The sequence below is a fragment of the Dipodomys merriami genome, unplaced genomic scaffold (assembly GCF_024711535.1).
Source record: "Dipodomys merriami isolate MVZ:Mamm:240054 unplaced genomic scaffold, mDipMer1.0.p SCAF_7, whole genome shotgun sequence".
Taxonomy (NCBI): Eukaryota; Metazoa; Chordata; class Mammalia; order Rodentia; family Heteromyidae; genus Dipodomys; species Dipodomys merriami.
This window is the reverse complement of record NW_027206290.1, coordinates 35275685-35342505: the sequence shown is the minus strand read 5'-3', so window position 1 is coordinate 35342505 and position 66821 is coordinate 35275685. Positions and strand designations below refer to the sequence as shown.

Genomic DNA, 66821 nt, shown 5'->3' with positions numbered 1-66821 from the left:
TTTCCAATTTGTGCTCCTGAAAATCCAAAGTTCCTGACTGCCAAGAAACCTTAATGTTTCTCTTAGTCTTTTCTATACTAGTTTTAAGGTCTCAGGTCTTACGTTGAGGTCTTTGATCCATTTTGAATCACTATCTCTGTTTTCTACATATGGATATCCAGGTTTCTCAACACCAATTTTGGGGGAACTGTCTTTTTTCCAACATATATTTTTGCTTTCTTTTTTAAATATCATATGGATATGATTGTATGGGTGTAATTCTGGATATTCTAGTCTATTCTTTTGGGATGAAGCATGAACCTGTTTGTTATTATAGTTCTGTAGGAATATGTGAGGACAGAAAATACAATAACTTCAGCACTGCTGTTACCCAGATTTGCTTTGTGTATTTAGAACCTTTTGTGGTTCCATATAAATTTCTTTTTCTTAGTGAGGCATTGAGAAATATCCACATTCCCTACCTTATTATTATGTTTGCTTCTTTCCTATTCCTTATTTTACTTTCTACAATCTACCTGTCAGCCTTCAGAACTTGTCCAGGCCCCATAGTTGTCATCCTTCAATCTAGTTTTTTCCTTCAGAGCCTGTCCTTGCCCAATTAAGTTGTCATCCTTCAGGGCCTTACCTGGCCTAAACTGGCCCAGTAGGGTTGTCTTTCACTATCTGACCTTCCCTAGCTAGTACAACCAAGTTATTTCTCTTGAGGACCTAGAAAGTTCTGGCCCAATAAAATTGTTGATCTTCAGAGTCTAAAATATCCTGGCCCAATTGAGTTGCTGCCCTTTGGGGCCTTTCATATTCTGTCCAAGCCTAATCCAATCAGGTTGTTTTGGTTCATGTCCCAATTGATTTATTGACCTTCATGGACTGAACTAGTCCGGCAGAAAGAAAGTGGATATCATTCAGGACCTGGTCCAATCGACTTATCTTCTTTATAGCATCCAAATCCATATCGCTCCTTTCACTATCTCTTCCATCCCTCCCAAGCCACCCTTATCCTTGTTTGCTTAGAAGATATCCATGGACGATTATGAAGGTATTCTCCTTCCCCATTCTTCTTTGTCTACCCCTCTACTCATTTTGAGCATGTCCATATTCAACTTTCCTAATTGGAAGTTTCTTGTGTGCCCCTTTCCTACCGATGAGATTTCTCATCTGGTATGAGACTGCTGCCTCAACCTCCAACATTATGTTTTCCCTAATTGGAGAATCGGATCATGAGACATTGTCTTGTCTAGCTTCTTTCCTTGGACATATGCTCAGTCATACATACACTTGACCACTGAAAAGCTCAGCTCTTGTACTCTCATTATTCCTGCCTTGGCATACCTGGGGTTATGAGTTATTGAGGTCCCTGTTCTGTCCCCTTCCTCACATATCTGATTAAACTTGAATTGCAGGTCCAATGTCAGCCAGACTTTGAGGTTGCTGAGGTTGGGCAGTAGAACATGTCTTACTCCTAAAGAGAAGCTTTCTTTGATGCTCTTAGTCAATGCCAAAAAATCCCAGTTGGGTCCCAAAATTGTTGGAAATATGTTGAGAGATTGGGCTGTCACACACTTAGGAACAAGGACACCACCTTAAACTCAGGAAGACAAAATTCACTTAGACAGGAAGCTAAGTAAGCAAGTACCCTGAGCCAGAAAGCCATCTGCATTTTATTCCTAAGGTGTCACTTCCCTGTGTTCTGATTGGTCAGAACTTAGTTTCACAATCTGTGTAATTAGCTAGTTTGAAAGTGTTTAAAATTTTACCTGATAAAGTAACTAAACCCAGAATACCTGTAACAAGGAAAAACTCAGTAAAACCATTCTTAGTCAGCTGAGTAAGAATTGCACCACACCTCCAACCCTTAGGAAAACAATTCTTACAATACAATGAGGCTAATTTAAAATACCTTCTTGTAAGATGGAGGCTATCCTTAAAATAACAGTGCTTATGCCAAGTAACCTCTGTGATAGAAAAAATTCTACCTCCTAAGTGAAGCAAGGCCCAGTGGATATTGAGTAGTAATTCTCCAACTTCATCTTGAGAGGTGGATTCTACTCTGTGCTGGGAAAAGCTTTTCTTCCTTTAAGAAACCCAGAAAAATCTTATATTTGTAAAAATGTTGTTCTGACATGGCTCAATGATACCAATCTGAAGGAAACTCTCTATAAGAAACTGAGAACACCTTGTCCCACATGCTGTAGTCTCTCCATGAACAGCTTTGATACCCCAGGTAGGCCTTACACATCACCTCTCATTCCACTAAGTTATTACTTGTATGTGCTTTCAAGCAAATTCAGATTTCCCTCTTACAGACCTGACCATCCTGAGATTGTTCACAGTCACTCAAGTTCTTAACATAGAAGATGCCTACCTGATTGAGACTGAGACTATAATTCACTTATGGGTTTGAGCTGAACATGTAGATCAGTGAAAATAGGGTGTAAAGTAAAGGAATAAAGGATTAACTCAGCAGATCACCTATAGCTTTCCCTGACCCAGTAAAGAACCTCAATGTCTGACAGCAGTTGCCCTGCCCTTGTGAGACAGGCTCTCATGGAGGACAGAGATGAGGAAGGCACTGACCATTGTGGCTACAGTTGAAGGTAACTTTTCGTCCACTGGGATGGGCTCTCGACAGTCATTCCCCCCAAGTGAACTTTCTGCAGGTAATACATTGTCCCAAGTCAGTTTGTAATGTGGACAAGTGAAGCTTACCCCAAGGTAATTTGCTTGAACACAGATCCTTGTGTTTGCTCAGCTCTTATCCTCACAGCTGGTGCTTTATCACTGAGCCAAACCTGTAGTCACCATTTTGCTGGCTAATTGGAGGTAAAGTCTCAGACTTTTGCCTAGGCTGGAACCCTAGTCTTCCAGAATTCAGGCTCTTGAGTAGCTAAAATTGCAAGTGTGAGCCATCAGTGCCAGCTTGTTCAAACCTTAAATTTTCATATTTTCTCTACTGTTAGTGGCTTGGTAAAACCTAGTTATCAGCCTTGATATCTTCAGAGATGAAAATCAAGCTTGAACTGAGCAACTCCTACAAGGCAGTAGGAACTCATCTAGTTTAATGATGATTTAAACAGTAAAATAATATCTTATCAGAGTCTAAAACTGTAGTCCAGATCTAAAACAGAATATTTGCCTGTATGATAGATAAAATAATAGTGGAATTTGTAAGTTTTATTTGTGTGTGTGCGTGTGTGTGTGTGCCAATTCCAGGGCATGAACTAAGACCTGGGTACTGTCCTTGAGGATTTGTTCCTCAAGCGTAGAGCGCTACTTGACCCCAATTTTTTTGGCTTTTGCTTTTTTAATTAGAGATAAAAGTCTCAAGGACTTTTGTACTCAGGCTAGTTTCAAACCATAACCCACCAATCTCTGCTTCTTTAGTACCTAGGATTACAGGTATGGGCCACTGTCACCTGCTTTTTTTCAAGTATTGAAAAATTTTTTTATCAAGGCTGGGGGACAGTGATAACTCAGATGGTAGAATTCTAGCCATTTAAGTAGAGAACCTGTATATAATCTCTAGTATTACCCCCCCCACACCAAAAAAAGAAAGAAAACATTCTCAGATCACTTCAGATTTACAAAAACTCAAGCCACTGCAATCAACTAAATCTTCATCCACATTAGTTTTCAAAACTTGTGTACCTAAATTCTGTACATTCTTTCTGATATTTTATTTACTGTCTTATGATTTGAATATGAAAACTTTAGTAGAAAGTACAGTAATCATTTCCCCCTGTGCTGAGTTCAAACTCTGATCTTTGTATATGACAGGCAAGCCTCTAACACTGTTAACCTCCGTAGCTTAAAATATTTGTGTGTGTGTGTGTGTGTTTGTGTGTGTGTGTTTGTGTGTGTGTGTGTGTGTGTGTGTGTGTGTGTGTGTGTGTGTGTGTGTGTGTGTGTGTGTGTGCTTGGAGCTAGGGAATTTTTACTATCCCTTATCTTTTTCACTCAAGATTGGCACTCTATTACTGAAGCCATACCTTTGCTTCTCAGTTTTGATAGTTAATTGGAGATAAGTTTCATAGACTCTCTTGCCTGGGCTGGCTTTAAACTGTGATCCTCAGATTTCAGCCTTCTGAGTAGCTAGTATTACAGACATGAATGACCTGTGCCTAACTTGGTAGCTCTCATATTCTAAGAGGAAGAATACATTGTCCAAAGAATAATAGAAAGAAAGAAATGTACTCATTACCTGACCTATGAAGTGGTAACCCCTCTGTACAGCCTTAATAATAACAATAAAATTATATTCAAAATAAAAAAATCCTCTGACAATAAGTTCAAATCTTGGACTGTATTTTCTTGTAAGATGGAGGCAGTGTTTATGTTAAGCAACTACTTTGATAGAAAAGATTCTAGCTCCTTCAACCTGAGCAAAGAGTTCATGATTAAACTCCATCTCCAACAATACACTGGGAATGGTGACATATGCTGTGTCCCTGTGTCCTTGGTAGGTGTTCAGTTAGGTAGTGAAGAGCCAGACAGAGTGACTCCCAGACAGAGTGACTCTAATCTTAAGGTAGTCCTTGAGTCTGAAAAGCCTGGAGCTTGCTGAGAACCACAGTGTGAGTCAGCCAGTCCCAAGGGAAACAGGAATAGTTGCAAAGAACATAAGATAAGCAGAACAAAGACCCCTTGCCTCCTCAATTTGTATTATAAAAACTATGAGAAAACAGAGTTCAGGGCCTTCCTGCTTAACCAGCTGGGACTGTGTGCAGGGAGGTCCAGCTCCAGCTTGCAATAAAGACTCTTTTTCTTTTACAAGGATTAAGGTCTCTGGTGGTCTTTGGGGGTCCTGAAAGTGGACCCAACATTAGGACTGCCATTCGGGCTGGCGCTGGGGGCCAGAGACTCCATAGAATTGAGAAATGTAAGAGAAGGTGTGGGTTGAAGGAGGATGAAGATGAAGTGATGACCCAGATCAAGATATATTGTACACATACATTTGTGTTACATGGCAACAAATAAAACACATGACCTAAACTGAAGATGAGTGAGGAAACGGGTGAGGTGAAAGGCATGGGTGAGAGTCTTGAAAGGGGTGACATTGATGAAGATGCCCTGTATTCATCAACCGCTTCAGTGAAGGGCAGCACCTTTATACAACTATGCAATGATAATCAAAATTGTCAAAAAGAAGAAGAATGAAATCAGGCTAGAGGCAGGGCCTTTGTGATATTCATGCCTTTCTGAAAGGGGAGGTTACCAGTTCTGACACTCAAAATATACACACACACATTCATACACAGTATTTTTCAATACATAAAAGTTACCAAGAAATTGCTTCTTTTTATTTTTTTTTTATTTTTTGTGAACACACTGTACAGAGGGGTTACGATTATATGGGCAGGTTAATGCATACATTTCTTATAAAGTATTGCAGCCTCCTCCTTTGTTTACCCTTCACATCCCTCCCCCCGCCCACTGCACAAACCAAAGTTGTAAAGTTCGTTTTCGACATGACAACTTGTACTTCTCATTGTTGCAACAAGTCCGCCTGTATTCTTAAACGACTTCTTTTTCCCCATCTCCTCTACAAGTTATACTGACATCAAATATAGTGAAAGCAGGGGTTATACTATGGGAGAGGGACATACAAAGCTACAAAGAGATAATCTTATAAATGCTTTAGAAACAAATGCATGAAAGAGAAAATATTAAAATACATATCTAAGGGTTCATTTTCCTAACATCACATTATCTGACCTTTTCCCCTTGACTCACACATATACTAGATATTGCAAATAAGGGAAACCATGGGACCTACGTTTCTTTGGGCCTGGCTTACTTCATTTAATATAGTTTTTCCAAAGTCCTTCCATTTCCTAACAAATGGGGCAATGTCATTCTTTCTGATGGAGGCATAGAACTCCATTGTGTATATATACCACATTTTCTTGATCCATTCATCTACTGAGGGGCATCTGGGTTGGTTCCATATCTTAGCTATGGTAAATAATGCTGCAATAAACACAGTTGTGCTGGTAACTTTAGTGTGGTCTTGTTTGTAAACATTTGGGTAAATGACCAAAAGTGGGATTGCTGGGTCATAGGGGAGATCTATGTGAAATCTTTTGAGGAACCTCCATACTGCTTTTCAAAGTGGTTGAACAAGTTTACACTCCCACCAATGAAGTAAGGTTCCCTTCTGTCTACATCCCATCCAGCACCTGTTGTTATTAGAGTTCTTGATTTTTGCCATTCTAACTGGAGTGAGATGGAATCTCAATGTTCTTTTGATTTGCATTTCTTTTATGGCTAGGGATGTTGAGCATTTGTTCATGTGTCTATTGGCCATCCATCTTTGTTCTTCAGAGAAGTTTCTCTTTAAGTCTTTAGCCCACTTATTTATTGGGCAGTTGTTTCTTTGAGGATTTGTTGTTGGGGATTTAATTTTTTGAGTTCCAAGTATATTTTACTTATGAGACCCTTGTCTGTTGTATGGCTAGTGATCTTCTCCCAATCCGGGGGCTTTCTATTGATCTTGCTAGCTATGTCCTTTGCCATGCAGAAGCTCTGCAACTTCATGCAATCCCATTTGTCCAACCTTTCTTTGATTTGTTGTGCTTCCGGGTCTCTATTCAGAAAATTTCGACCTGAGCCAAGGAGACCTAGGGTTTCTCCTATTCCATCCTGTAATGTTTTCAGAGTGTCTGCTTTGATTTCGAGGGCTTTGAGCCATTTGGAGTTGATTCTGGTCTAGGGTGATATATAAGGATCTAGCTTTAGTTTTCTACAAGTAGTTAACCAATTTTGCCAGCACCATTTACTGAAGAGGCTGTCTTTCGTCCATTCTATTTTTTTAGCTATAGGTCTGTAGGTTCATTTCTGGGTTTTCAATTCTATTCCATTGGTCCTGAGGTCTGTTCTTATGCCAATACAAAGATGTTTTGTTTACTATGGCTTTATAGTAGAGTTTGAAATTTGGTATTGATATTCCTCCAGCAGTGTTCTTTCCATTGAGGAGCGTTTTTGCTATTCGGGTTCTTTTATTGTTCCATATGAATTTTTGGATTGCCTCTTCTATTTCCTTGAAGAATGAGGGTGGAATTTTGATAGGTATCGCATTGAATTTGTAGATAGCCTTGGGAAGTATTGCCATTTTCACGATGTTAATCTTTCCAATCCAGGAGCATGGGAGCTTTTGCCATTTTTTAAGTTCTTTGTTGATTTCCTTTTTCAAGATTTTAAAGTTTTCATCATAGAGGTCCTTCACTTCTTTGGTTAAGTTAATTTCTAGGTATTTTAATTTTTGTGGGGCTATTACAAACGGAGTTGCTTTCCTAATTTCAGCCACACTTTTCTCATTGTTGGCATACAGAAAGGCCATAGATTTTGGGAGGTAAATTTTATACCCTCCTACTTTGCCAAAATTTTGAATCATCTTGAGTAATTTGGGAGTGGAGTCTATGGGATTCTTTACATACAAGATTATGTCGTCTGCAAAGAGGGAGAGTTTTATTTCTTATTTTCCTATTTGGATCCCCTTTATGTCTCCATCTTGTCTTATTGCTGTAGCTAGGCATTCTAATATTAGATTGAAGAGAAGTGGAGAGAGTGGACATCCTTGTCTTGTTCCTGAGTTAAGAGGAAATGGCTTTAGTTTTTCACCATTAAGTATAATGCTGGCTGTAGCTTTGTCATATACAGCCTTTATTGTATTGAGGAATGTTCCATGGATTCCTAATTTTCCAAAACCTTCCTCATAAAGGGGTGTTGGATCTTGTCGAATGCTTTTTCTGCATCTATTGAGATAACCATGTGGTTCTTATTCTTGCTCTTGTTGATGTGATGAATAATATTAATTGATTTGCATATATTGAACCAGCTTTGCATCCCTGAAATGAATCCTGTTTGATCATGGTGTATGATTTTTTGGATGAATTGTTGAAGTCGGTTGGCCAATATTTTGTTGAGGAGTTTTGCATCAATGTTCATCAAAGAAATGGGTCTATAGTTCTCTTTCTTTGATTAGTCCCTGCCTGGTTTTGGGATGAGGGTTATGATGGCTTCATAGAATGTGTTCGGTAGTGAACTTTCCCTTTCGATTTCATTGAAGAGTTGGAGGAGTATTGGTGTGAGCTCTGCTTTGAAGGCCTTGTAGAATTCTGCTGTAAAACCATCTGGTCCTGGACTTTTCTTAGCTTGAAGGTCTCTTATTGCTGTTTCTATTTCAATGCTTGATATGGGCGTGTTAAGCTGGTTTAACTCATCTTGGTTTAGTTTTGGCATGTCAATATTTGCTAGGAAAAGGTCCATTTCTGTCAGGTTCTCAAACTTATTAGCATAAAGTTTTGAAAAGTATTCCCTTATAATATTCTGAATCTTGGTTGTTTCCGTGGTGATGTTTCCATTCTCGTCTCTGAGTTTATTTATTTGGGTGTGTTCTCTTCTTTTTCTGATAAGATTTGCTAAGGGTCTGTCAATTTTGTTAAGTTTTTTGCAGAACCAACTCTTTGTTTTGTTGATTCTTTCTATAGTTTTTTGGATTCTAATTCATTTCATTTTGATTTAATTTTAATTATTTCTTTCAGTCGACTAGATTTGGGTTTATCTTGCTGCTCTTTTTCAAGGAGGTTTAGATGTGTCCTTAGATTGTTGGTTTCAGATCTCTCCAATTTGTTGATGTAGGAGCTCAGAGCTATAAAATTGCCTCTCAGTACTGCTTTTGCTGTGTCCCAGAGGAGCTGGTAATTTGTGTGTTCATTTTTGTTGAGTAGCATGAACATTTGAATTTCCATACTAATCTCTTCCATGACCCACTCATGATTCAGCAGTGTGTTGTTCAGCCTCCATGTGATACCAGACTTTCTTTGGTGGCTTTTGGTTTTGAGTTCTAATTTTATTCCCTTGTGGTGAGAGAGAATGCAAGGTATAATTTCAATGTTTCTGAATTTGGACAAGTTTGCTTTGTGGCCTAAAATGTGGTCTATTTTAGAAAATGTTCCATGTGCTGCTGAGAAAAACGTGTATTCTGATGCTGCTGGGTGAAATATTCGGTAGATATCTGTTAAATCTAGTTGATGTATGCATCTGTTTAGATCTGCGGTTTCTCTGTTGAGTTTTTGCCGAGTTGATCTATCTAGTGGGGAGAGTGGTGTGTTAAAATCCCCAACAATTAATGTCTTTGGATCTATATGGGATTTGCAGGAAAATAGTGTTTCTTGGATAAATTTGGGTGCTCCATTGTTTCGCGAGTAGATATTTAGAATTGTAATATCCTCTTGAAAGAGAGATCCCTTAATTAGTATGTAGTGACCTTCTTTATCTCTTCTCACGAGTTTTAATTTGAAGTCTATTTTATCTGATATTAGGATTGCAACTCCCACCTGTTTATGGGGGCCGTTTGCTTGGTAGATTTTGCTCCAGCCTTTAACATTGAAAATGTGTTTGTTTTTATGGGCAAGGTGTGACTCCTGAAGGCAGCAGATGGAAGGATCTTGCTTTTCTATCCAACTAAACAGTCTATGTCATTTAATTGGAGAATTAAGTCCGTTAGTTTTGAGAGATAGAACTTAGACATATTTGGGTGTTCCTCCCATGTTATCTACCTTCTTGGGGGTTGCGAAAACTGGGTTCTTCCTATGGTTCTTGGATTCTCAGTTTGGGTGCAGTTTCTTGACCTTTATTGTGGTCTTGTTGGTTTTCTATGTGTAGGACATCTTTAAGAATCTTTTGTAGGGCTGGTTTGGTGGAGATGTATTGGGTCAATTTTTCTTTGCTATGGAAGGTTTTTATTTGGTCTTCAGTTATGAAGGAGAGTTTAGCTGGGTACAGTATTCTTGTTTGATAGTTGTTTGTTTTTAGGGCATGGCATATATCGTTCCAGGCTCTTCTTGCTTTGATTGTCTCTGCTGAGAAATCTGAGGTGATTGTAATTGGTTTTCCTTTATAGGTGATTAATCTTTTCTCCTTGACAGCTTTAAGGATCTTTTCCTTGGTCTGAGTTGATCCTGTGTGGAGTATAATGTGACAGTGGGATGTCCTATTCTGGTCTGGTCTGTTTGGAGTTCTAAAAGCTTCTTGTATGTGAATAGGCCTATCTTTTTGCATGTTTGTTAAGTTCTCTGCTAGGATCCTGTTAAACAAATTTCCTAGGCCATTGACGTCTGTTTCTAAGTGCTCCTCTACACCCATTATCCTTAGATTAGGCCTTCTGATGGTGTCTTCCAAGTGTTGGATAGATCTATCATATTTCTTGGACTTGTTTGGATGTTTGTATGTTCTTTCTCTATAATATCTAGGCTGTCTTCAATCCCTGAGATTCGATCTTCTGCATGGTCTAACCTGCTGTCAAGATTTTCTACTTTGTTTTTTTTTTATCTCTTTTCCTTCTAATTGGTCAGCTTAGATGGCTTCAAGTTCTTTGTTGAAGCTTTGTTTTAGATCTTGTATGAACTTCTTTACTTCCTTAATTTGATGTTCAGTGTTTATTCTCAGATCACTTAGTTGATTGTTTATGGTTTCCTTGGACTCCCATTCCTTCTGTTGGGTTCCATTCAGCATTCCCTTTGTGGTCTCCCTGACTTCCTTCAGCTCTTTGTTAATGGATTCCATGAATGCCTTTAGTGATCTTTGTGTATTCTCTTCGTGCTCTCTCAATTCCTACATTACTCTTTGAGAAGCTTCCTCCCGTTCATGGGATTCCTGTAGTTCTCTTTGAGTATTCTCAGCCTGTTCACACCATTCCTGTCTTTTTCTTTGAGTATTCTCAAGCTGCTCATGCAAATCCTGTATCTGCTTTTGAGTAGCTTCCTTATGCTTATGATATTCCTGTATAAACTTTTGGAATGCCTCTTCTCTCTCCCTATCATGCTCATACAGAGACCTTTGTATGCTTTCAATCTTTTGATTCATCATGTTTGCCAGCAGTGTTTGTAGAGCTATTTGGGAATTCTCCTCTGGATTATTCATTTTCTGTTCTGTCCCCTGATTATCGGGATTGGGAATTGAGATACCCGGATTTGCCATTTTTCTTGTGTTTTTCTGGCTTACTCTGCCCATTTGAGATGAAAATAGCACCAGTTCTGTGCTAGAACACTATCTTAAGGCAAGCATCAACCCAAGTCTGAATTTGCACAGTCAATAGTCCACAGATACAATCTAGTTCAACAGATACATCTATTCAACACCAAACAACTATATGTTAATGGGCTACGAACCGCAAAAAAGAATTTGGAAGACCAGAAATTATTAGGGTTAGGGAGAGATATGGGTAGAAAATAGGAATAGATTGATATGGGGAGGCTCAGCGAGAGTTAACTAAGTCTTAATCTCAAAGCAGGAAATAGGTTGGGTAGGATGAAAGTAGAGAGAGAGAAAAAAAGAAGAAAGGGAAAGGGAAAAGAAAAAAGACCAGAAAAATTAGAAAAGTAAAAATTAATAATATTATGTAGAAACGATAACAATCTATTTAGAGAAGAACGTGAATATATTGACAGAAGGGAGGGATATAAAGGAGATGTGAAATCTTAAAAATAAAAATGCTTAAAATATTATATAAGTATAAAGAGGTAGTACTGCTATTAAGGAATTTAAGTCTCAGAGGTTTTGAATTGAGTAATAAATTGTGGATTAAGTGTGTACACAATGGGGGATAGGGTCTATTAATCAACTCCGGGTTTATCTGAGGATGTTCAGGACAAGAATTAAGTCACATAAAGAAGATTGAAAAAGAGGAGAAAGTGAAAAGGATAAGGAAGAAAAAAAAGATGAGAAATTCAGTAGAGCTATACAAAAAAACAAAAAGATAATTTAAAAAGAAAAAAGAGAAAGAAAACAAAAAAAGAAAGAAAAACGCAGACTCATGTATCCCTAAAATAAAAATTATAAGAGGAAAAAAAAGTTTCTGGAAAACAATTTTTTTTCAAAAAAGGCAAAAATTAAAGATTAAAAAAATTTTTGAAAAGAAGAAAAAATATTTTTATATAATGTACCAAAGAAGAAGAAGAAGAAGAAGAAGAAGAAGAAGAAGAAGAAGAAGAAGAAGAAGAAGAAGAAGAAGAAGAAGAAGAAGAAGAAGAAGAAGAAGAAGAAGAAGAAGAAGAAGAAGTTCTTTGAATTTTTTGGGGAGGGGTGGGAAAAATCCTGTATCTCCCTTGTGTCCATAACCAGCCTTTTGTTGGAGTCTCTGGTCTGCTTGTGGTGCTGTGGCTTGGTTGGTTTCTTAAGTCAGTTTGTTCGAACAGGCAGAAAAATGCTCTGCTTTACCCAGGATTTGGTGATCCTCCTCCCAGGCTAGTTCATTGGGAGGCAGATCTGCTTTGAGTATTACAAAACAGGGGGATGCAGTGATGAGGCTAGGTTATGAGTACAGTTGAGGCCTTTCAACAGACAGTAGCTATACCCAGGGGCTAGTTTGTGAAAAACTCACAGAGCCCAGCCTGGAGCCATTCTCAGGGTTTATGTTTACTGATTTTCAATTGATTGTCAAAGCTGCTAGAGGGAGGGGCAGCCTCTGGCTCTGATTACCCAGTGAAGAAAGCCACTTCTAAGGCTGGCACCCGAGCTGGGTGACTTTTCCCTGGGTGGAGCTGAGTCTGGCAGTTCACGCTGCCATTAAGTTCTTGTGACCTGCTAAATGACTCGTTTTATTCCAAGGCCTGAGTTGGAGCTAGCAGCTCCTCCAAGCTTTGTCGGTATTCAAGATGGAGATCTCCAGTACTGAGGGGGGGGAGGGGTGGCCTTCCTTCCTCTGCTCCCTGAGAAGGAGTTAGGACGTCAGGCTTCTACTCATGCTGAGTCTTGGTTCCTGGGTCATATCTTGTCTGCGAACTGCAGGATGAAGATGTCCGCTCCTTGTCAGTACTTGCTGGTGTTGAGTAGAATCCACTCGCCTGCTGCGTCTGGCTCCTTTTTCCCGGACTCTCTGTGGCTCAGTTATGGCTCCTGCACTCTCTGCCACCACCACAGCTGCCGCTGCTGCGGTGGCTGCTGCAAGAGCTGAGATGTGTCTACGTGCATGGGTTTCCCCTCTCTGGCCTAACTCTCTGTCCTGTGATGGCACACTTGGTGTGATTCTCTGGCTTAGGACTGTTCACTGGAACTCTAAAACTGCTTTCTATGTGAGAGCTTGCTTAGACTCCAGCTTCTCCTCTGCCATCTTCAAGAAATTGCTTCTTGAAATTAATCATTACTCTCTTTTTGATCATTTGTGGGATTTCAACTCAGGGCTGGGCACTGTCCCTGAGCCTGTTTGTACTGAAGGCTAGCACTCTACCAATTGAACCACAGGGCCACTTCCAGTGTTTGAGTGGTTAATTGGAGATAAGAGTCTCATAGGGACTTTTCTGCCTGGGCCAGTTTTAAACCATGCTCCTCAGATCTCAGCCTCCTGAGTACTTAGGAAATATTCATCAAGAGACTTCACCACCCAATTAATCATTGCCTTTTGAAAATGAAGGTTTATTTCTATGACTATAAACCACTTCATAGAAAATAGTTATAATATGCAAAACCAATGAAATAAAAACAATCACTAATTCCTTCAAAGAGCGAGCAATATTGAAAATTTTTATAATATATCTCTATGATTTAATCATTGTGGATATATAAGCATTTTTCATAAATGAAATCACACTAAAGTTAATTCATTCTTAGTGAATATCTCCATATTTACCTTTAGACAATAAATAAATTGACTTGGGAAAGCTTCTTGAGTTGGTTGAAATCCCTTTCTTGTGTAAATAAAATTCACAAAAGATTTCAACTGTCCTTGGAATAATGTTTTGCTTGTTGATGTACACAGTGGCTATTCTTAGTGAGAAGGAAAGCATCTGACTTCTGGATATTACTCCTATTTCCAGGAAACTCCGTTCTGCTTTTACTTTCAGTTTCTTTTATTAGAGGCAAGTGGAGACTCAATCTGTGTTGAGAAATAAGCCCTGAAATACACTTTTTAATAAAACTCATGGGATAAATCTAATCATTAGCATTTATCAAAACATAAGCTGGCAGGCTGAGAAAGGTAGAGCGCTAGAGAAGAGAGGCAAAATGGATGAATCTTTTTTAGTTTTTCTATTTATGGTTAAACTGAGTTTAAACACATGAAGGACACAATGACAAGTAATTTCAGGATTTGAGCATCTGTTGTGAGAACCTGAGTAAGAGTCTTGTTTTTAGGCTTATAGTTCTATTGATGTTGGCCTGAAGCCTAGGTGTTCAACAGTTCTGACTTCTAATATTAGATATTAGATTGCTATATACAACCAGTGTATAATATCTATCCTACTATGTCCAGTTCAGACTACTCTACATTGTGATCGTGATGTTGATCATGTTGCTTAGAGTAAGATGTTGTTGCTCATTTTTCGTGCTGAAGGAATTTCCAGAATGCCCCATTATATTTGCTGTAACACTTGAATATTTTTAGTATAGATAATTTCAATAAATATTTTTTCTAGGGTTATTCTCTACATGTTTTCATGCACATGACCACGTTCCCATCTGGTAGGAATTAGTGGACCCCTCAAAGAGCATTATTCAGCTTGGTAGATGATCTTAGTAATGAATGCCACTTTCTAGTGTATACTATAATAGCCTTTCAATTTCAATTGGAGTCTAAACCAATAACAAACATTACATGTTACTCAAATTATACAGCAACTTTTATGCCATTTTATGTGGATAAAAGAAAGCTTTTTGTTTGTTGGCTTAAAACCAAATCTCATTGACCCTGGAGTTCTTTTACTACTCCTGTGCTTTACATAGCAGGCATATTTCTATTATGATAGCCTGCTATTTCTGAATAAATACCAGTGATCTTTGACTATTCTGTTTTGTTTTCATTGTTTGTTTGGTTTTCAGTTTGAGAAGCTGATGCAGAACACCGGAACTTTCCTCCCTTTGCTTAAAAAGTTGATCCTCTGACTAACTAGAAACTCTGCTAATGCTCTCCGATTACCTGAGCAACACATGAATGCAGTTTCATTTTCACTGTTCCTCTTGCACAACACTTACTTGGCAGGCTGCCTTATGCGATTTGATGCTCAGCTTTAAGAGCAGTGCTTTCCTGTCTAGCCAGACAGAAGAACTCAGAGCCAAGGCAGCTGAGTACTTATCTCCTGATTACAGAGCCCACAGAGAGGAGAGTTCTGTGTAGAAACATGGTCTTTGGTGTGCTATTTCCTTGAGGATCAGCAACAGCGAGCTAGGTCCATAGCAATTTTGCTAGCTGGGGGTCGGGGTCGGAGGTTGGGGAGAGGTCATAAGTTAAGGCAGCAGTGGAGTGGGAGGACATGGGAAGCTCCCTGGTGTGTGACACTCCAGAGTGCTTCTGATAGTTCAGCTCCTAAGGCTCCTTCAGTCCCCAGGCAGCCATGGGGTGGTGAACTCTACCAAAGCATACAAAGGAAGAGCTGCTCTTCCTCAGCTGTCCAGCAGGAGCTGCAGAAGAGAGCCCTGCATGGGACACCTACCCTCCTGTGACTCAAGGGACCTTAATTCCCTCCTGGCACTGAGGGACCAAACCCTAGCCCCAAACCCCAGCAGAGTCACTGCTGGAGGGTCGCTCCTTCCAGTCTCTCTTGCCCCAACTTCACCACTACCATCAGTTCTCAGATGTTTCCCCGACGGTAGCAGCCTGGAATTTTAAAAGCTGATAGCAACAGTAGTCTTCACTAGTTCATTTGAAACCTCAGTGCACGGTTTGCCCATCATCATACTGTCCATGTGCACTAGTTCATGGATTCCCGACAGCTGAGCCGCTTTGACTACTTTCTTTCCTCATTTCTTTATTTCTACCTTTCTCTAATGTTACAAACAAAGAAAGGTCAAATGTTACAAAGAATAGTAAGGTCTCAGCCTGGGATCTATTCTGAACTGTTTAATTCCCTTAAACAATTTACTGTGTTGAAGCTGAACATCTGAACATGAGGTCAAGATGATGGGGGCGGGGTGGGCGGAGAGAGGAGGGTGGGCAAATGCAGTCATAATATTCAGTATTCATAGCTGAAAATGGAACCATGTAAACTGAGGAGATGGACGGGTTGAGGAGAAGCATGAAAGGGGTGTCTTCCATCAAGATGATTGTACTCACAAATTGACATGTGAAATTGAAACTCCTTTGAGAAACTTCTTAAAGATAATTTTTTTAAAATGTGTACGTGTTCCAAGAAGGACCTCAGTGTGCTTGTGTCATATAGAGAAATTCAGTTTGGGATAGTTTTAATTTAATTGTATCTTGGTCTAACTCAGGCAGCAGCTTTTGGAAACCACTAATCCAGTATATGACCTTCTTCTCCTGTTTAATTTGTATTTGAAAGCGTCTATGTTCACCATCTTAGTCCTGCCCTGCAATTGGACATGGAGGAGAAGAAGAAAGAAGGAAAAAAAAGAGGGGGAGAAAGAGTAGGGGAGGTGAGGAGGGGAAGGACAGGCAGAGATAAGGAGAAAAGGGAAGTGATAGAGAGATCGATGAAAAAGGGATGAGGGAGAGAAAGGAAGTCAGGGAAAAGATAAGGAAAAGACAGAGGAAGAAGAAGAGCATGGGGAGAAAAACAAGAAGAAAGAGAGAGACGGAATAGAAAAAAGATAGGAAGGGTGGAGAGAAGAGAGAAAGTAAATGAAAGAGGGGAAGGAGAAGAGAGAAAATGAAAGGGAAGAGGAAAGAAAGCAAGGAAGAAAGAACAAAAGAAAGCAGAAAGAAGGAAAGAAAGAAAAAAGAGGAAAAGAAAGAAGTAAGGAAGAATGGAAAGAAAGAATAAAGGAAGAAAGGCAAGAAAAAAGGTGAATACCAGGAAAGGAACAAAAATTTACAATTTTATCTTCCTTTTCCCACTCCTTTATTATTATTATTATTATTGTCATGGGGATTGAACTCAGGGCCTGTCTGAGCTCTTTCACTCAAGGCTAATTCGCATTCTGAGCCATAGAAACACTTCCAATTTTCTGGGGGTTAATTGGAAGTAAGAGTCTCACAGACTTGCCTGCCCAGGCTTGAACCACGATCCTCAGATCCCAGCCTCCTGAGTAGCTAGAATTATAGGCATTAGCCAGCCACCAGCGCCCAGCTTCCCAGTGCTTTCTTAAAAGTCAAATCTGAAGAAAAGCAATCTTGAGTTTCTCTTGTGTCTAGCACAGTAGTTGAAAGGTCATGGTTGACCCAATTTTTTTGTGTTCTCTAACAGCTACAGAAGAAAGGAAGTTTTACAGAGTAACTCTATGAAGAAGCTAGTTGGAAGGCAGGTTTTTGGTTTCTTTCTTTCTTTCTTTTTAACAGAAATGTTCTTCTTTAGCCTAGTTTCCTTGGTAGTTTATAATTTTCAGGACATAGTGACACTTATTAACTCACTGTCTCATTTGTTCTCTGAAGGGAACAGAACCATCCCACTGCAAAATTTTTTAAATATTGATTTCCTTAACCTGTACCATAGTGAATCAGGCAGGACTAGTTTTATTTATACTGTTGACAAGATAATGAAGGTGTACAGAGGCAGGGTCTCCTTCCAGGTCTGATAGTGAGTAAATGATGGGAACCCTGGGTTCTGACCCCTGGAAGACTGTCTTCTGAATCTTTGCTGTGACATCTCCGTTGGCTCTGGATTCCTGTTTCCCCATTCATCCTCCATGGGTCCTGCTTGCAGCATCTTTCCACTGCTTCTCTCCTGCCTACTCTTCCTCCTCACAGGAAGCCTCTTTCCTTATTCCCATGGATCCTTGTCTCCTTCATATTCAAACTGACTCTTGGCCTGGAGCCATGGAACTGAATCTACCCAAAGCCAGTACCTTACTCATTTAGAATTTCACTCTTCTCACCCTGGTACATACTGAAGTTTATATAATAGGCATGAGTTGACATATCCCACAAATATTATGTAGCATTTAAATGCTTCACAACCAACTGTAGAATTTATAATGAGAAGAGGTAGTAATGTGTGTGATACACTGCATAAAATGCTAAACTGTCTGAAATACTGGTACTCAAATTTGCATCATTTTATTAGAATGAGCATCAGTTTCTTAGAATTATCTTGACTCATGTTATATTCTGTCTTAGTTCATTCTTGTTTTATTTTACCAGTATCTTGTTCTTGTAACTATCATGTTATTTCCATTTTTATGCTGCCATAGTGGTATGCTCTCTATTTATACCAGCATAGTATAAGATTTTTGAGATCCTCAGGGTTACTCTGAGAACACCTTTCATCTTCCAATTTCTGTTCTTTTTTCCACTGTAATAAAACACTTGTATTCATCTAGACAAATAACAGGCTACTATAAAGACTAAATGTTTTAGCCTTCTTTGTGAGTGGAGAGACAATTTTATCAAGCAGAGTGTGAGCAGAGTTATTATGCAATAATGAATCATCTAAGAGATGTCCTTGAAAAAAAGATAGCCTAGTCTTTCCCTTACTGATAAGATGGTACCTCTGACAATGAGCTGTTTTGGCCAGGAGTTGTTATGTTCAAAATTGAGGGGATGAGGGATGCTAGGAGACATGGAGAAGAATGAAGGAAGGGTGATGTTGATCAAGATGCATTGTCCTCACAACTGACATGTTGAATTGAAACCCCTCTGTATAGCAATTGAAAGATAATAAAAAGTATTAAAATAAATTAATTTTGTAAAAGAAACTTAACACACATTCTACAAGTGAGATTTTACTTGCTCCTGGGGTTGCCACTAGATCTGTATTCTATTAATCTTTTATTCTTTCTTCTACTTCTTTTTTTTTAGTGAGGGGGTGAACGTTAACATGGCATCAGGATCCACTGTGATGGCCCCCATTTGTCTAGTGGAAAATGAGAAAGGGCAGCTGATGGTGAACCCCAAGGCAGTTAAGGTTCTTGAAGCGATTACACAGCCTGTGGTGGTGGTGGCCATTGTAGGAATGTATCGTACAGGAAAATCCTACCTGATGAAACGCCTGGCAGGAAACAACCAAGGTGAGTGCTCTCTTAGGACAGGAGCCATTTGCTGGGATCCTTGATAATGCAAGGTAATCATGCTTGTTGTACCATCAAGAAGAATCTGACTCCTGCTAAGGGAAAAACTTGCAATATTTATTAAGATTGACATGAAAGCTTATCATTTTAAATTTATATCATAAGAAATCACCCTACTCCTATAAAAAACAGGAATTTTCCTTATTCCATTGAATGACCTACAAGAATAGTATTCTGGTGCAATCCAACCTTACCTACTCAGTTCCTTTGATTATTTCCTTCTTCCCACTGACATAATTTCGTTAAGACTTTAGAATCAATGCAGATGTCACTCAGTATCCTTTGTTTATAAAAGTGAAATAAATGAAGGTTGTGAGATATAAGGAAAGTAGTAAGAATTGCATTTTCTAGCAAAAAATGATGCTTTATAATTTTTGCTAATTTTATAAGGCCTATAAACCATATAAATAATGTAGAAAAATTGTGTCCCATACTGTCATGTGTATTTCTCATTTTGTTAAATGCCGGGTGATTTTTGTGATATTTTTATTAATTTTTAAATTTTATTATCTTCAAGTCATTACAAAAAGGCATTATCATTCAACAGACCAGTTTATGATTGCAGTGCATCTTGATCAGTGTGAGTGATTTCCTTAAATAAGGTCATTTTATTTGCTCCTTCTTGATTTCCAAAAATCCGTCGCTAGTTCTATCAATCCTTTGCCTATGAAGTTTCCCTTCATTATATTTTATATCTTCTCTTCTAGTTCATTTATTTTAAAGGACAGACTCTCACAGTATTATATTCTCAGAACTTAAAACACACCTATATTAATATTTTTCTCTTTGGTTGCAGGTTTCCAGCTGGGCAGTACAGTGAGGTCTCAAACAAAAGGTATCTGCATGTGGTGTGTGACTCACCCAAGGAAAACAAATTTCACCTTGGTCCTTCTGGACACTGAGGGTCTGGGTGATGTGGAGAAGGTAAATCAAAATCATGGAGAATTCTTTTGGTTGTATTTCTGAACTTACCATATGTCACCTTAATTCAATTTCTATTGGTTAATTCAATTCCTACAACTACAAATCCAGTTATGAATTAAGGCTAAATTGTCTTTTTGCATTACTCTGATAAACTCTAATATTTTGATATATTATTATTCTTTTTAAAAACATTCCCCTTTTTCTGACTCTGTTTTTTGGAAGTGTGTCACTAAGTCTACCCATTCTTTGTTCTTTTATTAGTCCTAGTCATCTAAATCAGGCTTTTGTACATCCTAGACAGTGTTCTACCAATGTGCTACAACCTTAATCTAGTATAGACATCTTAATGTGAGATGGTAGTGACATTAAATTCTGCCTCAGACCCAGGGAGCATGTACAGGTGCTATCAGAGATCTCTCGTAAGGAAGGATTTTCCTCTGCTCTGTCAGCTGCTCATTTACTCAATCATTCATATCAGCATAGACGAAAGTCTATTTATGCTTTGATTTATGCTTTTCTGGAAGGTATTGGGGAATGAACAAAGAAGAGCCTTGCATACATACTAGTTATATGCTTACCACTGAGCTGGATCTGTTCCCTTATACCTTGTTTTTGCTTTGTTCCATCTTTGGATATTGAGAGTTCTTTCAGTTTGTTGTCATGTTATGGTGAAATTTTCTCTGCAGCTGAGAGTATTATACAAAGTAGTAAATATTCACTAATGATATCAATTCTAAGTTCCTATCCTATATTCTGTAGATCCATCAGTGAAAGGTAAGGACCTAGCTCAGGAGCCAACACACGTTTTGTATAACCAGTACAGGTGCTATAAATGTCCAGAAGTGGCCATTAAACCGAACTATATAGGGCAGAGGCTATTTCCTAGGGGTATGGACTCTCAGCACTCACTTATGAGGCCAAGAGGACTTTGAATCTAATACCATAGTACAAATTGCTTTTGTCTAGAGTTACTTACTTCCTTTGTAATTTGGTGGGAGTTGAGTAGTACATAGTTCTATTTTTCTATACTTCATGATCCATCTCATCCTTAATCTTGTTTCTGCTTTATCTTTCAGCCCTTTACACATGCTCACTGCTTCAGCCAAATGATATGAGTATGTGATACATATATATGACTTACACTTTATAATATTTCTCATTTGTCTACTATTGGTTTTACAATGTGTGTGATCTTTTAATCTCTACTTACACATTCTATCAGCTTTTAAAATAAATGAAGCACTTTGAAACAACAGCTATTATTCCAGTGAGACATTCACATGTGTGAAGCTGCAAAGCATTTTTTCCTATTTACTAAAATGGTCAATTTTTTCTCACACAATAAAATTTTCGTGAATTATTGTCAGAGATGATCATCTGGGATACATATATGCATAGAGGTGCATATATGTTGCATTTGTTTATATACAATATATATGATCAAATATAGTTGCTGTAGAGAATAGTTTATGCACATTGACAATATCATTCACTCTAAGGAAACCAAGGCCTGAGGAAGGTCACTGTTAATGAAAAACAAGTATTAACTAAGGATATTTTCATAAACTTTTCTTCTTTGTATTCTCTATTTGAACTGTAGTCCTAAATGAACAATAAATGAAAGAATGAAACAAGTAGACTTCTCTGTCCCTTGCTCTCATGTGCTTTCTAGGGTGATCCAAAGAATGACTGGTGGATCTTTGCCTTGTCCGTTCTACTCAGCAGCACCTTTGTCTACAACAGCATGGGAATTATCAACCATCAAGCCCTGGAGCAGCTGCAGTATCCTTCCTGGAAAAGAATATTCACGATGTATTGAGTTTAGGAAAATGACGACTAACCCTGTTTCTACAAGTGACTCAGTTTTCCTGGTTGAGAAAGGGTACAATACACAAAATGGAATGTTATCAATGGGTTTGTAGGTGAGATCTGAAACTTGTTTATGATGTATGGTGCTTTTCAGTCCTTAGCTAAGATCCCAGCTATGTAACTGAACTAACAGAGCTAATCAAGGCAAAGTCCACTAAGAAGTCTGATGAAATGGATGACTCCGATGAATTTGTTAGTTTTTTTCCAGACTTTGTTTGGGTTGTTCGGGATTTCATTCTGGAGCTGAAGTTAGATGACCAGCCCATCACAGAGGATGAATATCTAGAGAATGCCTTAAAGCTTATTCCAGGTACCAGAGGGAGGCTCGGGAAGGGGAAGCGTTAGTAGGGTTATGGTATATACTAAGCCTTTTTAATCCGCATTGGATGTGCATGCTTATTTGAGATTGGATTGTGCTACAATATGATACACTAATTTTTGAAAGGCAACTGATTCGTTTTAAAAAAATACGACTTTATTTTTAAAATTACATTTTTTACTCTTAAAAATTGCATTTTATAAAATGTAATGTCCATTTCCACTTTGTAGTCCTCTAGTATCATTTATGACACAATTCTCTTATCTATAAAAGTTAAATATACTTCAATAGACCATTTTATGAAATACTACAAGTAAGCCAATATTTTACAGATTTCTATCAGTTCTCATAAATGATGTCATAGAACTTGAAGTTTCAAAATAAAAACCAACAATTCTTTCTAATCTGTTGTACCTGAACATTTAAAATAACATGTTGTAGTGAAATAGTTCATCAACGGAACCATATACAAATACAATATTAACCAAATATGTTTTAGAAAATGTTTTGGTTTCTCATCTGAACAATTAGTAAGTCCACATACACTTCTATGCTTGTTCTGCATTTTCGCTTGAAAATTTTCAAGTGGAATATAAAATCACTAGAATGGGCACAAATACTGGATCAAATTATTTAAGGCCCATTAACATCATGAAAAATTATCCCTATTATAATCCATCCTATAATGTTGAAAGGTCCATTTATTAATTTTGTTTTTTTTGTTTGTTTTTTTTGTTGGTCATGGGGCTTGAACTCGGCCTGGGCACTGTCCCTGAGCTCTTCAGCTCTAGGGGAGTGCTCTACCACTTAAGCCACACCTCTACATCCTAGTAAGTTTTTAAAGTAAGTGCTTCATGTGACAAAATTTAAATTTGGTTAGTATAGAATTACATGTGATAAAATGGATCAATTTTAAATCAAATTGTTTACCACATTGTATTTTACTAATATCTGGCTCATTGATGTTCCTCAATGGAAGAATACTGTGCAGTGAATTCTTAAGAATAATCCCTGATATTTCTTTTGAATAAGGCTGTCAATCTTTTAGTTATGTTCCCTATAATATCAGTCTCTTCATTTGTCACCCTTATACTTAATGAATTATATATTTCACAGTTGTTAAATGTACATATTATCAAAGTAGACTGTTTGGGGCACTTGAAAAAATTATCAATATTTTTAGATATTATTTTATTCAGTCTTCCAACATGTATTGATCAATTCTTTTTTATTTTTATACATTTTTTATTGTACAAATGTTGTATAGTACAGTTACATGAGTAATGTAATGAGTACATTTCTTATCAAGCATTGTTGCCTCCTCCTTTTTTTCCCCCTACAATCCCTTCCCTCCCATCTCCACAACAACACTCATCTACCTCCCCACTCCCTCACTCCTCCTAAATTGTGAAGTTTGTTTTTCAACATAGTGTCTTGTACAACGCGGTTTTTATTTTCTTGCTATTGTTTCTAACATAGTGATAATGTGATTTTTTTTTGCATGTTCCTGCCCCAAAGTATACGGCTGTTCTCACTGTATTTGATATCCGTGCTCTGCATCTTGTATGTATGTACACTTCTCTAAGTTGGGGAGGGGATGGGAAAAAACAAAATGCTTATTGATCAATGCTCTAGTTGTTCACATTGCCACTGTAAAGCTTCATAGATTAATTTAAAGAATGAAGAGATATCCATAATACGTCTAAGTTAATTTTACTCTTCAAAATTTTCAGTGAGAGTAGTCTTTAAGCAATTTGTGGTATGTACTTATACTTGTGAGTGTGTATACATATATACAGATATAAGTATTTGTATATTTCTAACAGCTTTTCTGTTCTGACTTGAATATTATGCATTTTCTTTGACTTGAATATTATCCATCTTCTTTCTAGCATTTTTTCCAGTAGCATCTTACCCTTTGCTGGTATAATTTTATTTTATGTCTTAGATTTCATTTCTGACAAAGATAGAATAGAATCAGAAAACTGCTTCTAACCATTTTGCTTCACTACTCACTAGTTAAACTCTTAACTCAGGAGAATTTTGCCAGAACTAGGGATACTAATCAATTTCCTCCTTTTGTGGACAGATAGATGTCTGATCTTCAATTACTTGTTGCCTTTTGCCTCTGTGCACAAGGTTGGTTGGCAATGAAGTATCATTTTAAGGAGATTTTAAGACAGTGATTTAAAAAATCTCTGGCAATGAAAATACTCAGCCACTTGCCTGATGGCTGTCCTTCCAATAATCAATTTTTCTCCTTTAATTTTTTTACTGTAAATGTTGAAAATGTGTTACTGAATTTGTGTGTTGTCTATAGACAAGTATCTTAATTTTTCTTAGAGATCAACTTTCATTTATAACTGTTAAAATTAGGGCTCGCTACTCTATATTATTCATATATAACTGCATTTTTCATTGACAGTTTGTTATATCCATTATCTCTTTTTTCCTTTCCTATTATTTTATTTTTTATTGTTAAAATTTATTGTGAAAATACGGAGGGGTTACAATTACATGAGCAAGGTAATGAGTACATTTCTTATCAAGCATTGTTGCCTCCTCCTTTGTTTCACCTTCCCTTCCCTTCCCCTTTCCCTTATCCACACAAGCCCACACCACCCCCAATAACTAGTTTATGACTGAGACAAGCAGAAAGTGTCAGACAAGTTGATGTTAGGTGAAATGAACCCCAAGATAAGGATTCAATTTTTTTTCTTTCTTGTGATTGTTTCTAACATATTTATAAGATGATTTCTTTGTTGCTTTGTATGTCCCTCCCCCATGGTATAACTCCTGCTTTCACTGTATTCCTTTTATTTTTTGTAGGCAAGAATCAGAAAATTTGAAATGCCAACTTGCCTAAGGAGTGCATTAGGCATTTCTTTCCAAAACGCAAATGTTTTGTCTTTGATCGACCTACAAAAGAAAAGGAACTCTTAATTCATATTTTTTTTGTTTTTTTTGTTTTTTTTTGGTTGGTCCTGGGGCTTGAACTCTGGGCCTGGGCGCTGTCCCTCAGCTCTTCAGCTCAAGGCGAGCGCTCTACCACTTGAGCTACAGCGCCACTTCCTTTTAATTCATATTGAAGACGTGCCAGAAGACCAGCTGGATTGCAATTTCCAAGTGCAATCCAAAAACTTTTGCTCCTACATCTTTGCCAATGCAAAACCCAAGAACCTGAGAGAGGGAATTATTGTCACTGGGAAATGTGAGTCTTCTTTGCTCCTGGATCTACCTCTCTTCTTAATTCCCTTAAGTAATGCTTTGATTACATTTTTGCATTTGTTAAGCATATAGAAAAATAGTAGTTCATGCTTCATATAATTTCATCTTTCCTAATTATTTTTTGTCTTCATGGAGCTTTATTGAGAGAGACTATATCTTAAGAAACGATTCCACTGATCATATAAGAGCCAACTGATGCTAAAGGTTAATTCCTGTGTTTTAAATTAAGTCACTTGGGAAAGTGTTCTGTATGGATAGAAAAATATTCTGTGAATTTAAACTAGTTATGAAGCATATAAGATGCCAAGTTCCTAAAGGTTCATTGGGAGTTTAAAATCAAAATTCAGTTTAATTCTAGCTACAGGAGTGTTTTCAGGATGTGGACAACATGCACACATAATGTTAAGTTCTGTCACAATGTTCTTCTTAAATTAACATGCACCAGATTTTCATTCCTATTTAGAATTGGGTCCCAAAAGTTAGACAATTTATTCCATTTGTAAACTTCATTCATTTGGCCTGTGTAATCTGATCTTTTTTAACTTTATATGGAATTCTCTAGATAGTATACATTGATCATATTGGTGGTTATTAGTGATTTAAATTACAATGTGTGAATTAAGAGCCTGGAAGAAAAAAATGATTAGGAAAAAGCAGTGCTGCCAGAAGAAATATACTTTGTCAAATTGGATAAAGGAATTTCATATCCTCTACTCAGGAGTCAGTGATTGGGAAGATAATAAATTAAGGTTATCTAGGGCAAAAAATTAGCAAGAAGCTACCTCAATCAGTAACTAGGCATGGTGGCTTGTGTCTGTTAACACAGATATGCAGAAAGCATAAAAAGGAGGCTCACAATTCATGATAGCACAGGTACATACAAAGGATGCTATCCTTAAAATAATATCAGAAGCAAAAGTGGGGCTAGGAATGTGTTGTAGTGGCAGAGTGCTTGCCTAGCATTCATGAAGCCCTGGGTTTGATTCCTCAGTACAACATAAACAGAAAAAGGCAGAAGTAGCTCTGTGGCTCAAGAGGTAGAGTGCTAGCCTTGAGCAAAAGAAGCTCAGGGATAGTGCTCAGGCCCCGAGTTCAAGACACAGGACTGGGAAAAAAGCAAAAAGTGTTGGTGGTGTGGTTCTATTCATATAGCACTTGCTTAGTGAGCTTGAAGCCCTGTGTTGAAGCCATGATATCACCAAAAAAAGTGTGAAAGTTGTTTAAAGTCTTAATGTTTTTCAGAATGCTAATTTTAGAATAAAATAGAAGTGTAGCTTAACGGTTATCCTTAAATTATTGCTCATCCAGGACTGGAACTCTGGTGGAGACTTATGTCAGTGCTATCAACGGTGGAGCAGTGCCATGTTTAGAGAATGCTGTGACTACCCTGGCCCAGCGTGAGAACTCAGCAGCTGTGCAGAAGGCAGCCAACCACTACAGCCAGCACATGGCTCAGCAATTGAGGCTCCCCACTGAGGACCTCCAGGAGCTGTTGGATGTGCATGCAGCCTGTGAGAGAGAAGCCATCGTAGTCTTCATGGAGTTATCATTCAAAGATGACAAGTGGGAGTTTCAAAAAGATCTAATGGTACCATGTCTGCTCTTGGTCTGTCTTTCATGATGTCTTCCCCTTTTAAGACAATGCTTATGCTCATCCTTTTAATCCTATGGATCATTTCCTATCTGTACATTTAGGAGCCTGGAATTTTATGAGTGTGAGGATTCCTACAGGCTGATGGGTACCAGACATTTATCTTTTATTGTTGTATAATAAATTATAATAAGGTTGGCAAGCAAAAAACCCAGGCACCAGGGATTCATGCAGTAATCCTACCTACTCAGATGACTGAGATCTGAGATATCTGGGTAGGAAAGCCCATGATACTCTTATCTTCAATTAAACAACCAAAGTCCAGAAGTGACTCAAATGGTACTAGCCTTGAGCAAAAAGCTCAGGAACAGAACCCAGGCCCTGAGTTCAAGCCCCAGGAACAGTATTTAAAAATGTGCATTTATATATTTATTCCATACCATTGTATACATATGACATATGGTTCTGTATGTCATATGCAATCTTATGCTTATAACATACAGTATATATATATATATATATATATATATATATATATATATATATATATATATCTGTATATATGCCATACAGTCCTGTTTATCAATAGTATAGTGTGTGGATGTTGGATAAGCCAACAAGTGCTCTGTTCAGGGCACCCAAATTAGGTCACAACTTCAGACTCTGCAATCAAGTTGCTGTCAGGATAAAAGCACTTCACACTCTTATGTGTGCATTGCAAGAATTAACAAATGGTTCCAAAACCATGAGCATATGAGAAACTTCAGAAATATTGCAAACTTTTTTTAATGCATTCTTTTTCATTCTTGCAACACACATCCTGAGTTTACTCTCCTTTTAGACACATTCACTTGCTATAGCTTCTTTTATGGCTTTATTGTTGTTCATCACTGGGCTGTTGAAAGAATTGTTTCGGGCCTGTTATTGAATCCCATCATTTTACAGAGAATGAGCCTGGCTCTTAGAATGTGCAGGGACTTACCAATATTACTCAGTTTTCAGAAGTGGTAATGGCTCCTTCCCTTGTCCCTATGTGCTCCGAGGCCTTCACCTTACTTCTTCCATGAAGATCACCATAGAATTTCTTTCTAATGCCTTTATTGTACTGTCTTCCTATCGTCTTAACAGAACACCATAGAGAGAAAGAAGGGAGATTTCATCCTGCAGAATGAAACTGCGTCTGGCAAATACTGCCAGAAGGAGCTGAAGAAAATTTCCCATTCTTTAATGGAAAGAATTTCCAATGGCACTTTCTCTACACCTGGAGGGCATAATTACTACTTGGAAGCCAAGAAGAAGGTTGAACAGGACTATAAGCTAGTGCCCAGGAAAGGGGTAAAGGTGAGGAATAAGGGGATGAATTGCAGTTAGTCAGAGAATCTCATTTATGTATTTGTTTCTTTATTTATTTATATTTTGTTAGTTGTGGGGCTTGAACTCTGGGTTTGGTCTCTGTCCCTGCCCTCTTCAGCTCAAGGCAAGTGCTCTACCGCTTGAGCCACAGCGCCACTTCTAGTTTTCTAGTGGATGTTTTTCTAGTGGAGATAAGGGTCTCATGGAGTTTCCTGTCCTGGCAGGCTTTGAACCATGATCCTCAGATTTCAGCCTCCTGAGTACCTAGGATTACAGGCGTGAGCCATCGGCACCTGCATGGCAATCTCAGTATTAAAGAACACAGAATCATTTGTGAGAAGAATATCTGCATTTTTCCTTCTATATCCACAATTAATTATTTTTCCAGTTAATTCCAGAAACTGCCAGATAGAGTAGGAATTTTTTCCTAGATGAAACCATGCAGTTAATTCTTAATTAAGTTGATGAGATTTGAAAATTAAAGATACCCTTTGTTCTATTCACAAAAAACTGATAGTCTTGCCTCAGATACAAATAGTAAATTGAATTTTACAAGATAAGGTATGTCATGCTGGCATGAACACCAAGTACAAAATAATGGTGGGATTAATATGGTAACAATATTAATAATGTTAATAATGTGTTAATAATGTTTACACATATTCAAAATCATATTTTATGTTTCATTTTGGGTTTTTTTCTTTTTGTTTGATTTAACTCAAGGTGTTTCATGTAGCTTAAGGCTGGTTCCAACTCATATCATTTCCACTTCAGCCTCCTCAATGCTATGATTAGAAGTATGCACAACTAGGTCTCAAATTCGACACACTAATTTGTATCATAAATACTCAGTAACCTGTAATTTCAGACTACGGGGACACGTATAAATAAAATTTCAGAAATATCCTATAAATTACTACTAATGTTATCCAAGTTTTGTAGTTGAGAAATATGAGGCATAGGGAAGCTAATAAGTTGTAAATTCCTAGAGCCTGTACTTGGAAAAACTGCTAGACAGTTCATAGGATAGCATTACAGAACTCTGGAGTTAGCTCAGGAAAGATTACTCCAAGAGTAGAATGAAGGTCAAGATGAATTATCAGAGGATTCCTTGTATTTTAAATCAAAGAATGCAAGTATATTGGTAGAAGAATAGAATGTAGGGATATATTGTTTATTTTTGTGGTACTGGATTTTGAACCTAGGGATTCCTACTTGCTCAGGTAGTGTGCTATCATTGGACCTACGTTTTTTGTTTGGACTCTGCTGGTTATTTTGGAGATAGCAACTCAAGGATTTTTCTGCCTGGGCTTGTTTCAAATGAGGATCTCCTGTATGTTAGTATCTGAATAGTTATGATTTGAAGGCATGATGCACCAGTGCTCAGATAAAGAGTATTCACTTTAGGTACATATGAATCTCATTGATATCCTGGAATAGCAATAGATTTCTCTGTTGCAAAAGAAAAAAAAAGGCTTGAATCTGGTTGCTGGTGGCTCATGCCTATAATTGTAGCTAGTGTAAATAAATAAATAAATACACACACACACACACACACACGCACACAATCTCAGCAGGCTGAGATTTGAGGATTGCAGTTCATAGCCACCAAGAAAATACCTGGTACTGTTATCTCCAATTAACCGCCAGAAGATTAGAAGTAGCAATGTAGTTCAAAATGCTAGAGTGCTAGTTTTGAGCACAGAGATCAGGAACTACAGCCACGCTATTAGTTTAAGCCCCACAATGAATGAAGAAAAGGCTGGAGAGCTAGGGCAGAGGCTGCTATAAAATGTTTCTAACCACTACAAGAGAAATTGGCTTTGCTATAATGGTTCAAGAAGGAACAGACACAGAGGAATCTTGAAAACAATTGAAACTTTACAGGATTTAGAGGGAAATAATATCTGCAACAAGAGAATAGACTTTAGTTGTTTGACATATTCCACTTGTTTATTGGTCTCCTAGGCAAATGAAGTTCTCCAGACATTCCTGAAGTCCCAGGATGCTATAGAAAAATCAATCCTACACTCAGACAAAGCTCTCACTGCTGGAGTGAAGGTCATAGCAGGTACTGGGGAAGGTAACGCTTTCAGAAGAGGGGGTTGGTTCCTGAAAACCTTAACTGATGGACATGAAGATCTTTATGAAAGGAGCTTCCTGTTCTACACTGGAATGTACAAGATGCTAAATCTGAAAAACAAGAGGTCAGGTCTAATCATAGTCAGTGTGGCAGCACATTTCCATGTCATTCTCACATGTGCCTGAGTTTGATTGCTGGAAAAATTCAGAGACAGTTTGGGTTCAGATCCCAGGAGGTTAGGGTTAATGTTTGATTCTTGTTGTTTTTCTTCTCTAAAACCAATGTGGAATAGCTGAGCGGGCTGCAAAGGAAGCAGCTGAGAAGGAGAAGGAGATGCTAAGACAGGAACAGCAGGAGCAGCAGCAAAGGATGGAGGCCCAAGAGAAAAGCTACAAGGAAAATATGGCCCTACTACAGGAGAAGATGGAAAGGGAAAGAGAGAATCTGATCAGAGATCAGGAAAAGAAGCTGGAACACAAGCTGAAGGTGAGTCTGGATGGGGCCTGGGATATATCACTAGGATACTTGTGAGCCTGCCTTTGCCAGCTCCTCCCACCTTCCTGAGAGAATCACAGGGAGCTCGGAGCACATATGTTCTTACTACCCATGAATCAGGAGGAAACATTAGACAAATTGTGTCAAAGAACACTGTGGTCCTGGAGTGTGGGGAAAGAGAGACAGAGACAGAGAGAGAGAGACATCCTTAGCTCCTAGGGTTGTTAAGGGAAAACTCTTGATATTCAGTAAGTTTTATTTTCAAGGTTTACTTTTTCATTTTGTAGATTCAAGAAGATATGCTTAAAGAAGGATTTAAAAATAAATATGATGTTATTGGTACAGAAATACATAAAATGAAAGAGGAGATTGAAACAACCAAGAAAGAGAAGCTATGGGGTGGAAATTCTGAATCTTAATTTTTAAGTTGATTTCGTGCTTTATTTAAAAAGGTCAAAACAACAAGGGGACACAGGAATGGAGGGATGATGAGCAAATACTGTCATTATATTTAACATACATTATATTAAAAATGAACAATGTAATTTTGGGTAGGGACCAGAGGAACAAATAGGGCAAAATGAAGAAAGGGGGAACATTACCCAAGAACCCATAACCTGAGTTATGGAACTCTGACACATTTGTACAACTCTTTAATAACAACAATAAAATTAAGTTTTTAAATATTAAAAACAAAAATATATAGACTACTAATTATCTCAATGGAAATAAAAAAAAGTAACTTGAATATATCAGGGCCTGCTGTACAAAACCTGAACTTAATATCAGTCATATTAGTGTAACTAATAAGCTGAGTAGAAAACATACTGTTAGAAAATACTAGACTATGTAATATATCAAAATTAACAATAATAAAAATTTTTAAGCAAAAAGTATTTCCTAAAGAGGTACATGAAGTCCTGTAGAATAAAAATCAGAAAAACTCTTTAAATTATTACTAAAATATTAATTTTAGATTGATAGGATCAAAGTGTAGATGATTCCTAAGTCAATATGTCAATATACTGTGATTCAAAGAAATATGTAACACAAATTTTCAGGAAGTATATTTTAATATTTATTTGTCAGATTACAAATATTAAAATTCCCTCTATAGGCAAAACTGAAAATTTAGCAAAATAAAACCCCAAGAATTGTGTACTCAAAAGTGGTGAGGTGAAGGGGACGTGGGGTAGATTAATCAACAGGAGAAGAGAGGGAGAATGCAGTCAAGAATGTAATGTATAACCTACAAAACTAAAAAGAATGAGAGAAGGGGGTAAAAAAAGGAGGACAAGAAAAGGATAAGATAAAGGAGGGTGACTTTGATCAAATTATATTTTGTTCAGAAACTGATCCTTTGTACAACTACGTAAACATAATCATAAAAAGAAAAGGTATGAACGAAACAACCAAGGAAATTCTAGAAAATTAAAAGATGGATCAATTAGAGAGCAAGAGCTCCAACCATGTTCTAGAGTCCAACCCATAAATAGCATAGTGGCACCAGCCTCTGAACATTTCCATAGGAGTAAAAAACAAAATCTAGGTGTATAGGTATTGTAGAATCATGTATGCAATGAATTTCAAATTTCATTTGGCCACAACAAATTTAAAAATCTCTCTATTGGTGTGTGTGTGCGTGTGTGTGTGTGTGTGTGTGTGTGTGTGTGTGTGTGTGTGTGTGTGTGTGTGTGTGTGTGTGTGGTATAAATAACCACACTAATGGAGAGGCTTCAAAAAAGAAATCTACAGAGTTATGTCATTAGATAATAAAGTAAGGATAGTAATTTTAAAAGTCAGTGCTATAAAGAACATCCACCTTGAAATAATGGAGCAAATATGTAAGAAGGAATTGAAGCTTCATTGCAAATGAGTTGTGCAAAAAAAATTTCTGAGAAGCCAGTGCCCACTATAGATCCATCAGGAATATCAAATTTTGGTTTTGATTTGACCCTGGTTTAGCAAAGATTTGGGAGAACAGGAATTACTTTCTCATTGCCGGTGAAAGTGGTAATGTGATGTACACTTGTATATCAAAGGGTTAAATGCAGAAGCCTGTGCTCCATTTCAGAATTATGTGGTAGATTGCCCCTGTGCCAATATATATACAAAGGCATACGTTTTCTGGCAGACAATTGGATATACCTGTCTGTCTGGTATTAGTACGGTTAGTACTAGTATATGTTTAGTATGATACTCACTTACTACTTAGTCAAAAAGAAATAAAGATGAGAACAGAAAACAAAAGTTAGCAAACATTTGCGGGATTGAAATGATCCCGCTTACAGGATGGACTTAATGTTGTGGAAAATGACACCAGTCAGTTCAACAGGAAGAGTGTGGCTATCACAACAACCGAAGAAGCACAGGTCTTCATCCTCATCTTTCTTTCCATATGTATTCTCTATAAAGCCTGGGATGATGACTACAAATGGTTTTCAAATTCCTACCACATTTGTATAAAGTTAGTGAATTAGAAGAAAACATTCTCTTCAGGTCCAACTGAAAGGTTTTTGGATCCCTCTCAGCTGTTTTGCTGAGGACTTTGATGAACTAAACTTGTGTCAGTTACATATGTTATTTTTGGATTCTAGGATTTTTCACACAGTCTATCGAGTTCTTTAAATAGCCCAGTTTTCATATCTAAACTGTGTCTTTTCCAGAGTCTGTTCCTCTTTATGTTCTCCTACTTCAAACCTTGAACTGCATGTGTGATTCTTGAACTATGGTATCATTAATCCTTTCTTGGAACTATAAAAATGATCTCTCCTGCCACCTCCCAATGCCATGTATTTGGTCTTGATTACTAATTATTTTTTAATGGCTAGATACTATTCAGAACAAATACCCTAGTTATTCTAGATAACTTTTTCGAGCAAAGTACTCACTGAAAAGCCAGAAAGGAACTTGACATAAGAGACAACCATAGAGAGACCCCAGGCTCTCACAGCTGAGGCACCACCAAACTGCTACTGTCATCTCTGCAAATGCACCTGGGAGTCCCATGCAGCCACACCCAAGGCTGCATGCCACCTGACACCTCCAGCTGCTTCTGTTGCAGACCAGCATGCCACCAACTCCCCTACCCCCAGAGTCCACACCAGCATGCTGCATGAACCCCGATGCACTCCTCCCAGTGCCAAGTCTCCCCACTCCGCCACAGAGGAGACCCTTCAGCATCAGCACAGCCACCCCCCCACCTGCACCTGCCAACACCCAGACCCTCTAAATGAGAACCTGCCAACTCCATCCAACCCACCACAGCACAGGCTTTGTGTCCAGCACACCAGCAGCTACAGATCTTGTGAGTAACCCAACCGGGTCCACTCCCTGGAAGGCAATTCCCTGTGGAATTCCAAAGCCCTCTGACCCAAGCCCCCTTCCAAAAGTGAGGGAACATACCAGAACAGAACATGGACATAACTTCTGTTCCTAAGGTTCCTGTGGCTACCAGGGAAAGCCTGGGAATACAGCTGCAGGCCTGTGATAGCAGCATACAAACCTGAAACCCCCAAAAGTCCCATCCACCAGACCTGAGAGTGGGACTGTAGATAGCAGGGAGCCTCCCCCATCAAGAGGCCATCTGCTCCCAACCAAGCCACAAGGAAGGTGGACTACAGCAAGGTATACAAGGTTCTATCAGGAATCTGCTCTGAGGACTACGGGGAGACAAGCTTCCTCAAAGAACCCAAAAAATATATTCTTTAGATTTTTTTTGTTTGTGTTTAGTTTTGTTAGTTTTTTTTTTTTTTTGGTCTGTCGTGGGTGCTGAACTCTTGGCCTGGGCACTGTACCTCAGCACTTCAGCTCAAGGTTGGTACCCTACCACTTGAGCCACAGCACCATTTCCAGCTTTTTCTGCTTATGTGGTGTTGAGGTATCAAACTCAGGGCCTCATGCATGTGAGCCAACCACTCTACCACTGAGCCACCTTCCCAGGCAGTTTTGTTTGTTGTTAGGTCAGATCATTTGTTGTTTGTTTTTATTTCTATGTGTTAATTGTATTGTGATTTAGGATTTGCTATTCCACTTAAAGCTTCTATTTGTCATTATTATTTTTTTCTTTCACTTTTCAATCTCCTAATTTGTAAGGATTTTTTCCTTCATTCTTTTGTTCTCACTCTCCTCTTCTCCTTTCTCTCCACATTATACTACAACACCATCAGAGCTACCCTTCCCAGTTCTATACACAAACTAAGGTCTCCTTCTATGTGTGTAAACAATAATTATAGGAGTTGACTTAGATTCAGCGATTCTCCAATAATATCAGAATAATCTTTCTCTAATCTCAGTAAGTCTCCCAAATACACTTATATATAATTTCTTTTTCTTACCTTCATCTGGATCTCTAATCTACTCCCTACATAACCTTTCTTCGAATTCATTTCCACCACTTATACTCGGTAACATGGTCTGGATCTCTAAGCTACATAACAATTCTTCGAATTCATTTCCACCTCTTATACTTAGTAACAAGGTCTATATTCTCCTACTAACTATACATATCCCTCCCCTAATCTGTTCTGACCCCTCTACTATCATTATACTCAAGTTCTCTTCTGAATTTGAATTCATATCTCTCTAATCTTAACTCTTCACTTCTCCATCTGCTCCAGCCCATTGATCCCTAATGGTTTATATCAGACTCAACTTACAGTTGGTTCTATATTTGACAACAAAATTGGTTCCATTTGAATATTTTGAGTACAAGGGGCCCATCTTGTTAACTCTAAGGAGCAGACTACTTATCAGCCAAACCCAGGTTGTCTCAAAAGTTGCAACTATACATAATCTTGACCCCAAAGCCACAATATCCCTCTCTAAGCAAAGAAAAAGAGAGCTAAATAGGAAACCACCTACACATAACTTTGAAACCCTAAGATCTATACACCTACACAGCACCAGGTCGGCTCTGGTCCAAAAAAAAAAAGACTGTTTTACTGTCGCACCAGTGTAGTTCTTGTCTCCAAATGGGTAGAGCTAACCACCAAAACACAAGCAACATGGTCAATCGACAAATCCAAACACCATCTCCCCATAAACAAGCTACAGAGCAGTCCTAGAATGACCTAGTGGATAATGCTCAAGATAGATTAAAAGCATGGTTGGTAAACCTGTTCAATGAAAAATTGGAAAACCTGCATAGGGTTATCAGAAAATGTGATGAGGCCAACCATAAGCTAATAGATGACTTCATGGCCTCTACACATAAAAAGATAAAGGAACTCCAGCAGAGGGAGAAAGAAGCTAATAAAAAGATAGGAATCCAGATTAAGTAGTGGAAATAAAGGTCTGCGGACCAACTTCAGGAGGTAAAGCAATCTATTCAAGACTTAAAAGAAAACCTTAATAAGGAGCAGGCCACTATTAAGAAAGACCAGCAAGCAGCAAAGGTGTTAGACACTGAAGTAAAAAGCCTTCAAAGTAGAATGGAGGAGGCTGAAGAAAGAATATCAGAGGCTGAAGACAGTTTAGAGTACATAGAAAAAGAGCACACAATTATTCATTACAAAACTAAGAAGCATTACAGATCACTGCAGGAATACAGGATACATTCAGAAATCCTAATTTGAGAATAATAGGTATACAAGAAGGCCTGGAGAGGAATGCCAATGGATTAGAAAATATAGTCAACAGAATTCTAGTAGAGAACTTCTCAAATATACAAAAGGACAGGCCCACCCAGATACAAGAAGCCTTTAGAACCACAAATAGACAAGACCAGAACAGGTCATCCCACAGCCACATTATAATCCTTACCAGCTCAATAGCCACTAAAGAAAGAATACTTAAAGCTGTCAGGGAGTAAAGAACAATCACATATAAATGTAACCCAATCAGAATTCCCTCAGACTTCTCAGCAGACACCATAAAAGCAACGATGGTCTGGAAAGAGGTATGCCACACTCCAAAGTCAAATAACTACCAAGCAAGAATAATCTACCCAGCTAAGCTCTCATTCATAGAAGAAGGACAAATGAAAACCTTCCACAGAAAGGAAAATCTGAAGTAATATATCTCTACCAAACCAACTCTCCAAAAAATCCTCAAAGTCATTCAACATATAGAAAAACAACAAGAACTGATTATAGGCAATGAACCAGTCCACAAACAGAGAAATACATAATAATAACAAGAGCACCCAAGGCACAGTTTCCTCCCCCAAATATGGATACAAACGAAAGGGTAGACAAACACCTCTCAGTCCTAAACCTTAATATTAATCGTCTTACCTCTCCAATTAAGTGACATAGGTTGTCCAGTTGGGTCCAAAAGCAAGATCCTTCTATCCGCTGTCTTCAAGAGACACACCTTGCCCACAAAAATAAAACTATTCTGAAAGTGAAAGGCTGCAGTAAACTATATCAAGCAAATGGACCTCATAAACAGGTGGGAATTGCAATCCTAATATTAGATAAAATAGAATTCAAATTAAAATCAAGGAGAACTGATAAAGAAGGTCACTACATCCCAATTAAGGGATCTCACCTTCAAGAGGATATTACGATTCGAAACATCTACTTACCAAATAACGGAGCACCAAAATTTATCCAAGAAACACTACTTTCCTTCAAATATCACTTTGATCCAAAGACATTAATTGTGAGGGACTTTAATACACCACTATCCCCACTAGATAGATCAACCTGGAAAAAACAGAACAGAGAAACCTCGGATCTTAAAATCTGCATAGATTAACTAGACTTAATGGGCATGTACCGAATATCTCACCCAGCAGCATCAGATAACACCATCTTCTCAGCAGCACATGGAATATTCTCCAAAATAGACCACATTCTAGGCCACAAAGCAAATTTGTCCAAATTCAGAAACATCAAAATGATACCCTGCATTCTCTCAGACCACAAGGGAGTTAAATTAGAATTGAACACCAAAAGCCACCAAAGAAAATCCTGTAACACATGGAGGCTGAACAACACACTGTTGAACCATTAATGGGTCATGGAAGAGATTAGAAAGGAAATTCGAATGTTTATGATATTCAACAAAAATGGTCACACAAATTACCAGCTCCTTTGAGACACAGCCAAGGCAGTACTCAGAGGCAAGTTTATAGCTCTGAGTTCCTACATCAAGAAATTGGAAATACCTGAAACCAACAATTTAATAGGCATCTAAAGCTCCTTGATAAAGAACAACAAGCTAAACCCCAATTCAGTAGATATAAACAAATAATTAAAATTAAATCTGAATTAAATAAGTAGAGTTCAAAAAAACTATAGCAAGAATTAACAAAACAAAGAGTTGGTTCTTTGAAAAATATTAATAAAATTGACAGACCCTTAGCAAATCTTATGAGCAAAAATGGAGAACACACCCAAATATACAAACTCAATGATGAGAATGGAAACATCACTACTGAAACAGCCAAGATTCAAAATATAATAAGGGGATAATTCTCAAAACTTTACACTAATAGATTTAAGAACCTGAAAGTTATGTACAAATTTCTAGCAAATATTGGTATGCCCAAACCATACCAAGATAATTTAAAACAACTTAAAAGACCCATATCAAGCATGGAAATAGAAGCAGCAATAAAAGGCCTCTTAGCCAAAAGTCCAGGACCAGATGGATTTACAGCTTAATTCTACATGGCTTTCAAAGCAGAACTCACAACAATATTTTTCTATCTCTTTAATGAAATGGAAAGCAAAAATTCACTACCACACTCTTCTTATGAAACTAGCATAACCCTCATCCCAAATCCAGGCAGGGACTCATCAAAGAAAGAGAACTATAGACCCATTTCTTTAATGAATATGGACGTAAAACTTCTCAACAAAATCTTGGTTAATAGACTTCAACAACTCATCAAAAGAATCATACACCATGATCAAACAGGATTCATTTCAGGGATGCAAATCTGGTTCAGTATGTTCAAAACAATTAATATGATTCATCACATCAGCAAGAGCAACGATAAGGGCCACATGGTTATCTCAATAGATGCAGAAAAAGCATTTGACAAGATCCAATACCCCTTTAGGATGAAGGCTCTGGAAAATCTAGGAACCATAGAACATTTCTCAAGACACTAAAGGGTATAAATGACAAACCTATAGCCAGCACTATACTTAAGGAGAAAGAGTTAAAGCCATTTCCTCTATACTCAGGAACAAGACAAGGGTGTGCACACTCACCATTCCTCTTCAACTTAGTATTAGGATGCCTAGCTACAGCAATAAGACAAGATGAAAACATAAAGGGGATCCAAATAGAGAAGGATGAAGTAAAACTCTCCCTCTTTGCAGATGACATGATAATGTATTTAAAGAGTCCCATGGACTGTACTCCCAAGTTACTTGAGCTGATCAGAAACTTTGGTAAAATAGCAGGGTATAAAATTAACCCTCAGATATCAATGGCTTTTCAAGATGCCAATAATGAGAAGAGCACAGCTGAACGGTGAGTGAAACTACTCTCTACGGTTCTATTGCTCAGTCTCTGTCCAGACTCGTGCCACGCCAGAGAGCTCCTATGGCCTTTAGTCGAAAGGCTGGTCACCTCTGGAGCCAAGGACGCTTGGTTTTGGGGGCTTGGCCATTTCTCTCTAGAGAGCTCTGGGGGAAGTGAGCATGCTGCTTATGCCTGGTCAGCTCTCCTTCACTCACGAAACTGACACTCCAACACATTTAATGTGGTGCTGCAAGACAAGCCTTAGCCATGAAACCTCTTTGAAATGCCTCCTGTGTACCCTGGAAAGCCAGAACTTTTATGCCATTCTCAGGTTTCAACGGTTTTTGCCACTGCAATGGTAAATGCTCAGACATCTGTTGACTTTCAGGCTCTCTTAGCTCTTTTTCTGTCAATCCTCTCCTACTTTCCCTAGCTCTCTCTTTCACTTTTCTACAATGTTTTGGCTTGTGCCCTGAAGAGGGCAAAGCAGGCTGGGTCCTGGGTCTCCCCTCAAGGTTCCCTCTCAAAGGCTAGCCACTCTAGGTTTGAAAATTGTCAGAGTTTCCATTTGTTCAGGTTTTCTTTGCACTTTTTCAGAAATTTGCCATCTTGAGTTCACCATCTTGGCCACATGGTGGGTTAAGGGTTTGGTCACATCTGAAACTTAACCCCCAACAAGCTTACTACTCCTCCACCCATTTTTTGCTGCCTCTTCACTGGCCCTTGTAACTGAGGCCCAACCATCTGATGTGCTTTGTTAGCAAAGATGTCTAAACATTGTTGTCAAAAAGTTTAGGTTTTGAGTGTTGCCTTTTTTGTTTGGTCTTGTGTATTCTACTACCAACCACATGGTTCTAGATATTGGGCAAAATAATGTCATAGTACTACTGTCATTCATTTTTGGATGCTGTAATACATAATGTACTCAGTGTGTATGTGTATGTGTGTATGTCTGTCTGTGTAAACATGTTATCTGTCATTGTAATCAAGTTATTGGTCTTAAATTGCCTGAGATTTCTGAGGTCTGTCCAGTTTAGATTTGGAGTTCAGTGTCAGCCAGTCTACATGCAGTCCAGATCCAGTCCATCTCTTCCAACCTGGAAGACAGGCCTCACTCCTGCCTAGACCATCTTGACTACCTCCACCATGGTAAAAGTAGACTGGAGTCTTGCTTGCCTTCATCACATGCAGCTGATTCCTGGTAAAAGATTGCTTTGGATTTGCAAAAGCTAAGGCACTTTCTGTAACTTTGGTTAACTAAGCACTGTTAGGGTTACCAGAAAGAAGTCTTTGCGCTTTAGGAAGATGGCGGAGGACAAGCTGGAGTCTAAGTAAGCTCTCGCATAGAAAGCAGTTTTAGAGTTCCAGTAAACAGTTCTAAGTCAGAGAATTACACCAAGTGAGTCACCACAGGACAGAGAGTTTGGCCAGAGAAGGAAACCCAGGCAAGGAGACACTTTTGAGCCCTTGCCAGTAGTCGCCAAGGCGGCGGCAGCTGTGGTGGTGGCAGGCGAGTGCAGCTGCCATACTTGAGCAACAGACAGTCCGGGATGAAGGAGCCAGACACAGCAGGCGAGCAGATTCTACTCAACACCAGCAAGAACCGACAAGGAGCAGACATCTTCATCCTGCAGTTCGCAGACCAGAGACGACCCAGGAACTAAGACTTGGCGTGAGTAGAAGCCTGACGTCCTCACTCCTTCTCAGGGAGCAGAGGAAGGAAAGCCACCCCTCCCCCTCCAGCACCGGTGATCTCCATCTTGGATACCGACAAAGCTCAGAGGAGCTGCTAGCTCCAGCTCAGGCCTTGGAATAAAACGAGTCATTTAGCAGGTCACAAGAACTTAACGGCGACATGACCTGCCAGACTCAGCTCCACCCAGGGAAAAGTCACCCAGCTCGGGCGTCAGCCCGAGGAGTGGGCTTCTTCACTGGGTAATCAGAGCCAGAGGCTGCCCCTCCCTCTAGCAGCCTCAACAAGCAATTGAAAAGCAGTAAACAGAAACCCTGAGAATGGCTCCAGGCTGGGCTCTGTGAGGTTTTCACAAACCAGCCCCGGAAAAGGTACCAGAACCTAGCCTCATCACTGCATCCCCCTCTTTTGTGATACTCAAAGCAGATCTGTCTCCCAATGAACTAGCCTGGGAGGAGGATCGCCAAATCCTGGGTAAAGCAGAGCATTTTACTGCCTGTTCGAACAAACTGACTTAAGAACCCAACCAAGCCACAGGACCACAAGCAGACCAGAGAATCCAACAAGAGGCTGGTTATGGACACAAGGGAGATACAGGATCTTTCCCACTCCTCCCCCCCAAAAAAAATCAAAGAAATTTTTGGGTTTTTTTGTTTTTTGTTTCTTTGTTTTTTTTTCTTTTTTCTCTTCTTCGTCTTCTTCTTTATTTTTTTTTTAGTTTTTATTTTTGGTACCTTATATAAAAAAATATTTTTTTCTTTTCTAAAACTTTTTTCAATATTTAATCATTGCCTTTTTTGATAAAAAAAAATGTTTTCCAGAAAGTTTCTTTTCCTCTTATAATTTTTATTTTGGGGATACGGGAGTGTGCATTTTTGCTTTCTTTTTTGGTCTTCTTACTCTTTTTTTTTCTCTTTTTTAAATTATCTTTTTGTGTTTGGTTTAGCTCTACTGAACTTCTCATCTTTTTCTTCTTCCTTTCTTATCCTTTTCACCTTCTCCTCTCTTTCGTTCTTCTTTATGTGACTTAATTTATTACACAGGTCAAAACCTCTAAGACTTAAATTCCCTAATAGCAGTACTACCTCTTTATACCTGTATAATATTTTAAGCATTTTTATTTTTAAGTTTTTCACATCTGTTTATATCCTTCCCCTTCACTCAATAAATTTATGTTCTTATCAAAATAGATTGTTATCGAATCAATGTAATTTTATTAATTTCTACCTTTCTATTTTTTCTGGTCTCTTTTCTTTTCCCACTCCCTTTCTTTTTTTTTCTTTTTTTTCTCTCTCTCTACTTTCATCCTACCCAACCTATTTCCTGCTTTGAGATTAAGACTTAGTTAACTCCCCCAGAGCCTCCCCACATCAATCTATTCCTATTTTTTTACCCACATCTCTACCTAACCCTAATAATTTCTGGTCTTCCAAATTCTTCTTTGCGGTTCGTAGCCCATTAACGTATAGTTGTTTGATGTTGAATAGATGTATCTGTTGAACTAGATTGTATCTGTGGATTATTGACTGTGCAAATTCAGACTTGGGTTGATGCTTGCCTTAAGATAGTGTTCTAGCACAGAACTGGTGCTATTTTCATCTCAAATGGGCAGAGTAAGCCAGAAAAACACAAGAAAAATGGCAAATCCGGGTATCTCAATTCCCAATCCCGATAATCAGGGGACAGAACAGAAAATGAATAATCCAGAGGAGAATTCCCAAATAGCTCTACAAACACTGCTGGCAAACATGATGAATCAAAAGATTGAAAGCATACAAAGGTCTCTGTATGAGCATGATAGGGAGAGAGAGGAGGCATTCCAAAAGTTTATACAGGAATATCATAAGCATAAGGAAGCTACGCAAAAGCGGATACAGGATTTGCATGAGCAGCTTGAGAATACTCAAAGAGAAAGACAGGAATGGTGTGAACAGGCTGAGAATACTCAAAGAGAACTACAGTAGTCCCATGAACGGGAGGAAGCTTATCAAAGAGTAATACAGGAATTGAGAGAGCACGAAGAGAATACACAAAGATCACTAAAGGCATTCATGGAATCCATTAACAAAGAGCTGAAGGAAGTCAGGGAGACCACAAAGGGAATGCTGAATGGAACCCAACAGAAGGAATGGGAGTCCAAGGAAACCATAAACAATCAACTAAATGATCTGAGAATAAACACTGAACATCAAATTAAGGAAGTAAAGAAGTTCATACAAGATCTAAAACAAAGCTTCAACAAAGAACTTGAAGCCATCAAAGCTGACCAATTAGAAGGAAAAGAGATAAAAAACAAAGTAGAAAATCTTGACAGCAGGTTAGACCATGAAGAAGATCGAATCTCAGGGATTGAAGACAGCCTAGATAGTATAGAGAAAGAACATACAACCATCCAAGACAAGTCCAAGAAATATGATAGATCTATCCAACACTTGGAAGACACCTTCTGAAGGCCTAATCTAAGGATAATGGGTGTAGAGGAGCACCTAGAAACAGAAGTCAATGGCCTAGGAAATTTGTTTAACAGGATCCTAGCAGAGAACTTCCCAAACATGCAAAAAGATAGGCCTATTCACATACAAGAAGCTTTTAGAACTCCAAACAGACCAGACCAGAATAGGACATCCCACTGTCACATTATACTCCACACAGGATCAACTCAGACCAAGAAAAAGATCCTTAAAGCTGTCAAGGAGAAAAGATTAATCACCTATAAAGGAAAACCAATTACAATCACCTCAGATTTCTCAGCAGAGACAATCAAAGCAAGAAGAGCCTGGAATGACGTATGCCATGCCCTAAAAACAAACAACTATCAACCAAGAATACTGTACCCAGCTAAACTCTCCTTCATAACTGAAGGCCAAATAAAAACCTTCCATAGCAAAAAAAAATTGAGCCAATACATCTCCACCAAACCAGCCCTACAAAAGATTCTTAAAGATGTCCTACACATAGAAAACCAACAAGACTACAATAAAGGTCAAGAAACTGCACCCAAACTGAGAATCCAAGAACCATAGGAAGAACCCAGTTTTCGCAACCCCCAAGAAGGTAGATAACATGGCAGGAACTCCCAAATACCTCTCAGTCCTTTCTCTTCACCTTAACGGACTGAACTCTCCAATCAAGTGACATAGACTGTCTAGTTGGATTAAAAAAAAGATCCTTCCATCTGCTGCCTTCAGGATTCACATCTTGCCCATAAAAACAAACACATTTTCAATGTTAAAGGTTGGAACAAAATCTACTAAGCAAACAGCCCCCATAAACAGGCAGGAGTTGCAATCCTAATATCAGATAAAATAGACTTCAAACTAAAACTCGTAAGAAGAGATAAAGAATGTCACCACATACTAATTAAGGGATCTCTCTTTCAGGATGATACTACAATTCTAAATATCTACTTGCCAAACAATGGAGCACCCAAATTTATCCAAGAAACACTACTTTCCCTCAAATCCCATATAACTCCAAAGACATTAATTGTTGGGGATTTTAACACACCACTCTCCCCACTAGATAGATCAATTCGGCAAAAACTCAACAGAGAAACCGCAGATCTAAACAGATGCATACATCAACTAGATTTTACAGACATCTACGGAACATTTCACCCAGCAGCATCAGAATATACTTTTTTCTCAGCAGCACATGGAACATTTTCTAAAATAGACCACATTTTAGGCCACAAAGCAAACTTGTCTAAATTCAGAAACAATGAAGTTATACCTTGCATTCTCTCTGACCACAAAGGAGGAAAATTAGAACTCAACACCAAAAGCCACCAAAGAAAGTCTGGTAACAGACTAAACAACACACTGCTGAATCAATAGTGGGTCATGGAAGAGATTAGAAAGGAAACTCAAGTGTTCATGCTACTCAACAAAAATGAACACACAAATTACCAACTCCTCTGGGACACAGCAAAGGCAGTACTCAGAGGCAAGTTTATAGATCTGAGCTCCTACATCAGAATTAAATGAATTAGAATCCAAAAAAACTATAGAAAGAATCAACAAAATAAAGAGTTGGTTCTTCGAAAAAATTAACAAAATTGACAGACCCTTAGCAAATTTTATCAGAAAAAGAAGAGAACACACCCAAATAAATAAACTCAGAGATGAGAATGGAAACATCACCACGGAAACAACCAAGATTCAAAACATTATAAGGGAATAAGGGAATAAGGGAATGCGGGAAGCTTGAAGCCCAATAAAGAGGACTCTCAGAAAGGCAAAGAAAGGTGTTCTGGGAAGTTCACTTGATTGCTCCAATCCTTGCTTTAGCCATTGATCAGGCTAGTTTTATTTGTTGATACCTCTGTCTCATCCCCTACATGGTCATCCCCTCTGCAGGCTGCTTCCTTCCTGCCTATTCCCAAAGAGCTTAGGCAGAGGATCACAGTCTGGGCATGTGCACACACACACTTGTCTTTCCTTTAAGGATAGAAAAGGTGAACCAGAAATCTGTGGGAGTATGGAGGTGTTGAGCTGCTTCAATGTTGTCATGAGCAACAAAATGTCTTCCCTTGTGTTCTGCTTATCTAGTATCAGGTGGAAATTCACAGCATCCACTTTGCATGGCCCTGAGAACTGACTATTGCCTAATTAGTGGATTTGTCTCTGAGATCTGCAAATACTTGGAAATGTTCTTGCTTGGGGAATGTGTTTTTTCTGAACTTCTTTTCTTTTTTTTTTTTTTTTTTTTTTTTTTTTTGGGTCCGGTCATGGGGCCTGAACTCTGGGCCTGGGCGCTGTCCCTCAGCTCTTCAGCTCAAGGCTAGCGCTCTACCACTTGAGCCACAGCGCCACTTCCGGCTTTTTTTCTTATGTGGTGCTGAGGAATCGAACCCAGGGCCTCGAGCATGCAAGGCAAGTGCTCTACCACTGAGCCACCTTCCCAGCCCCTTTTCTGAACTTCTTACAGTGGTAGGATTATTCTTTTTTGCTTATTTATCTTTTCTTTAAATATGATTTATAATATATAACACAGAAACATAAAAGATGCAACAAATGCCCTGTTTGCCTGTCCCAGTTTTCCTTCCTGTAGGTCTCTGGAGTCACAGGGGGAATAAATAAAACATTTAGGGACAACCAGTTTTTTGGTCCCCATGCTCAATCTCCTGAGTGGCTTTTACTTCTTAAATAAACTCTTTGCAGGGGAAATTAGAATGAAGGGAACAGGAGATGGTTCCTGCTTGACAAGCAAATACATGGGCTCCAATATCTCTGGGCCTGTGCTGCTGAAGTGTGACAGGACCTGAAGTTAACCCCCAGTTCACATTAAAATCACCTGCCCATGAGCTACATTGCTTCCATTAATTTGCCTGGCAGAACCTCTGAATCCAGGTTAGCAACTAGAAAGGATTGTCGTAGAACATTGTGAGTACACTGTGTTTTGTGTTGTGCTGTGGGTTCGTGATAAAGTTGATTCAAAGTTCACCTTAGAGTTGGCACTGTGATAAAACTATTCTTGAAGGGGTTGAGAACAAAGATCAAGTGGCATCTTGAAATCATCCTTCTTATCTCTATTTGTGAAAACCATCAATATTTCTCTGAGCCTCTCGTAGTGTCTTGTTTCTCATCAACAAATGATGTTAAATATTTTCACATGTCCCAACCCCAAAGTAATGTTGCTTGAACACACAGATCCTTGTGTTTGCTCAGCTCTTATCCTCACAGCTGGTGATTTACCACTGAGCCAAGCCTGTAGTCATCATTTTGCTTATGAATTGGAGATAAAGTCTCACAGACTCTTTGCCTGGGCTGGAACCCTAATCTTCCAGATTTCAGGCTCTTGAGTAGCTAGAATTGCAAGTGTGAGACATCAGTGCCAGCTTGTTCAAACCATAAATGTTCATATTTTCGCTACTGTTACTGGCTTGGTAAAAGCCAGTTATCAGCCTCCACGTCTTCAGAGATGGAAATCATGTTTAAACTGAGCACCTCCTAAAAGGCAGTAGGAACTCGTCTAGTTTAAAGATGATATAAACAGTAAGATAATATCTTATCAGAGTCTAAAACTATAGTCCAGATCAAAACCAGAATATTTATCTGTATGATAGATAGATAAAATAATAGTGGAATTGTTTAGTTATATGTTCGTGTGTGTGTGTGTGTGTGTGTGTGTGTGTGTGTGTGTGTGTGTGTGTGTGTGTGTGTGTGTCTGTGCCAATTCCAGGGCATGAACTCACGCCTGGGTACTGTCCTTGAGGATTTGTTTCTCAAGCCTAGAGCTCTACTTGATGAACATCTCCAATTTTTTTTGCTTTTGCTTATTTAGAGATAAAATTCTCAAGGACTTTCCTACCTATGCTAGCTTCAAACCATAACATACCAATCTTTAGTAGCTAGGATTACAGGTATGAGCCACTGTTACCTGCTTTTTTCAAGTATTGAAACCATCTTTTATCAAGGCTGGGGGATAGTGATAACTCAGATGGTAGAATTCTAGCCATCAAGTAGAGACCCTGTATTTAATCCATAGTATTAACACCCCCCCAACCACCAAAAAAGAAAGAAAACATTCTAAGAACACCTCAGATTTACAAAAGCTCAAGCCACTGCAATCAACTAAATTTTCATACATATTAGTTTTCAAAACTTGTGTCCCTAAACTCTCTATGTCCTTTCTGACATTTTATTTACTGTCTTATGATTTGAGTATGAACACTGTAGTAGAAAGTACAGTAATTATTTTGCACTGTGCTGAGTTCAAACTCTGATCTTTGCATATACCAGGCAAGCCTCTACCACTGATAACCTCCCTAGCTTAGAATATTTGTGTGTGTGTGTGTGTGTGTGTGTGTGTGTGTGTGTGTGTGTGTGTGTGTGTGTGTGTGTTTGTGCTTGGACCTAGGGACTGGTTACTATCACTTAGCTTCTTCACTCAAGACTGGCACTCCACCACTGAAGCCATACCTTTGCTTCCCAATTTTTATAGTTAATTGGAGATAAGTCTCATAGACTCTCCTGCCTGGGCTGGCTTTCAACGGTAAACCTCAGATTTCAGCCTTCTGAGTAGCTAGTATTACAGACATGAATGACCTGTGCCTAACTTGGTAGCTCTCATTTTCCAAGAGTAAGAATACATTGTCCAATGTATAAAATAAAGAAAGAAATGTACTCATTACCTGACCTATTAAGTGGTAACTGTTCTGTACAGCATTAATAATAACAATAAAATTATATTCAAAATAAAAAAATCCTCTGACAAGAGGTTCAAATCTTGGACTATATTTTCTTGTAAGATGGAGGCAGTGTTTATGTCAAGCAACTACTTTGATAGAAAATATTCTAGCCCCTTCAACCTGAGCAAAGAGTTCATGATTAAACTCCATCTCCAACAATAAACTGGGCATGGTGAGATAAGCTGTGTCCCTGTGTCCCTGGTAGGTGTTCAGTTAGGTAGTGAAGAGCCAGACAGAGTGACTCCCAGACAGTGACTCTAATCTTAATCTTGAGTCTTTGAAAAGCCTGGAGCTTGCTGAGAACCACAGTGTGAGTCAGCCAGTCCCAAGGGAAACAGGAATAGTTGCAAAGAACCTAAGATAAGGAGAACAAAGACCCCTTGCTTGCTCACTTTGTATTATAAAAGCTATAAGAAAACAGAGGTCAGGGCCTTCCTGCTTAACCAGCTGGGACTGTGTGCAGGGAGGTCCAGCTCCAGCTTGCAATAAAGGACTCTTTTGCTTTTGCAAAGGATTAAGGTCTCTGGTGGTCTTTGGGGGTCCTGAAAGTGGACCCAACAATAGGATTGCTATTCGGGCCGGCTCTGGGGGCCAGTGGCTCCATAGAATTGAGAAATGTAAGAGAAGGGGTGGGTTGAAGGAGGATGAAGATGTTGAACTGATGACCCAGATGAAGATACATTGTACACATACATTTGTATTACGTGGCAACAAATTCAACACATGGCCTAAACTGAAGATGAGTGAGGGAAGGGGTGAGGTGAAAGGCATGGGTGAGAGTCTTGAAAGGGGTGACTTTGATGAAGATGCCCTGTATTCATCAACCGCTTCAGTGAAGGGCAGCACCTTCATACAACTATGCAAAGATAATCAAAATAGTCAAAAAGAAGAAGAAAGAAATCAGGCTGGAAGCATGGCTTTTGTGATACACATGTGTTCCTGGAAAGAGAAGATTCCCAGTTCTGACACTCAAAAGATATACACACACATTCATACAAAGTATTTTTCAATTCATAGAAGTTACCAAGAAATTGCTTCTTGAAATCAATCATTACTCAGTTCTTGGTCATTTGCGGGCTGGGCACTGTCCCTGAGCCTGTCTCTACTGAAGGCTAGCACTCTGCCAATTGAACCACAGGGCCACTTCCAGTTTTTGAGTGATTAATTGGAGATAAGAGTCTCATAGGGACTTTATTGCCTGGGACAGCTTTGAACCATGATCCTTAGATCTCAGCCTCCTGTGTACTTAGGAAGTATTCATCATGAGATATCACCACCCAGCTAATCATTGCCTTTTGAAAATGAAGGAAGGTTTATTTCTATGACTATAAACGACTTCATAGAATATAGTTATAATATGCAAAAACAGTGAAACAATCACTAATTCCTTCATAGAGCGAGCAATATTGAAAAATGTTATAATATATATCTCTATAATTTAATCATTGTGGATATATAAACACTTTTCATCAATGTAATCACACTAAAAATTCATTCATTCTCAGTGAATATCTCCATATTTACCTTTAGACAATAAATAAATTGATGTGGGAAAGCTTCTTGAGTAGGTAGAAATCCCATTCTTGTGTAAGTAAAATTCACAAAACATTTCAACTGTCCTTGGAATAATGTTTTGCTTCTTGATGTAAACAGTGGCTATTCTAATCATTTTCATTTATCAAAACATCAGCTGGCAGGCTGAGAAGGTAGAGCGCTAGAGAAGAGATGCAAAATGGATGAATCTTTTCTAGTTTTTCTATTTGGGGTTAAACTGAGTTTAAACCCCTGTTGGACTCAATGACAAGTAATTTCAGGATTGAGCATCTGTTGTGAGAACCTGAGTAAGAGTCTTGTTTTTAGGCTTATAGTTCTATCGATGTTGGTCTGAGGCCTAGATGTCCAACATTTCTGACTTCTAATATTAGATATTAGATTGCCATAAACAACCAGTGTATAATATGTATCCTAGTATGTCTAGTTCATACTACTCTACATTGTGATCGTGATGTTGATCATGTTGCTTAGAGTAAGATGTTGTTGCTCATTTTTACTGCTGAAGAAATTTCCAAAATGCCCCATAACATAGAGAATTTCAATAAATATTCTTTCTAGGGTTATTCTCTACATGTTTTCATGCACATGACCATGTTCCCATCTGGTAGGAATTAGTGGACCCCTCAAAGAGCATTATTCAGCTTGGTAGATGATCTTAGTAATGAATGCCACTTTCTAGTATATACCATAATAGCCCTTCAATTTCAACTGGAGTCTAAACCAGAAACAAACATTACATGTTACTCAAATTATACAGCAAATTTTATGCCATTTTATGTGGGTAATAGAAAGCTTTTTGTTTTTTGGCTTAAAACCAAATCTCATTGTCCCTGGAGTTCTTTTACTACTCCTGTGCTTTACATAGCAGGCATATTTCTATTATGATAGCCTGCTATTTCTGAATAAATACCAGTGATCTTTTGTGGAGAGCTGCGGGAGCCGTGACCAAAGACAGCTCCAAAAGCAACATTCTAGCTCCTTGGTTCAAGGTGCGGCCGCAAAAATGGCGGGGCCTCATGGCGCGGCTCTGACCTAAGATGGCGCTGGCTCCCGCCTTCCATCTTCCCAGTGACGAGTGCTCTCTGTAAAAAACAACTCCTTATATGGCTATGACTTGGCTCCTAGTTTGCTTCCGTGTTTGCAGCCCTATTGGTATATGCCACGTGGCGCTTCGGGATTGGCCATCCAGGAGGCTTATAACCGGAGCGCGGGGGCAGAGGGTAAGGAGAAGCAGGAAGAAGCTGGCAGGAGAAGCAGGAGAGAAGAAGCTGTAAACAAGGTCCTGAATAAACCGCCTGAGAGAAGAACTTGTTGTCGCGTCATCCTTGCGGGTCGAGGCGGTTGCGACAAGTGGCGCCCAACGTGGGGCTCGACAGGATTCAGAACTTTCAGCGGTCAGGGTGGTGTACCAGTAAGTTCCCAGAAAAAGGGGGAATCCGCGACAAGAGCGGGGGTAAGTTCCCAGGTAACAGGGGATCGGCGATAAAAGCGGGAGGGATTTTTTGCTCGTCTCGGTAGATAAAAGAGAGAGCGGAAACCCGGGAAGAAATAAAATACAGGCCTAAAGTGAAAGTAACAAAAAACAACTAAGATGGGCGCTTCCTCTTCACACCCAATTTTGCTGGCTCTTAAGAAGCTGTTATACTCAAAAAGGTTAAAGTTAAAGACAGGCACCCTAGAAAGATTTTTAAATGAATGCAACATTGTAGCTCCTTGGTTCCTAGTCTCCGGGAGCCTCACGGTAGCCTCATGGGAGAAGTTGGGAGAGGACTTAGATTTTGCTTATGAACAAGGAGCACTTAAGAGTGGGGTAAGACCAATTTGGAGGTTAGTGAGAAGTTGCCTGGAGGATCAGCGCTGCAGTGAGGTAGTGGAGATTGGGCAAGCAGCTTTAGAGACTGCAGGAAGAAAGATCAGAGAGAGGCAGTGTTGCTAGCGGCACTGCAAAAGGGCCAAGATCAGAATTATACCCCGATTTTACAGAGCTCGATTCCCTTGAGGAATCTGACTTCGAGGAGGTTCAAGCAATCACAGAACAAATTGAAAGGACAAAGGTATCAGATAAAGGAAAAGAAGAGGAAAAGGAGTTAGGGAAAGATAGAGGGTGCTGCTGTGGGACTTCCAGATGCCCCAGAACACCGACAGTTTCTCCCCCTTATAGTGAAGGTTTCAAGGTCTCAGGCTGGTCCTTCAACCCAGGGGCATGGAGAGAGGCACGAAGTGAGTTACCCCAGACTTTTCCAGTATTTGTGGATGCTAATCAGCAGAGATACCATGAGCCTTTAGATTTCAAGGTGATTAAGTCTCTAGCTGAGTCCGTACGTACGTACGGAGTAACTGCATCCTTTACTATTGGACAAGTCGAGGCATTAGAAAGGCATTGTATGACCCCCAGAGACTGGGCTAGTCTTGTGAAATCCTGCTTGAGCCCTGGACAATACTTGGATTGGAAAGCTTATTTAGTTGAATTTGCAAATGAAGAAGCCGCAGCAAACCAAGCTGCTGGCAATCCTGCTTGGGATAGAGACATGCTTCTAGGTATAGGAAGGTTTGCCAACCAACAGATAGGATATCCAGTAGAAGTATATCAACAGATTAACAAGATAGGAATTAAAGCATGGAAAGCCTTGCCTAATAAAGGAGAAGTAAGTGGGAACTTAACAAAAATCATACAGGGGTCTACTGAACCCTTCTCGGACTTTGTAGCAAGGATGGTTGAGGCAGCAGGAAGAATCTTTGAGGACCCTGATGCGGCCATGCCCCTAATTAAACAACTAGTATTTGAGCAATGCACTAAAGAGTGCAGGTCTGCCATTACCCCTTACAAAAATCAGGGATTGGAGGCTTGGATGAAAATTTGCAGAGAATTTGGAGGGCCTTTAACCAATGCCGGATTAGCCGCTGCAGTCTTGCAGTTAACACACAAAAAGGGAGGAAGGACAGGGGTGTGCTATCACTGTGGGAAAGATGGACATATGAAGCGTAATTGTCCCCATAGAGGAGAGGGAGGTAGCAAGCTCCCAGGACCACAAAAACAGCCTGGCCTCTGTCCGCGCTGCAAAAAGGGGAAGCATTGGGCAAATGAATGCAGATCCATTAAGGATATCAACGGCCAACCCCTAGAGCAGACAAAAAATGGGAAGCGGGCCCTCGTCCCCAGGGCCCACAAATATATGGGGCAGTGGAGCAAGGACAATCAAAACTGGAACAGTGGCCGACATTATGGCACCCACAGAACCGCGGAGAGCCACTGCAGGCTCCGCAGGACTGGACCTCTGTGCCACCACCAGACTCGTACTAACCCCCCAAATGGGCATTCAGTTAGTGGATACAGATTTCAAAGGACCCTTAGAACCAGGAACAGTAGGGTTGCTTTTGGGCAGGTCGTCTGTCACTCTACGGGGTCTTAAAATACACCCTGGAGTAATAGACCCTGATTATACTGGAACTATTAAAATCATGGTTGAGTCACCAAAAGGAATTTTTGCCATATCTCCTGGTGACCGCATTGCACAGCTGCTTATTTTACCTAGCCTCCATGAGCATTTTGAAGCACAGCAACAGACTAGGGCAGAAAAGGGTTTCGGATCCACAGGAGTAGATCTGACATTTATATCACTTGATTTATATCAAAGACCAGTGCTAGAACTAAAAATAGACAATAAAAAGATATTAGGTCTTCTAGATACTGGGGCAGATAAAAGTATAATTGCAAAAAAGGATTGGCCATTGGGATAGCCTATACAGACCTCTCCTCAAGTATTACAAGGCCAAGGATACACAAAAACTCCTGAAATGAGTGCAAGACAACTCTCCTGGAAGGACGATGAAGGCCACTCAGGCACTATTCAGCCTTACGTGCTAGAGCTGCCAGTATCATTGTGGGGAAGAGATCTGTTAAAAGAGATGGGGTTTACTCTGAGCAATGAATATTCAGCTGTTTCCCAAGAGATGATGACTCGCATGGGGTATCATCCTGGCTTTGGCCTAGGGAAATTTCTACAAGGCAATAAAGAGCCCATCCAAGTAAAACAAAAGTTAGACAAACAGGGACTGGGTTTTTCATAGCGGCCACTGGGGCGGGCATTCCCATAGTTTGGAAGACGGGGGATCCGGTATGGGTGCCTCAGTGGCCACTGCCCTCGGAAAAGCTTGCTGCTGCTCAAACTCTAGTACAAGAACAGGTAGAACTGGGGCACCTTAAGCCTTGTTTCTCCTTGGAATACTCCTATTTTTGTAATAAAAAGGAAATCCGGAAAGTGGAGATTGCTACATGATTTGCGTGCAATCAATGGACAAATGCAAATTATGGGTCCAGTTCAGAGGGCTTACCGCTTCTTTCTTCCCTACCTGAAAATTGGCCTGTTATAGTCATTGACATAAAGGATTGTTTCTCTTCTATTCCATTATTTGCTAGGGACACTGCACGTTTTGCTTTTACCCTCCCTTCCTGTAATCATGAGGAACCGGACAAAAGGTACGAATGGGTAGTACTTCCCCAGGGCATGGCAAACAGTCCAACCATGTGTCAGTTATTTGTGACCAAGGCTCTTAAGCCGCTTAGACAAAAATATCCCAAGGTGCGCTGTATTCATTATATAGATGATATTTTGTTGGCCTCTAAATCAGAGCAATTACTACATAAAGCTTATGAGGAACTTACCAAGCTGTTAAATGCTAAAAGCTTGTTTATTGCCCCTGAGAAAGTACAACAACACTCTGTTGTTGAATATTTAGGGGCTACCATACATAAATCTCATATTGTACCCCAAAAGGTAGAATTGAGGAAGGATCATTTAAAAACCCTGAATGATTATCAAAATTTATTGGGAGACATTAATTGGATCCAATGTTATTTAAAGCTGCCAAATTATGAACTTAAGCCCTTATATAACATGCTACAAGGAGACTCTGCATTAGATTCTCCAAGACAGCTTACAGATGAGGCAGGTGATTCACTACGAAAGGTAGAGCATGAGTTACAAAGGGCATGTTTAAAAAGAGCTAAGGAAGGTGAGCCAATTACTTTGTGTATTCTCCCTACATGTGTTCAACCTTCAGGGCTTTTATGGCAAGATGGCCCATTGCTTTGGATTTACCCAAAAGTTTCTCTGGCAAAATCCATTGAGTATTACCCTGCCGCGGTAGCCAGTCTGGCGTTGTCGGGGGTTCAGCAGTGCATCCAATATTTTGGCAATGCTCCATGCTTCATTATTGTTCCATATACTAATCATCAAGTACAAACATTATGTGCTACTGTAGATGATTGGGCAGTCTTACAATGTAGTTTTAAAGGACAGATAGATAACCATTTTCCAAAACATCCCCTGTTAAATTTTCTAAAAGAACATCCCGTAGTTTTTCCTAAAGTTACCTCCTTAAATCCCCTTGCTAGAGCTTGCAATATTTTTACCGATGGCTCTAAAACGGGATGCGGCGTGTACATGGTGGAAGGCCATGACCCAGTCCGCCACCAGTTTCAAGCCGGTGCTCCACAATTAGTGGAACTACAAATTGTTGTAAAAGTGTTTCAAACCTGTCGTTTTCCTTTTAACTTAATTTCAGACTCTGCTTATGTTATAAATGCTTTAAGAGTCTTGGAGGCTGCAGGGCCAATAAAACAGGCCTCTCCTGTTGGGTATTTGTTTTGTCGCTTACAACGATTGCTTTGGCAATGACAACACCCTTTCTATCCCTTACATATTCGCGCCCATACTGGTCTGCCTGGCCCTTTAAGCGAAGGCAATATTGTTGATTGTTATACCCGTCAACATTGGATTTTTTTTAGTTCAAATTTGGATAGAGCAAAAACTTTTCATAATAACTTTCATGTTAACTCAAAAGCTTTACAAAAACAATTTCGACTTTCCCGTGCGGATGCTGGACAAATAGTTTTAGATTGCCCTCATTGTGTAATTTATCACCACTTACCTAGTGTTGGTGTTAATCCTCGAGGCCTTTTGCCTCTTAAAATATGGCAAATGGATGTTACCCATGTACCTGAATTTGGACGCCAGAAATTCGTACACGTTTCTGTAGACACATGCTCTGGCATTATATATGCCTCCCCTATGACTGGAGAAAAGGCACATCAGGTTATTACCCACTGCCTAGAGGCGTGGGTGGCTTGGGGCAAACCAAAACAGCTCAAAACTGATAATGGTCCTGCATATGCAGGAAATCAATTTTTCTCCTTTTGCAAAGCAATGGATGTTCAACTTCTTCATGGGTTGCCCTATAACCCTCAAGGTCAAGGCATCATAGAACGTGCACATCGCACGCTAAAGGAGACTTTACAAAAACAAAAAGGGGGAATTGGCCATGGCCGTACCTCTAAGGAAAGGCTTTCTCTTACTTTATTCACTATTAATTTTTTAAATTTGGATGCTCAAGGCCTGTCTGTGGCGGACAGGCATAACAAGTCTCAAGGTCTAACAAAAGGAATGGTAAAATGGAAAGATATTTTGACAGGGCTCTGGCGCGGGCCTGATCCCGTGCTAACATGGGCACGAGGTTCTGTTTGTGTTTTTCCACAGGACCAACAGGATCCGGTTTGGGTACCTGAACGACTCATTAGGAGGGTCCAAGGAGAAGAAGCACAAGATGCAAGGGGTGGTGATGATTCTTCTGATAGCCCTCACAACGATACAGCCTGTAAGACCAGTGCCGAGATGGAGGATCCTGTCCGTGTTCCCGAGACCGATGCCCTTATCTTTTAGGCAATTGGACTGGAGAGTTTGACAGCTGTGGATCATTTGAAGGAGTGGGTGGGAATGGGCTCCCTTATTGGTATCCTGGCATTGGTGATCTTGCTGTGCCTGTGGTGCATATGCCGGATTAGGAGCTCACAGCGCAGGAGTATGGCTATGGTGGTCCAGGCCTTCACTGCCATTGAGGCCGGACAGTCCCCCTACGCGTAGCTTGCCATGTTAAAGGAATAGCACAGGGTGCGAGACAAACGCACTGCACTTGGGAATCACTCCCTGGCGTGAGCCCAAGAAGAGCATGTTGGGTTGCAAGTGGGTTGATGCCCAAGATCCCACCTCTGCAAAAAAGGCATCGGACGGGCCTGGCCATCACTGGGGAAGGCGCCCCTCAGGTGAAGACCAGTGCAAGGTCCTCTCATTAATGTTTTAGACAGAGGCCCAACCTCTACTCTTACCTGTTGCTTAACGAAACAAAAAAGGGGGAGCTGTGGAGAGCTGCGGAGCCGCGACCAAAGATGGCTCCAAAAGCAACATTCTAGCTCCTTGGTTCAAGGTGCGGCCGCAAAAATGGCGGGGCCTCGTGGCGCGGCTCCGACCTAAAATGGCGCTGGCTCCCGCCTTCTGCCTTCCCGGTGACGAGTGCTCTCTGTAAAAAACAACTCCTTATATGGCTATGACTTGGCTCCTAGTTTGCTTCCGTGTTTGCAGCCCTATCGGTATATGCCACATGGCGCTTCGGGATTGGCCATCCAGGAGGCTTATAACCAGAGCGTGGGGGTGGAGAGATAGGAGAAGCAGGAAGAAGCAGGCAGGAGAAGCAGGAGAGAAGAAGCTGTAAACAAGGTCCTGAATAAACCGCCTGAGAGAAGAACCTGTTGTCCCGTCATCCTTGCGGGTCGAGGCGGTCGCGACAATCTTTGACTATTCTGTTTTGTTTTCATTGTTTATTTGGTTTTCAGTTTGAGAAGCTGATGCAGAACACTGGAACTTTCCTCCCTTTGCTTACAAAGTTGATCCTCTGACTAACTAGGAACTGTGCTAAAGCTCTCTGATTACCTCAGCAACACATGAATACAGTTTGATTTTCACTGTTCCTCTTGCACAACACTTACATGGCGGGCTGCCTTATGCGATTTGATGCTCAGCTTTAAGAGCAGTGCTTCCCTGACAAGCCAGACAGAAGAACTCAGAGCCAACGCAGCTGAGAACTTGTCTCCTGGCTACAGAGCCCACACAGAGGTGACTTCTGTGGAGAAACATGGTCTTTGGTGTGCTATTTCCTTGAGGATCAGCAACAGGGAGCTAGGTCCAGAGCAATTTTGCTAGCTGGGGATGGGGAGGGGAGGGGCGTTGGGGAGAGGTCAGAGGTTAAGACAGCAGTGGAGTGGGAGGACATGGGAAGCTCCATGGTGTGTAACCCTCCAGACCGCTTTTGGCAGTTCAGCTCCTAAGGCTCCTTCAGTGCCCAGGCAGCCATGGGGTGGTGAACCTTAACAAAGTATACACAGGACGAGCTGCTCTTACTGAGGTGTCCAGCAGGGACTGTAGCAGAGAGCCCTGCATGGGACACCTACCCTTCTCTGCCTCAAGGGACCTTAATTCCCTCCTGGCACTGAGGGACCAAACCCTAGCCCCAAACCCCAGCAGAGTCACTGCTGGAGGGTCGCTCCTTCCAGCTCTCTCTTGCCCCAACTTCACCACTACCGTCAGTTCTCAGATGTTTCCCCGAGGGTAGCTGCCTGGAATTGGAAAAGCTGAGAGCAAAAGTAGTCTTCACGAGTCCATTTGAAACCTCAGTGCACGGCTTGCCCATCTTCATGTTGTTCATGGATTCCCAGCAGCTGAGCCACTTGGATTACTTTCTTTTCTCATTTCTTTATTTCAACAATTCTTGAATGTTACAAACAAAGATAGGTCAAATGTAACAAAGAACAGTAAGGTCTCAGCCTGGGATTTATTCTGAACTGCTTAACTCCCATAAACCTGAACATGTGAACATAAGATCAAGATGTTGGGGGCGGGGTGGGCGGAGAGAGGAGGTTGGGCAAATGCAGTCATAATATTCGATATTTTTATGTGAAAATGAAACCATGTAAACTAAGGAGATAGGCGGGTTGAGGAGAAACATGAAAGGGGTGTCTTTGATCAAGATGATTGTACTCACAAATTGACATGTGAAATTGAAACTCCTTTGTGAAACTTCTTTTTTGGGGGGGGCGGGGTCCGTTCGTGGGGCCTGAACTCTGGGCCTGGGCGCTGTCCCTCAGCTCTGCAGCTGAAAGCTAGTACTCTACCACTTGAGGCACAGAGTCACTTCTGGCTTTTTCCTTTTTGCTTATGTGGTGCTGAGGAATCTAACTCCGGACCTCATGCATGCAAGGCAAGCGCTGTACCACTGAGCCACCTTCCCAGCCCTGTGCAAGTTCTTAAAGATAATTTTTTTAAATGTGTTAGCATTCTAAGAAGGACCCCAGTATGCTTGTGTTATTTAGAAAAAATCAGTTTGGGATAGTTTTAATTGTATCTTGGTCTAATTCAGGCAATAGCTTTTGGAAACCACTAATCCAGTATATGAACTTCTTCTCCTGTTTAATGTGGATTTGAGAGTGTCTATGCTCACCATCTTATTCCTGCACTGCAATCGGACATGGGGGAGAAATAGAAAGAAGCAGAGAAAGAGACAAGAGAGGGGGAGAAAAAGTAGGGGAGGCGAGAAGAGGAAGACAGACAGAGAGAGGGAGAAAAGGAAGTGGAAGAGAGAGAATGATGAAAAGGGGAGAGGGAGAGAGAGGAAGTCAGTGGAATTATTGGGAAAAGATAGAGGAAGAGGAGGAACATGGAAAGAAAAATAAGAGGAGATAAGATAGAAAAAGGAAATAGAAAAAAAGGATAGGAAGGGAAGGAAAGAAGAAAGGAAGAAAATGAGAGAAAGGAAGGGGAGGAGGAGGATGAGATCTGAGGATCATGGTTCAAAGACAGCCTGGGCAGGAAAGTCCCTAAAACTTATCTCCAAAAAAACCACCAGAAAACCAGAAGTGGCCCTGTAGGTCATGTAATAGAGCACTAGCCTTGAGCTGAAGAGCTTAGGGACAGTGCTCATGCCCAGAGTTCAAGCCCCATGGCTGACAAAAAAAAAAGAAAATGGAAGGAAAGATGGAAGGAAGAAAGAGAAAGAATAAAGAAAGAGAAAAAAAAGTGAAGACCAGGAAAGAAACAAGTATTTACAATTTTATCATCCTTTTCCCGGTGCTTTATTGTTTGTTTGTTTGTTTGTTTGTTATGGGGATTGAACTCAGGATCTGTCTTTGAGCTCTTTCACTCAATGCTAATGCTCTACCATTTTGAGCCACAAAACCACTTCCAGTTTTCTGGGGGTTAATTGGAGGTAAGAGTCTCACAGACTTGCCTGCCCTAGCTGCCTTTGAACCATGATCATCAGATGTCAGCCTCTTGTGTAGCTAGAATTATAGGCATTAGCCAGCCACCAGTGCCCAGCTTCCCAGTGCTTTCTTAAAAGTCAAATCTGAAGAAGAGCAATCTTGAGTTTCTCTTGTGTCTAGCACAGTAGTTGAAAGGTCATGGTTGACCCAATTTTTTTGTGTTCTCTAACAGCTACAGAAGAAAGGAAGTTTTACAGAGTAACTGTATGAAGAAGCCAGGTGGAAGGCAGGTTTTTGGTTTGTTTTTTTTTTTTTCAGACAGAAATGTTCTTCTTTAGCCTAGTTTCCTTGGTAGTTTATAAGTTTCAGGACATAGTGACAGTTATTAACTCACTGTCTCATTTGTTCTCTGAAGGGAACAGAACCATCCCACTGCAAAATTTTTTAAATATTGATTTCCTTAACCTGTACCATAGTGAATCAGGCAGGACTAGTTTTATTTATACTGTTGACAAGATAATGAAGGTGTACAGAGGCAGGTTCTCTTTCCAGGTCTGACAGTGAGTAAATGACGGGAACCCTGCGATTTGAACCCTGGAAGATTGTCTTCTGAATCTTTGCTGTGACATCTCCATTGGCTCTGGTTTCCTGTTTCCTCATTCATCCTCTAGGGGTCCTGCTTGCAGCATCTTTCCACTGCTTCTCTCCTGCCTACTCTTCCTCCTCACAGGAAGCCTCTTTCCTTATTCCCATGGATCCTTGTCTCCTTCATATTCAAACTCACTCTTGGCTGGGAGCCATGGAATTAATTCTACCCAAATCCAGTACCTTACTCATTTAGAATTTCACTGTTCTTACCCTGGTATGTACTGAAGTTTATATAATAGTCATGATTTGACATATCCCACAAATATTATGTAGTATTTAAATCCTTCACAATCAACTGTAGAATTTCTAATGACAAGAGGGAGTAATGAGTGTGATACACTGCATAAAACCCTTTACTGTCTGAAATACTGGTACTCAAATTTGCATCATTTTATTAGAATGGTCATCATTTTATTAGAATTATTTTGACTCATGTTATATTCTTTTTTATTGTGAAAATACTGTACAGAGGGGATACAATTACATGGGCAAGGTAATGAGTACATTTCTTATCAAGCATTGTTGCCTCCTCCTTTGATTCCCCTCCCCATCCCTTCCCATCACCCCACCCCACTTCCCCCTCCCCCCGCAACCCCCCTGGCCAAAGTTGTGAAGTTTGTTTTCCCTTTTTTTTTTGTTCTGAAAATACTGTACAGAGGGTTTACGATTACATGGGCAAGATAATAATGAGTACATTTCTTATTAAGCATTGTAGCCTCCTCCTTTGTTTCCCCTTCCCATCCTCCCCCCACACCCCCACACACAACACCTTTCATCTTCCAATTTCTGTTCTTTTTTCCACTGCAATAAAACACTTGCATTCATCTAGATAATTAAGTGGCTACTAGAAAGACTAAATGTTTTAGCCTTCTTTGTGACTGGAGATTCAATTTTATCAAACAGAGTGTGAGCAGAGCTTTTATGCAATGATGAATCATCTAAGAAATGTCCTTGAAAAAGAGGTAGCCTAGCCTTTCCCTTACCGATAGGATGGTACCTATGACAATGAGCTATTTTGGCCAGGAGTTGCTATGTTCAAAATTGAGGGGACGGGTGGAGTTGGGAGACATGGAGAAGAATGAAGGAAGGGTGATGTTGATCAAGATGCATTGTCCTCACAAACTGACATGTTAAATTGAAACCCCTCTGTATAGCAATTGAAAAATAATAAAAATGTATTAAAAATAAATTAATTTTGTAAAAAGAGCTTAACACACATTCTACAAGTGAGATTGTACTTGCTCCTGGAGTTGCCACTAGATCTGTATTCTATTAATCTTTTATTCTTTTTTTGACTTCTTTTTTTTTGGGGGGGTGCAGGTTAACATGGCATCAGGATCCACAGTGATGGCCCCCATTTGTCTAGTTTAAAATGAGAAAGAGCAGCTGATGGTGAACCCTGAAGCAATCAAGGTTCTTGAAGCAATTACACAGCCTGTGGTGGTAGTGGCCATTGTAGGAATGTATCATACAGGAAAATCCTACCTGATGAACCGCCTGGTAGGACACAACCAAGGTGAGGGTTTTCTAGGACAGGAGCCATTTGCTGGGATCATTGATAATGCAAGGTAATCATGCTTGTTATACCATCAAGAAGAATCTGACTCCTGCTAAGGGAAAAAACTTTCAATCTTTATTAAGATTGACATGAAAGCGTATCATTTTAAATCCATACTCATAAGAAATCACCCTACTAGTATAAAAAAAAAGAATTTTCCTTATTCCGTTTAATGACCTACAAGAATAGTATTCTGGTGCAATTCAATCTTACCTAGTCAGTTCCTTTGATTATTTCCTTCCTCCCACTGACATATTTCGTTAAGCCTGTAGAATCAATGCACATGTCATTCAGTATGCTTTGCTTATAAAAGTGAAATAAAGGAAGATTGTGAGATATAAAGTAACAGAAAGTATTGCATTTTCTAAAAAAATTATGCTTTATAATTTTTACTAGTTTTATAAGGTCTATAAACCATATAAATAATGTAGAAAAATTGTTTCAAATACTGTCATGTGTATTGCTTGTTTTTTTAAATGCAGGGTGATTTTTGTTATTTTTTATTTATTTTAAAATTTTATTATCTGCAAGTCATTACACACAAAGGCATTATCATTCAACAGAGCAGTTCATGATTGCAGTGCACCTTGATCAGTGTGGGTGATTTCCTTAAATAACGTCATTTTATTTGCTCTTTCTTGGTTCCCAGAAAATCTGTCGCTAGTTCAATTAATCCTTTGCCTATGAAGGTTCCCCTCAGTATCTTTTATATCTTCTCTTCTAGCTCATTATTATTATTATTTTTAATTTAATTTTATTTTATTTGAGAACATACTGTACAGAGGGGCTACAATTACATGGGCAGGATAATGCATACATTTCTTACCAAGCATTGCAGCCTCCTCCTTTGTTTACCCTTCACCTCCCTTCCCAGCCTCCCCCCTCCCCCCACCCAATTATACCCCCCTCCCCCCCACACACCTACATTGTAAAGCTGGTTTTGACATGACATTTTGTACTTCTCATTGTTGCAACAGGTCCACCTGAATCCTTAAACGACTTGTTTGTCCCCATCTCCTCCACATGTTATACTGACATCAAATATAGTGAAAGTGGGGGTTACACTGTGGGGGAGGGACATACAAGGCAACAAAGAAATAATCTTATAAATGCGTTAGAAAAACATGCATGAAAGAAACGAAAACATTGAAATACATATTTAAGGGTTCATTTTCCTAACATCACATTATCTGTCCTTTTCCGCTTGACGTAGCTCATTATTTTGAAAGACAGACTCAGTATGATATTCTCAGAACTTAAGTCATACCTATTTTAATATTTTTCTCTTTGGTTGCAGGTTTCCAGCTGGGCAGTACAGTGAGGTCTCAAACAAAATGTATCTGGATGTGGTGTGTGACTCACCCAAGGAAACCAAATTTCACCTTGGTCCTTCTGGACACTGAGGGTCTGGGTGATGTGGAGAAGGTAAATCAAAGTCATGGAGAATTCTCCTTTGGTTGTATATCTTAACTTACCATATGTCACCTTAATTAAATATCCACTGCTTAATTGAATTCCTATAAATACAAATCCAGTTATGAATTAAGGCTAAATTGTCTCTTTGCACTACTCTGATAAACCCTAATATTTTGATGAATTATTATCCTTTTTAAAAAACTTTCCTCCTTTTTCCGACTTTGTTTTTTGGAAGTGGGTCACTAGATCTACCCATTCTTTGTTCTTTATTAGTCCTGGGCATCAAAATCAAGCTTTTGTACATCCTAGACAGTGTTCTACCAAGGTGCTACAACCTTAATCTAGTCTAAACATCTTAATGTGAGATGGTAGTGACATTAAATTCTACCTCAGACACAGGGAGCTTGTACATGTGCTATCGGAGATCTTCAGTAAGGAAGAATTTTCGTCTACTCTGTCAACTACTTATTTACTCAATTATTCATATCTGCATAAAAGAATGTCTATTTATGCTTTGATTTATGCTTTCATGGAAGGTATTGGGGAATGACCGAAGGAGAGCCTTGCATACATTCTAGTTATATGCTTACCACTGAGCTGGACTTGTCCCTATACCTTGTTTTTGCTTTGTTCCATCTTTGGATATTTAGAGTTCTTTCAGTTTGTTGTCATGTTATGGTGAAATTTTCTCTGAGAGTATTATACAATGTAGTAAATATTCAGTAAGGATACCAATTCTAAGTCCCTATCCTATATTCTATAGATCCATCAGTAAAAGGAAAGGACCTCATTCAGGAGCCAATACACATTTTTTATAACCAGTACAGGTGCTATAGATGTCCAGAACTGGCCATACAATTTAGGTATATGGGTCAGACACTATTTCCTAGGGGTATGGACATCTCAGCACTAACTTATGAGGCCAAGAGGACTTTAAATCTATTACCATAATATAAATTGCTTTTGTCTAGAATTACTCACTTCCTCTGTAATTTGGTGGGAGTTGAGTATTACACAATTGCATTTTTCTGTACTTCATGGTGCATCTCATCCTTAATCTTGTTTCTGGCTTTATCTTTCAGCCCTTTACACATGATCACTGATTCACCCAAATGATATGACTATGTGATACATATGTATGACTTATACTTTATAATATTTCTCATTTGTCTACTCTTGGTTTTACAATGTGTGTGATCTTTTAATCTCTTCTTACACATTCTATCAGCTTTTTAAATAAATGAAGCACACTGAAACAACAGCTATTAATCCAGTGAGACATTCACATGTGTGAAGTTGCAAAGCATTTTTTTCTATTTACTAAAATGGTCAATTTTCTCTCACACAAGAAAATTTTAGTGTATTATTAGCAGAGATGATCATCTTGGATGCATAGATGCATATATGTTGCATTTATTTATATACTATATATGATTTTTTAATATTGAGGCATCCTACTGAATATAGTTGCTGTAGAGAATATTTTATGCACATTGACAATATCATTCACTCTAAGAAACCAAGGCCTGAGGAAAGTCACTGTTAATGAAAAGCAAGTATAAACTTAGGATATTTTCATAAACTTTGATCTTTGTATTCTCTATTTCAACTGTAGTCCTAAATGAACAATAAATGAAAGAATGAAACAAGTTGACTTCTCTTTCCCTTGCTTTCTACTGCGATCCTAAGAATGACTCATGGATCTTTGCCTTTCCATTGTACTTGGTAGCACCTTTGTCTACAACAGCATGGGAACCATCAACCAGCAAGCCCTGGAGCAGCTGCAGTATCCTTCCTGGAAAACAATAGTCATCTTGTATTGAGGTTAGGAAAAGGGCAACTCACCCTATTTCTTTCAGTGACTCAGTTTTCCTGGTTGAGAAAGGTACATTATACAAAATGGAATGTTATCAATCGGTTTGGAGGTGAGATTTGAAACTTGTTTATGATGTATGTTGCTTTTCATTCCTTAGCTAAGATCCCAGCTATGTAACTGAACTAGCAGAGCTAATCAGGCCAAAGTCCACTAAGAAGTATGATGAAATGGATGACTCTGACGAATTTGTGAGTTTTTTTCCAGACTTTGTTTGGGCTGTTCGGGATTTCATTCTGGAGCTAAAGTTAGATGACCAGCCCATCACAGAGGATGAATATCTAGAGAATGCCTTAAAGCTTATTCCAGGTACCAGAGGGAGGCCCGGAAAGGGGAAGGATTCAGTAGGGTTATGGCGTGTACTAAGCCCTTTTAATCCGTATTGGATGTATGTGCTTATTTGAGATTGGATTGTGCTACAATATGATACACTAATTATTGAAAGGCAACTGATCAATTGCCTTTTTTAAAAAAAATATGACTCCATGTAAAAAATTAATTTTTATTCTATTAAAAGTACATTTTTTAAATGTAGTGTCTATTTCCACTTTAAAGTCCTCTAGTATCATTTATGACAACAATTCTCATATCTAAAAAAGTTAAATATACTTCAATAGACCATTTTATGAAATACTACATGTAAGGCAATGTTCAATAGAATTCTATCAGTTCTCATAGATGATATGTCATAAAACTTGAAGTTTCAAAATAAAACCAACAATTCTTTTTAATATGTTGTACCTGAACATTTAAAATAACATTATCTAGTGAAATAGTTCATCAACAGAACCATATACAAATAAAATATTCACAAAATATATTTTAGAATATGTTTTGTTTTTTCATCTGAACAATTAGTAAGCCCACAGAGACTTCTATGCTTGTTCTAGAGTTATCATTCGAAAGTCTTCAAGTGGAATATAAAATCACTAAAATGGGCACAAATATTGGATCAAATTATTTAAGGCCCATTAACACCATGAAAAATCATCCCTATTATTATCCACCCTATAATGTTGAAAGGTCCATTTATTAAGTTTTGATTTTTTGTTTGTTTTTTTTTTCTTCGTCATGAAGCTTGAACTCTGGGCCTGGACACTGTCCATGAGCTCTTCAGCTCAAGCGGACTGCTCTACACTTAAGCCACAGTGCTATTTCCTATTGAGTTTTTTTAATTTATTTTTTATTTTTTTATTGTGAAAATACCGTACAGAGGAGTTACATTACATGAGCAAAATAACGAGTACATTTCTTATAAAGCAATGTTGCCTCCTCCTTTGTTTTTCCCCTACCATTCCTTCCCTCCCACCACCACAACTACACTCCTCTACCTCCCCACTCCCCCACTTCGTCTAAATTGTAAAGTTTGTTTTTCAACATAGTGTCTTGTACAAAGTGGTTTTTATTTTCTTGCTATTGTTTGTAACATATTTATAATGTACCATGTTATTTTTTGTTTTTTTGCATGCTCCTGCCCCACAGTATAACCGCTGTTCTCACTGTATTTGATGTCCGTGCTCTGCATCTTGTATGTATGTAGACTTCTCTAAGTTGGGGAGGAGA

The 66821-nt window shown here is 39.3% G+C and overlaps 2 pseudogenes; both read left to right on the top strand.

The window, feature by feature from the left end:
* The first annotated feature begins 18701 nt into the window (after positions 1-18701).
* LOC138817096 (guanylate-binding protein 7-like) lies at positions 18702-38426 on the top strand (annotated as a pseudogene).
* Positions 38427-61785: 23359 nt separating this feature from the next.
* LOC138817095 (guanylate-binding protein 7-like) overlaps positions 61786-66821 on the top strand; it is an 18594-nt pseudogene continuing 13558 nt past the window's right edge.